Here is a 72089-nt window from a genome sequence, read left to right as displayed (position 1 = left end):
TCTTCTAACTATTACTCCCTCTGTATTTATTTAAGGGATACACTTGTCTTTTCCGACCGTATTTATTTAAGAGATACACTTGTCATTTTTAGTAACTTATCAACCCTACCATCTAATTAAATAATCTATCTACACCCCATCCCCACCCCCATCCCCTAAAATGACGTGGTCCTCACTTGTTTTACTTATTAAAATATCTACCCAACCCTACTTGTTTTATTTAATTTAATTTTTGTTCTTTATACCCGTGGCCGACCAAGTGTATCTCTTAAATAAATACGGAGGGAGTACTTTGACTCTTAATATCTCAAATCGTATGCAAATAAAAATTATAAATAAATAATATTTATAAAATATATATCGATAAGAATCTAACATGACCCCACATGACTAAAATTTCATTACATACGAATCGCAAAAAATAGTTAAAATTGTAGTGTGAATAGTGTACAAATCAAATGGTGCGATATTTCCGAAACGGAAGAAGTATTTCCTTTCCTTTCCTTTCCTTTCTCTTCCCTTCTCTTTCCTTCCTTTCTCATCCCATCCCTTCCCTTACTTTACTAATCTTGAACCAAATGAAGAGGCTGTGACTCTGTGAGTGAGGAGACGTTGAGTCTTATACTAGGGGCAATTTAGTCACTTCAGATTCTATTCAAGTGTACTTTAGGAACAAGTGAAAGCACAATTTTTTGTGCTCAACCTAATTTATTTATTTATTTTGTTAACTAGTGGTCAGCTATCTACTTACAGACGAGTAAGGATTCATTTTATTCAACTTATTTCACCTGAATTTATCTGAACTTATTGGAACTAATCAAACTTGATTGAAACTTATAGGACCTAATTGAAACTTGTTATTATTAATAATAATACTAATAATTTAATTTTATAATAACAATAATAATAAAAATAATAAAAAATAACAAAAATAATTATTAATTATTTAATTAATAATAATATATTAATTTTAATAATAAATAATTAATAATAATTATATTTAAACTTATTGAATTTATTAGACCTGATTGTAACTTATCTGATCTTATCTGAACTTGTTGAACCTGAAATTTATTTTTTGTAAGGTGAACAAAACGGCACCTAAATGATATGACAAAATCAATTTCCATTATCACAAATTCACAGCTGTACTACCAACTTTTACTATATAATTGCCCGTCTAATATATACAATAAATGATTAATTTAATTTGGAGTATGATATGCAAAATATTTTTATGCTCTTTTGTGAAATTGTAGGAGCAACTTATAGTATAATTTGGGAAAAACACATATCTAGTTATCTATATTAGTCATTCCCTCACCAGGCCGCCACCACCACCGCACAAGTATGACACGAAGTCAAACCTTCCCCCTAGCGCAAACACCACACAAAGTCAACCAGGGGCGTCCACTGACCATAGGTCCAAAGAAAATGATGAAACAAGCTTGTTGGCTCCATGAGGCTCAATGGCCATGCCACAAAGACCTATATTTATCACAATTAGGATCTGTTGTGTTCGGCTTATTTTGGCTTAACTCATACGATAAGTTTTAAAAAATAAGTTATTTTTAATCATTTTCACACAAAATAAGTTTATTTCACACAAAATAAATTTCTTTCGGTTCAGATAATACTTCCTCCGTGCCATAAATATCGCACCATCTTATTTTTTACACTATTCATACTCTTTGTTCATTTTTTGATTCCTACCTAAGAAAAATTATAGTCACATGAGATCTTTTTAGATTCGTTTCGATATATATTCTCTAAATATGATTTATTTTTTTATTTTTAAATATACATAATTCGAGATATTAAGAGTCAAAGTATGCGCTGGGAAGCATAAAGTCAACCATGGTGCAATATTTAAGGAACGGAGGAAGTATAGGTTTAGACAAAGCAAGTCGAATAGAATGGAGTTTTATACAAGTATAACAAACAGAGACTCTGGGCGCAGTTGGTAATCTTGGTATTAATGCAATTAATAATGTATAATAGGTCTGCTTTTGCGGAGAGAGGCAATCTTTGGTCCGGTCATTTGACTTATGCTTCGTTCTCTTCGTCTGGTATGGTCTGATTTTTCTAATTGATGGTCTGGTCTGAACTTTTCTGATTATTATTATTATTATTATTATTATTATTATTATTATTATTATAATAATTATTATAATTATAATAACTAATTATAATTATAAAAATAAATATTATGGTAATAATAATAATAATAATAATAATAATTATTATTATTATTATTATTATTATTATTATTATTGATTTTTCATTAAATACCCCCGAGGTTTAAGTTTATTCACCAAATACCCTCGTAGTTTCAGGTATTCACCAAATACTCATGAGGTTTTATTTTCTTGCATGAAATACCCTTAATTAACCCTTGGAGGCTAGCAGTGTTAACTAGGCGTTAGTGTGCTTTTACTATAATATCCCTATTCTGGCGCAATTTTGAGAAGTTTACAAACACACCCAGGTGTCCAAAAATTCAAAGCCCCAACCTTTCTCCTTCCTTCATCCTCTGTTCTTCCCTCGAAAAATCTCGCAAACCTTAAAACAAATTCACTATTTTGGAGGATATTTTGGGGAAGATTGTCTACAATTGATAAAGTGTAGTCTCCATACTTGAATACATACTCTCGCAAGCCAAAAAGGAAAATAATTTCGGATTTTTCAAGTTCTTCAGCAAAAAAGTCGGGTCAAAGTAAACAATCAAACTAAGTATGATCTTGCGGACTTCTCTTCTACAATAGGTACTCTCTTTAACTCGCTTTCATTTTTAATAAGTTACAAAAGTGTCTTTGATTTTACACACCAGGGGTTGTAAAACTAAAGCAAAAAGAAGGACCAACGGGATCACCCTGCTGCACATGTAATACCTCGCATTTTTCCTTATTTATAAATATATTTTTCGGAAATTTCATGAAATGCCCTCGAGTTTTACCATAATTCACCAAACGCCCATCAAGTTTCAATAATTCATAAAATACCCCTCACAATTCGTACAAATACCCAACATACCCTTACTAATAACGGGTCGTTAGTCCGCCGTTAGCCAAGTTTCCAATTCCCAAATGCCCCTATTCTGAAACTTATTTCACCAAATGCTCCTATTATGAAACTTATTTCACCAAATGCCAAGCTGCTAATGCTTTTTGGGGTAGTTTTTTGCACATCTGTTTTGATCTTGCACATATTCATTGAGTAGAAAATAACATTAAATGTAGTTGGTGCAAAGATGTTTTGTAAGTGAAGCTAAAAACAAAAATGCTTCCCAGTTTGGTATTTTGTGCAGATTATGCAACATCAATTATTTATGAAATGTGAATTTGTTTCTCATTACTTGTGTTTACTTCATGATTACAAACAGTAAAATTACAAACATCAATATCCCCATTTGTATTACAACTTTGACTACTTTTTGTTGTTGTTTTAGCTTCTTCTTCATTTGCTTCAATTCTTCTTGCATCTTACTGTTTCGCCTGTTTTCAATACTTTCTCCTTCGTCTAAGCTTCCCTCGCATTGTCCTTCGTGTTGTTGCCCCTTGTTTTCTTGCTCAACTACTCCCTTGCACCATCTCAGATTGTTTCAAGGATCACACTTGTAGTACAACCTCTGTGGATTGAGTGTTGTATCAGAGCTTCGAATGACAAATTTCCTACCACAATAACAAAATTTGGTAGGTACTCTAATATATGTGGACTCGATCATTGGGTGTGGATGATGATTTTGAAAGAAAACTCATGACAAAAATCTTATGAAATTAGCAAAGCAAATCAAAATAACATCTAACTTACAAGAACCATTCAGCAAAGGGGCTTTTATAGTCAATCGTGACCAACAGCTACCTTTCAAACACAAAAACTAGTCGCTGAAACATCAAAATAGCTATATTTAAGTTTGGGGCATTTTGTGAAATAAGTTTCACAATAGGGGCATTTGGTGAAATAAGTTTCAGAATAGGGGCATTTGGGAGAATTGGAAACTTGGCTAACGGCAGACTAACGGTCCGTTATTAGTAAGGGTATGTTGGGTATTTTTACGAATTGTGAGGGGTATTTTATGAATTATTGAAACTTGATGGGCGTTTGGTGAATTATGGCAAAACTCGGGGGCATTTAATGAAATATCCGTATATTTTTATTATATTTATAAAGCATTTTATGATTTTTATAATTTAAATCGCATTTAAATATTATTTAAATGTATTTTTATTAATTAGCATATTTATTATTTAATTAATTACGCAACGAATTTATTATTTGAAGTCGGGAAATGTATTGGGGTTCGATTTTTAAATGGTTTGAATGAATTCTAAGCCCAACTCGTTTTAATAGTTGAGCCCAACTAGAATTTCTAATTTAAATTCCTAATTCAAACTCGGTCATTAAAGGAAAGCCCAATACAAAAACTCATAAGCCTAGCCCACTAGGGATTTGGGGAAGCCTATAAATACACCTCTTAAATCAGTTGATCCCTCATTAAAAACCCTCATTATTTTCTCTCTCTCTCTCTCATACCCTACTCCCTCTCTCTCTCCTTGCCCGTCCCTCTCGACGCCCAGCCCAACTGAGCACCCCTGCTCGTTGCTGCACACTCGTGCCTCGCCCCGCGTGCTGCGCCCCTCGCACACACGCGCACTAGCTCCTCTCCCTTTCGTCGCCCTCGTCCGCACACAGCACAATCGAGCCTTGCTCGCTGCTGCTTTCGTTTGTGCCCTCGACGCCCAGCGCCCACGAGCCCGTGCTTGCTGCTGCTCCCTCGCACAACACGCACACTCGTGCACTCCCTCTCTCACTCGACGCAGCGCACAACCCTTGTTGCCTCATTGTTGCTTGCGTTGCACACCCGCAAGCCCTCGTGTGTGTGTCGCGCACCGTGCTCCGTATTTTTGATCATTTTTACGCCCGATCACATTCAATTCGTGATCGTACCGCGCTATAGGCCGGTTTGGTATAGTTCTCTTCTTCCTAATTTATTCTATTTCAATTATGTATTTTAAATTATGGATTTTTATTATTAATATTGATTTATGATTGATTAAACTGTTGGGATTGGTTATGAACACCAAAATTTGAGGATTTATGTGTTATGATTATTGAAGGATATTTTGGTTTGAAGTGTTATAATTTCCAGATTTAAAATATTAAATAAAGTGTGGATTTTTGATGTTTTAAAGTGATTTTAATGGTGAATTAGGGTTATGGTTTTAACCTAAGCCTAATGACTAATTGATTAGCATAATTAGATGACTATTTTAATTATGATAATCAATTATATTTTCCGAATATTATAAAGACTTAAAGCGTCGATTTTTAATGGTTTTATGCTTGAAAATAAATTAATTTCATGCTAGGGGTTTTAATCGTTCAATTGGGACTATTATTTCATTAATAAACGAAATATTTCTAATTAATTCAAGTGTTTTAAAGTTAATAAAGTTGCTGGAAATTTAATGAACATGAATAATAATTAAATTTCATTATTTTAATGGTAGGAGGTAATTTCTAATCTAAAGCCTTGATTCACAAAGTGGCCCCCGTAATTAGGTATTCAAGGTACGTACATGTCTAAGGTGACCACCGTTTTCATGAGGATTCATGTGATATTACATTATTGTGATTCATGTGACTTGGAGTATTATGGATTCCTGTTTAATATTGTGAAAGAACATGTTATATTATTATGGATTCATGTTTGATATGGTGAACAAACATGTTTGGATTATTGTGGAACTATGGTTATTGAACAAGCATGTTGTGATTAATTATGATCGTTGAATTTAATATCAAGCATGTTCTTCAGGCATTATATGCATGTATGGGTTGTTTCACATGAAAGGGATTATTTTGATGCTATTGTACGTAATGTCTAGCATGTTTTGAGCCAAGTATTCGTGCCTCGTTGCACCATTTATTCTACCCCGTTTGTAGGGTATTGTTGAGTAGTGAGGTTTTGATGATTATAAACAAATGATGATTATCTAATTAACATGTGTGCTGCATAGGAAGAACAAGCTATGATTAAACCAAGAGACAAGGGACATGAGCAATGATAAGCTATTGTTGACGAGAGCGGAGATGGCTACGTTATACATGTTGTTTATATGTAAATTAGCATTTACGCTGGTAAACTTCATGTGGTAAGTAAAGTGACAAAGGAGGAACGAAATGATACTTTATATGGTCCAGCAGAAACAACAAGAAAGAGATCAGAAACAGTTTAACAGAGTTCCTAGTTGTCTGACTGTTCCTGTTCCCAGTCACCTGTACGAGATACGCATGCGTGCATCAATAGAGTTTAGGAGTGCATATAGTTCTTTCATATTTGCATCCTAATATGTTCGTTATATGCATGTGTAATTAAGAGTCCATATTGGGATAAGTTGTTTATTAGACTTAGGACTTTGCATTAGTTTAGGTCTCTTATAATATCCTATCATAAGTACATATAGTTGTGTGTGATTAGGACTCTTCATATAGTTATATATGCATTAGGAGTCTTCTAGGAATGCATATCATAGCTGGTCTCATTTATCATATATTATGGTGCATTGTAGACGATGTAGGAGTCTAAGAGTTTTAGTTTGCATAAGCATGTTAGGAAAGGTTAAATGTTTAGAGTTTAAGCTTTTATAATTAGTATTATGCATAATATAGGACTGTCTAGATTCAAAGTATTTTAGGTGTTTGAGTCACATAATACTTGCCGTAAATATTAAGTTCATATTAGGATAGGAATAGTATTTATCCACTAGTATATTATATTCCATATTATCCTATGTGTATTTTAGTTAAGCAAATATTATAATATATGATTTATGCATATTTATCATACTTGACTCAATATCTAACGTGGTTTATTATGCATGCAAATAAATGATAAATGACGTGTGTAGGTAAGACTTTGAAGAAGACCCAAAGACTTACAGGAAGAACGAGGATTCAAGAGTTAGAGAATCCAAGAGAAGAGGAACTTGGACTCGAGGAGAATTAAGAGTACAAGTACAGAGAAAGAGAAGAGAAGAAAATCTAGTAGCATTAGTGTGCTTAATAGATTTGTTTTAGAAACTGAAAGTTCGGAGCTGGTGGAACAACGTACGTGGAACAGTGTCAATGACGAGGGTACTGGTCCTAGTCTGCACGTAGTATATAGGATTGCATGAGTATAGTATTTAGATCACGTTACCTTAGAGTTTGTGTCCTAATAGAAGTCTAAACATAATAATACTAAGTCATGTACTAAGGAGTTTTAGTATAGTTAGGATTATGTGTTTGATAGTAATTAGGATTGCATTAGTTAATGGTTAAATAATGTTTATCTTATTTAAGAGTCATGATAGGAAAGGAGTGTCGTTTAGATAGAGTTTTCATTAATATATCTACTGCATAAAGAGTTATTATTCGATCATATGTTTGTTAGAGTCTTAGGATAAAAGTCTACCATGATAGAGTTCTATTAGGTCTAGGATTCCTAAATAAAAGATAAACATAAAATATATCTTCTAGGGTTAATAGATAACATGCATCACTATATATACTGCATTCATAAGTCTAGGAAAATTGTCTGACTTAGTGGTGTTACGTGCTTAAGTTAAATCTACATTATAACCCACGTCAGTACCGTCAGTTCCTATTCCACATACGTAGTTCCTGCTCTAACAGAATTCCAGATTCTATTTGTTATTCTATCTTTTATACTTGAGAGTTGGGAAGGGGTTTGAGTGAACCTTGTAATTGAGAGAATCAGCTTAGAGTCAAGCTGAAGAGTTGAGAGAGAAGATCTCTAGAGAGATCATTGAGAAGGAACGGTTGAGGGACTGTTCCTAAGGGAGTTGAGTTTAGGGAACTGTGATTTTCCTAATTAGTAAAAGGGTTTAAGTCCCTACGGGGCCGTGGTTTTTCCTCTCTATTAGGGTAGAGAGGTTTCCACGCTAAAATCTCTCTTGCAATCTCTTAATGTTTTTAATTCCGCGAAAAAGTAGATCCAACATCTACAAACACTAATTCACCCCCCCTCTTGTGTTGTTCATCTAAACTAACAATTGGTATCAGAGCTGGTGCTCTATATTTTACAGGTAATTCTGATGAGTGATCCGGGAAAAGATGAACAATGTTATGAAAGAAACAGTTCCCACAATTCTGCTGTTCCTGATGGACGAAAAGGAGGATAGCATGTATTTGATGATGATGATTAACACAAAGATTGAAGAAAAATAATTAGAGGTAAATTTTCAATCTTTATGACATTATTTATGTTCGCTCTTAATTGTTAAATATTATGAACATCATACGTTATATATTATTGGCCATATGTTTGTTCATTCCGTAACGCAGAAATAGAAATCAACGATTGATTGTGAGCAACCTTGAATTAACCATGTTCATTTAAAAGTTTTCAATAGGGCTTTGCTTTAAATTTAAAATAGTTCTTGCGGTTTTGAAGAGGAACAAAGTGGTCTTGTTTGTTGCACAATTCCAGCAAAATTAAAATTTTCTACTAGTCTTGTCGATATTAAAAATATTTCTATTTTTCCAAAAGGTTTGAAATATAATTTTATTATCTTGAATCTGAAAAGTTTGATTTTTAAATAGATTTTAAAAATTGCAAAGAATTTGTTTCATAAATATTTTACCAGGAACATGTGTGCAACAAGACTTGTTAAAAGCAATATTGATTTGAGATATCAAAAATTGTTTTTGCAAATTGTCGAAAAGGTCATGTAACTTGAATTGAACCACGTGACCATGAACACCAAAATTATTGAGATGGAACTGAGATTCGTTGTTCCTTGTGTTGTTTTCGGTAAAACAATTTTTGGTTCCAAAAGAGTTTTGAAATCTGTGTTTAAAAATTATTGAACTTCTTCATAATGCAAATAAAAAGGAAAAATCAGATTTTCAAAATAAAATTTTCAAAATCTGAATTTACTAGGAACAACCTATATATCGTTTATGGAACAAGTCATATCAATTTCAAAACAGGTTTTACGAATCAAAATAAGTTTCTTATTGGTGAAGTGTTGAACACATGTAGGTAGCTTATATGGAAATTTCCGACTTTAAGTTTTCAATTGACTTTGATGGAACTCAGACATGTTCCTACAACTGTTTCTAGTAAAGATGACCTTATCTATTTTTAGAATTTGAAATCCGACTTTAACTGTTTTAAATACGATTTTTATGTGTCTTCAATGGAAGAGAAGGTTTTCAAATCATTTCAAAAAATTATCAATCTTCATCTCACTAGAAACAGTACAAGGAACAAATCTGGAGGAACTGATTGTTCCTACTTATGGGAACTGAATTATTTAGGCACTGTTATTTTAATATTCTCAAATAGTATGCCTAAAGTCAAGAAGGTTATGCATTATGAACTATTTACTTATTCAGTACCATATGAATGCATAATTAATCTTGTTAGTATTAGTAGTATAGTAGAACATGTTTGAAAAAAAAGGGGCACATATGACTACTCCTACTAACAAGAAGGGACTCAAGCAAATTTGGGTACCCAAGACCAAGAACTGATCTATTTTGCAGGCCATATGTGAGAAAAGACAATATAAAGCTCATGATAAAAATGTTATTCATGCACATATTTGAAGACATATAAGTGCGTTCTCACGAAAAGCCTTTAAAAGAGGTTCTAGAAGAGAAGTTGTATTACAGGTTTATATCATTATGCAAGAGATCTATAACGAAGAAATGAACAGCTAACGAATCACACAAAGAAGAAAGGAAAGATGGTATATCCCTTAATGTCCGTTGAAATATTAGGAACAGGCGCAGTAGGAACTGGATAAGAAAACAGTAAAAAGTCAAATTCAATTCCTCCACAACAAATCAGTTCCTTGTAATCAAGATGGATGAAGACAACGAACAAACTCATATGGATTAAATTGAAGTTTCAAAGACTACGTTAAGGAGACTGAGTTATGAGTAATATGAAGAAGGGAGTTTAATCAAAATCCTTATTTACTTTGTGTGATTTACTTTGTTTCTTTTATTTCTTATATTATTAACTTCACTTTGTATTTGGTCAGTTGTGCAAATTAACGATAAGGTTTTGAAGGTCTATTCTTGAACTAAATGAAATTGAAGCGTAAAAATATGTTCCACGTATCAAGGAAACAGAGACCAAGATTTGAAGGAACGACTGAAGTACCTAAGAATACAGGAACGAAAAACAACTTATCCATGAGAAGGCTTTGACGCCGACGCATAAGTTCCTGGTCCAACTCATGAGGAACTCAATTTCACAAATATAACAGAAGTTCGGGAACAACTCTCTTAGTGAATATACAACAAGGAACATCAACAAGGTGTACTGTTGTAAGAGACTATCAAAAGGGAGTATCCACGTCTTGAATTTTCTGTATATTTATTTCTATGCTTTAATATATATTTATTTCTTGAAGACTAACCTACTAACTTTATAATTGCACAAAAGATTACACTTGGGTCTTAATTTTAGATTACATCATTGTGAGCGAAAACAAAGATGCTTTACTGGTTAATAAAGACCCCAAACTGGCCAATGCAACTTATTCCTCAGATCTACGAGAGACAAACCAAGATGAAGAAGCATGGTCAAGCATAAAGACCAAAGGAAATAGAACGAGTTCCTGTTCAGATGAAAGAGGAACAGGGAACAGGGAGCAGTTGAGACGAACCATTCAGCATCACTTAGAGCGTTCCAGCAAAGAAGAAAAGAACGCGAACAAGATCTCAACAATTAAAAGGTGTCACAAGGAGCAACTGGAGTACATGTGAAACTAACACTTAATGAAACTCGTAAGCACGCCATCAATGATCAAACCATATCCAATGTTTTCAAGCAAGTTTGGACCATGTGAGGTATAACACTCTTACTCATATTAATGATGTGTCAAATTGCATGAATATCGCACCATTTATTTTAAGCAACTTTCTAAATGCTATTTCATGTGAATAAATGCTTTTGATGCTATCACCAAGTAGTAAAGGAACAAGACTTGTTGAAACTAACATGAGCATAAAGTACTCTTTTCCCAAATGAACTTTTCGTTTAGGGCCCTTGTACACTTTTCAATTGAAGTAAATCATGCACGCCTATAAGTCGATGTGTCACACTCAATTCTCATGTTTTAAAAGACATATTCACTTGCCCAAAATTATTAGAGGACTCGTTGAGAAATTTGGATGTTGTCCCAATACAAAATTCCTAAGTTGCCAAAGGAACAATGAAAGAAACGTTGAAGGAACAAGGCAGTAGTGTTCCTGAAATATTGCACTTCTTTTTAAATCTTTTAGAGGGAACAAACTTTCAATACCAATATCATTCCCCAAGTCAGGTTTGTGTTTTCGTGATTGGGTTGAGCCTACCCAGGCCGAGCCATTAGCATAATTCTACAATCTTATGATTGTGGGTGTGTGCTAAGTTCAATCATACTCTACAATCCTGATCTTGTCTTTCTCCATATCATCTTTCAATAATTTTGAATGTTCTTTCCTTATCTCATATCATATGTGTACTCTACCACTTCACATTCTCACTACCCTTGAACTCCAAAAATATATTCTTCTTTCCTATGGTTCGACGATGCATGAAGAGTAATAATTATGAATATGTTTTGAGAGGGAAGTCAAAGATGAAGTAGAAGCAGCGGGTTATTATTTATCAATAAAAGCTTTGAAGGAAAATCACCGTATGATGTACGTATCACATAGAAATTTACTAGGTATCATATGGAACTTCACTTCTACAAGGTTCCGCATGAAAGAAGATGGTAAGGAACTCAGGGGGAATAAGGTAGGGAACATTGAAAATGATTTTGATATTCGATGGTGGAACTTATATTTAATGGTAAGTCCTTTCTATATTATTATATGATCTTATACTCTAGGAAAGCTCAAAATTTTGTAATGACGCCTTTGTTTCAAAAAAAAAATTCAAAAAAAAAAAAAAAATCAAAAAATTGAAGCAAAGGTGATCAATTCTTGTACTTTATTATTTTCTCCTAGAATTCAATTATTATGAAGAATATCAATGAGTTACAGAAATTTAAACTCATACACTCGTTGAGCAGTAAAGGAACAGACGGTTCTAGGACCAGGAACAGGAAGAGGAAGCAACACTAATGTTAGCTCCTGTTCCACTAAACTTGGTAAGTTGAACAGCCACTGCAGGCACTGATTTCAGCAGTCAGTCCACGTTTCACTATGATGTCAGTTCCTTATGGAAGATTGGTGATATATGGGAACTTGGTACGATAAGGTGCTACATACAAAGAGATGGAGGTGTGTTGGGTTTGGTTTCATATTCATTAAAAAGCTCTAATGATTGTTGAGGACCTCATTTAAAAGAAGAAACCACAAACACATCATCTACCCTTGGTTCTCTCTACTCGATTATTCACCAAGCCTTTTCTTCACACCATTTCTACTTAATTCTCGCCCTTGGCAATTAACAATGAAACCATTTTCTTCTAACCTTTTTTGATATTATTTGTCAAGTTACTTCGTTGCTTCTAACATTGGGTCTTTGGATTGTGAATTGGAATTATGTAGCAACAACATCCTTAGTTCAAAATTGGAAACTCGAGGACTTTTGTGACAAACAAGTGTCTAACCTATCAGGTGGTGTGTGTGACATATAAACTCAGGGTGTGTATGGTTAACCTAAAAAGATTGTGTGCAAAGTAACCCTTTTCGATAATGCCAAAAGGGGGAAGAGTATGTATGATGCTTATTGTTTGATATAATACAATCTAAATCCTTATCTATATGGTGTTTATTAGTATTGCTCTTACTATGTCATTATACTTGTTCATAAGTTGTTGGTTTACAAAATTAAGGGGGAATAAGTGTAATCGATTTATTGCTTAAATTGTGATAAGCATCATTAGTTTGTCATCATCAAAAAGGGGGAAATTGTTGAGTAGTGAGGTTTTGATGATTATAAACAAATGATGATTATCTAATTAACATGTGTGCTGCATAGGAAGAACAAGCTATGATTAAACCAAGAGACAAGGGACATGAGCAATGATAAGCTATTGTTGACGAGAGCAGAGATGGCTACGTTATACATGTTGTTTATATGTAAATTAGCATTTACATTGGTAAACTTCATGTGGTAAGTAAAGTGACAAAGGAGGAACGAAATGATACTTTATATGGTCCAGCAGAAACAACAAGAAAGAGATCAGAAACAGTTTAACAGAGTTCCTAGTTGTCTGACTGTTCCTGTTCCCAGTCACCTGTACGAGATACGCATGCGTGCATCAATAGAGTTTAGGAGTGCATATAGTTCTTTCATATTTGCATCCTAATATGTTCGTTATATGCATGTGTAATTAAGAGTCCATATTGGGATAAGTTGTTTATTAGACTTAGGATTTTGCATTAGTTTAGGTCTCTTATAATATCCTATCATAAGTACATATAGTTGTGTGTGATTAGGACTCTTCATATAGTTATATATGCATTAGGAGTCTTCTAGGAATGCATATCATAGCTGGTCTCATTTATCATATATTATGGTGCATTGTAGACGATGTAGGAGTCTAAGAGTTTTAGTTTGCATAAGCATGTTAGGAAAGATTAAATGTTTAGAGTTTAAGCTTTTATAATTAGTATTATGCATAATATAGGACTGTCTAGATTCAATGTATTTTAGGTGTTTGAGTCACATAATACTTGCCGTAAATATTAAGTTCATATTAGGATAGGAATAGTATTTATCCACTAGTATATTATATTCCATATTATCCTATGTGTATTTTAGTTAAGCAAATATTATAATATATGATTTATGCATATTTATCATACTTGACTCAATATCTAACGTGGTTTATTATGCATGCAAATAAATGATAAATGACGTGTGTAGGTAAGACTTTGAAGAAGACCCAAAGACTTACAGGAAGAACGAGGATTCAAGAGTTAGAGAATCCAAGAGAAGAGGAACTTGGACTCGAGGAGAATTAAGAGTACAAGTACAGAGAAAGAGAAGAGAAGAAAATCTAGTAGCATTAGTGTGCTTAATAGATTTGTTTTAGAAACTGAAAGTTCGGAGCTGGTGGAACAACGTACGTGGAACAGTGTCAATGACGAGGGTACTGGTCCTAGTCTGCACGTAGTATATAGGATTGCATGAGTATAGTATTTAGATCACGTTACCTTAGAGTTTGTGTCCTAATAGAAGTCTAAACATAATAATACTAAGTCATGTACTAAGGAGTTTTAGTATAGTTAGGATTATGTGTTTGATAGTAATTAGGATTGCATTAGTTAATGGTTAAATAATGTTTATCTTATTTAAGAGTCATGATAGGAAAGGAGTGTCGTTTAGATAGAGTTTTCATTAATATATCTACTGCATAAAGAGTTATTATTCGATCATATGTTTGTTAGAGTCTTAGGATAAAAGTCTACCATGATAGAGTTCTATTAGGTCTAGGATTCCTAAATAAAAGATAAACATAAAATATATCTTCTAGGGTTAATAGATAACATGCATCACTATATATACTGCATTCATAAGTCTAGGAAAATTGTCTGACTTAGTGGTGTTACGTGCTTAAGTTAAATCTACATTATAACCCACGTCAGTACCGTCAGTTCCTATTCCACATACGTAGTTCCTGCTCCAGCAGAATTCCAGATTCTATTTGTTATTCTATCTTTTATACTTGAGAGTTGGGAAGGGGTTTGAGTGAACCTTGTAATTGAGAGAATCAGCTTAGAGTCAAGCTGAAGAGTTGAGAGAGAAGATCTCTAGAGAGATCATTGAGAAGGAACGGTTGAGGGACTGTTCCTAAGGGAGTTGAGTTTAGGGAACTGTGATTTTCCTAATTAGTAAAAGGGTTTAAGTCCCTACGGGGCCGTGGTTTTTCCTCTCTATTAGGGTAGAGAGGTTTCCACGCTAAAATCTCTCTTGCAATCTCTTAATGTTTTTAATTCCGCGAAAAAGTAGATCCAACATCTACAAACACTAATTCACCCCCCCTCTTGTGTTGTTCATCTAAACTAACAGGTATGTTTGGGAATTCTATGTGAATTGAACTAAGGATTTTTCGTGCCTAGTGCACAACCCGCAAGTTAATGGACATGACGGGGTATCTCAATAGTATATTGAGAATGAACCATGGGAGTAATATCACTTGAGTCTTGTATGTTTGATCACAAGTCCTAATGGATTAAAAAGGAGTGTTGTTTGGTTGCTTATTGTTATATGTCTTGTGTTGTGTCTTGAGTTCACTTGGTTAGAAAATATTAATAAACGTAAAGTGCAACCAGAACAAGCTTCAAAACTCTTGGTACGTATATACCTCGAGTATGAACAATGGGGGGAGTCTTGCCGTAAAACTTGTACTCCTATTAATGATACAAGACGTTGTTTCATTTATTTTATGCGCTGGAATTCCGCCGGTATGGTCTGACAAGTGGTTTACTTTTTATATTTTTGGTGTTTGGTGAGCTCCTAACACCAAACACCCTTCCTTTTATGGATGTTTCTTTTGGACCCGTTTGAAGCTTATTCTTAATTAATCTATGAGTCAAGTGTCGTGTCAAGAGTCGAGTCTTGTCTCCATGATTAATTGTTTATTTATATGGATAATTTAATTGTTTATTTACATGACTTAGGCATGTGGATTAATTATTGTGAGTGAAGCATATTAGATTATGATTTCATTCTAGCTTGTTCGTACTCAGCTTTCGCTGACTTCGTGCTTCATGTCTTTTGGTCATGGCCTTTGCCTTAATGAACCTACGATGATCCACCATTGCATTTGCATTGTTGGGGAGTAGATTTTAAATAACATGTTTGCAGAGATAACTTGTTGGAGAAGTTATCTATCATGGGGATGTTGAATTAGCGTTGTTTTTCTCCTACATTCGTTAAACTCTATTATTTTATTAGTCTAGACTGCTTAAACTATTTGAACTGCTAGTTAATGGATTCCGTTTACTTAAATGTTTTGGTTTTGGGCCGTTATGGTTTCAATTTGTATGGAGGCCATTAACTACTATTTAATATTTTGAAGTTAGTTATTTCCGCTGCGTGCTTCTGGTAATAGCCTTAACCGTTATCATGGTTGCGGTAATACGTTAGTAATTCCTTTATTTTAAGTTGGAAAATGGTTTTATAAAGGCAAGGAATTATTAGGGTGTTACATCACCACTTGAGAAGACCATAAGGTGCGCTTCCCATAATACAATCTGGTTGGAGTAGAGTAGTAGAATTCAACCCATCGCGAAATTACCGGACAACGAAGACGGACTTCACGCAACATGACCGCTCGATCAACTAAATTGAAGGCATTTTGAAAATCCACCAACAACATTGAAAAACTCACATCAGTTCCACGATCCTCAATCAACCGATTCACAACATGTAGAATTGCCTCACCACCTGCAGAAACCGCAATACCAAATTGAAGACCATCAAAATATCTTCCCATAGACTGGCCAACCATAACAACACCGACCTTCGAAACCAGACGCCGCCACACAGTGCCCACAGCTATAGGACGAATACCACCACCGGGCTTGACAAGAGGTGTGAGAGGAGCACTAGCAATATACTCTCCCAAATCCATATGACATTTTCCAGCTAGAAAGAGATTAACCACCCCAAAAATAGAGTCAACTAACTCATCGGAAAACAACCACAACATCACCACTCAAGCAATCCTTAAGGTGTTGAGCTCGCAAACCGTCCCTCCCACATGATGTACCACGTGAAAAACTTACGGTCCAAAACAACGACAGAAGTAACGATGAGATGATGGTGATCAACATGTATATCAGGCAAGGACGGAGCTTGAGAAGAAGGGTGTATTTCATTATTATAATTATTATAATGATAATGATTATTATAATAATTATTATTATTAAAAAATCCGAGTGTGGACTGGTCTGGTATGATTGTTGCTGGTCTGGTCTGATTTGGTTTGGTCTGGTCTAATTTAATAAGATCTGATCCAATAAGTAACAATGACAAGGTGAAGAGAACATGCCCTTAGGCCCATAATCGCTCTAATTGCATTTTACTGCATCTTCCAAGATTTAGAAATAACTCGTTCCATATCATTTTTTGTTTCCATTTTATTCATAGAAAACTACGGAGTACTAACAAAAATATAGAAACCATTAAAAAAAGTTTCTAATTTATTATCAATGTTCAAAGTTAACAGGACTATTTTAATTTATAAATATGCCAACTTCTAATTTATGTTTTTTCTAAATCATACTCCCTCCGTCCCATAATTATCTTCCTGTTTGACCAAAAACATGGATTTTAAGAAAAGTGGAATATAGTACATGAAAAAGTGGAATAAAGTACAAATGATGATTGAGTTGTGTGGAAAAGTGGAATAAAGCACATGTGAAAGAGAATATAGTACATGGGAAAAGTGGAATATAGTACATGGGTGGGGTTTTCAATTCAATTTTAATTAATAAAGTACATGAGAAAGTGGGGACCTTAGTAGCCAAAATTAGAAACAGGAAGATAATTTTAGGACGCTTGTTCAGGAAAGCAGGAAGATAATTTTGGGACGAAGGGAGTACTACTCATAAGTTTCAAAATCATAAAATCAAAAATTGAAAGTTAAGAGTGATGTTAAACGATCTCTTACATGTTGTTGATGGTGATATCCATTTTGTCTTCCAAGACCACTATGATATTTGTTACTTCCATTAACAATACATTGTATTCTTACAACGTTACAAGAATGGTATTATTATTATAGACGATTTTTCAAGGTTTTTTTTTGAAAAAAAATTGGATATCGGTTAAGTTAATTGACCCCGTTAACAATATGGTCGATAGTCACATTGGATTATTCTAGGCTTACTTTTATCGACTTTATCGGCAGTTACAAAACTACTACAACAAACATTGATAAAATTGTACCAAGTATATCCCCGTGTTACTTTGTGTGATTTTTTTTTTTCATTTAGTTGATCGTTTTGAGCTTGTTTCTTTTTCGTATATCCCAGTCTTATTTATTTTGACTTCTTCATGATGTTGAACCATTTCCACGAGTCATTCCTAGAAGAAACTAGTCTGTTTGGTCATAAATATAAAAAAATAATACAAGTACGTACTTGAAATTGCAAGTAACATCCATCACACAAAGGAATTTGTGAATGTGGACGACGTAAATTGCCCTTCGTGCATGGAATATGAACAATTAATAGTTGGATAGAAGACAGACACATTTGAGAGGACATCTATTTATTGCATTTTTTGTTGCCCGGAATGTTCTTGGTAGTAGTCTGAATTCATGTGCAATGACGAATTTTAAATAGTTTATGAAGGGAGTTAATAGACAAATTTACACAATTATTTCAAGTTTTAGGGGGGGTGAAACTAAAATACACTACAGAATTTTCAACGGGGGCTGGCCCAATCATACCATAACTAACAACCGACACTGTATGTACAACTTTGAGGCGTATCAGTAGATTTAATATGTACTAGCAAGAATGCTTAGGTGCATCCAGCTATCCAGGTGCAATGTGCACCCAATAGTATTTTTGTGCTTATTGTTAATCCTTATCACATTTTCTCTTTATATGATATGCATATGTAAAAAGAAAATGTGAGAGGATACACTGTCCACTGCACCTGGTATGTACACATTAGATATGCCGGTCTACGAGCACTATTAGTAGGTGATCATATGTAATCCGCATTTATAAAAGAGTGAAGTGTACACAATATATTTATAGGATCCTTTGCACTTTGACAAGCGATGATTACTCTTAATACATATTGAAATAAAAAGAAAATCAATAGAGGAATGATATCATTAAATGCTTTATTAATCACTAACCAGTGCCTTAGGGCAGTGCCTATTAACAGTACGTAGTTCCCAGTCATTCTCTTCAGATATCATTTAGCATTTCTACTCGAAATTCTTGATTTCTTGAAAATGAGATTCATTGATATTTGTTTAAATTTCTATCATTTGTCGTCATCATATCTAAAAAAGTATCCGTGGAGTGTAATGTATATAGAGACACAAGCCAAACCCTATCGGAAAATAATTAATTTTCTCCCCTTCGTTACTGCGTATCATTACTACTCATCCGTGGACTATGAACCATGGTGCACATAGAGCATGGTGCACCATGTGCACCAAAAGAACACATGTGCATAAACAAAAGAACATGACACTACGACAAAAGAACATGCAATATAATGTTTTACTTTTTTGTTATAAAAAATCACAATTTATTAAAAATATAAAAAAATATAAGTCCATGTTCTTTTTACGTTACCTGATGTTCTTTTAATTATATACTAATGTTGTTAAGGTGCACCATGCTCTATGTGCACCATGGTCCACCTTCTAAATTGCGGGAACCTCAAATGAACGTTTAGTACTCTTTTACATTTATAGAAGTGGGTCATACGAGGCCCTATATATATATATGCATGTCTATATGCAACAAATAGTTATACAAGCGTCACAAATGAAAAGCAGTTAGTTTGTTGTTACTCTCTCCATCCCATAATACCGAGTTTTTATTATTTTTTTGGTTGCTCCAAATATGGTTGATAGTATTGCGGTTGATGGAGCAACAAATACTAGAATTCTGCCTGTTACATCCACTCCCCCTTCGCAAAATGTTTCAAGTCCCTGGTAATTTAAATTACTACTACGTATTTTGGTAATTTCATTTCTTGTATTTTTACTATGTGAATGTGTACTTTGAATTATTGTCACTAAATATTAATACTACAAATATATATCATTTTTCAGGTACAAAAAAGGGGAAACTACAACAGGAAGGCAACTACTATGTGCTAAATTTCTTAATTGGATAGGCTATGAAGAAATTTTCTCATCGCAAGTAATTTTTTCGCCTTTTAATGCTAGTTAGTATATAGCTTTTGGAACAAAATAATAATTTTCCGTTCCTACTTAATATGGTATTTGAGATACAAACTTTTAATTAAGCGCACTTAACCAACAAAGTCTTGACATAATGATTAAGACTGAGGGCCTTGTTCAATTATCATTTCCCAATTTGTAATTTTATTACCCTTATGACTCATTCGCACAAAAAATTAATCAAGTTTACCCAATATTATATTACATTTATACCTCCCGAAGAAGAGGTTGAGTTTAAGGGCTTCGAGTTCCACTCTCACTTGTTGATTATTCGGACCATATTTGTCGAACTAAGGGTGCATTCTCTTCAAATTAAAATTATAATAAAAAGTAAGTTTTACACTTTCACGTCTAATACGTACGTTCAGATAAGTAATAAGTTATAACCAGGTATTATCAGGTCAATAAGTTCCAAGTAGGTCCTATAAGCTAGCTAAGTTAACTCTCTCCAATTGACTCAGCTCTCTACCACTAGGTGTTATAAGTTCAATTCCAACAACATTTGCTCAGGTCAATTAGGTTTTCCATAAGTCAGATAAGTTCAGTTCAGATAGTACAAGTAATATCCGGCAATTAAGAGAACACCTCCTAAATTAGTTCGAGTAGACAATTAATGGCAAAAATATAGTTCGAGTAGAACAAAATTGTTTGTACGAATTCGAACTGCTTTAACATGCATGACGTATCTATGTTTTATGTTTTTGCTAATAACTAATAATAATAAATTGTACCAAATTTTAGGTATGGCGAGCATCAGTGGCAGAACTCCTAAGCACAGCAATACTAGTATTCATGTTAGACACAATTTTCATATCCTCTAAGATCAGTCATGAGACACCCAACGTTGTATTTGCATGTTTTGTTGCTCTCATTGTAGCATTCCTACGCCTCGCCACCCACCCGGTCTCCGGTGGCCATAGCAACCCGACAATCACTATCTCTGCCGCTTTCATGGGCCTCATCTCCTTATCTCGGGCCATCATCTATCTCATAGCCCAATGTATTGGGTCTATTCTCGGCGCGTGGGCACTTCAGGCTATGGTTAAAGGTTCTATTACAAGCAGCTACTTGTTAGGAGGGTGCACACTCGCGGTGGCCACCTCCGGCCTAAGCGGCTCCGGCATTATTGGGATCGAGACGGCCCAAGGCCTTTGGGCCGAGATCATTTACACTTTTATTTTCCTCTTCTCCGTGTGGATGGCCTTTGACCAACAGCGGTCAAAGGCCTTGGGTCAACTTCTAATGTGCTCGATTACTGGTATCGTAGTTGGCCTTACTATGTACCTGTCCACCACAGTGACAACCCAGAAAGGCTATACCGGGGCAATTATTAACCCGGCGAGGTGTTTTGGGCCTGCGGTTGTGAGAGGTGGACATCTTTGGAATGATCATTGGGTGTTTTGGGTTGGGCCTATACTGGCCTGTATTGCATTTTATCTGTATAGTAAGGTCCTTCCACTTGAACATTTCAAAGCAAGGACAACTAACTGAGGAGTAATGTATACCTAGTATTTGAGTATATATACATGTATAATACTTTGTATACAATAAATCTTGTTTTTGGAAAATGCAAGTTTGTATAAATACTTGTATTACAAAGATGATTACATTGCTTAATTAGAAGGTAAATGGTTTTTAAATGGTTCTTTTTCCAATGAGAAACGTATACAATTGCCTAATTGGAAAATTATTAAATGCATTCAGAAAAACGTACTCACAAGTCACAAATAATACAGGACATCCCGTGAAAAATAAGGAACCATTTAACAAACACTACTATAAGAGAATTTAGTAAAAACACTACTATATGAGATTTTAGCCGATAACACTTCCAAAACGAGTCAAGTCCTCTAGTTTATTCCCAAGCCTCTAATTATGAAACAATAATTGCTAATAAAATAGCCTTATTGACATATTCAGAAAACAAACCCAATAATAAAGAAAGACTAGCAAAGTATTTTTCTTTGAAGAAAATCTAGCAAAATAAAGGATCTCATACCATTTTTGGTCCAAGTAAATAGTACTCCCTCCGTTTCTTTTTTATCTTCCTGTTTGGAGTTTTGGGTGGAAATTAAGAAACTGGAATCTTTTAATGATTGGGTGTAAGAGTAATGATTGGGTGTAAGAGAAAATAATAAATAAATGAAGAAAGCAATAAAGAAATGAAGGAGAGAGAATATATTTTTATGAAAGTAATAAAAAATCATAAAAGTGGGGTTGGGTGGGTGAATAGGGAAATGTGAATGAATTAAATAAGGGATGGTGGGAAAATTTATGGTAAAAAGTCATGTCCCAAAATAGAAACAGAAAGATCAAATAGGAACGACATTTATATAAACAGGAAGATCAAAAAGAAATGGAGGGAGTAATACATAACAAAATGCATCAATTAACACTAAATTGCTGTGATCAAGCATAAAACACTATGCAAAGCTCTTTTCGGTACAAGCAATACATGACTGAAGTAGAAAAGCTACATTGAATACAAAACATAAGAACAACACAAGATTTGCTAACATCTTTAGCTGAAATTGCTTATAATACACGAGTGATTTCAGACGCGATTAGGATTTAGGCTTTCGTTTATTACTTATATATGCAATATCAAGTGACACGGGTTAAGATCATGAGGCCGATGTCTGCAAAAACGAAGAAGGATCGGCAAGGGGCTCGTGGACAACCGAGTTAGTAGAAACCGAAACAGGGTTACCTTCTAGTTGTAACATGATACTCCCTATGATTTCCAGCAACAGCTTCTTGAACTCGTCTTCTTTTACGAACTTCCCGTCATCAGCATCCACCATCTTAAACACTTCGTTAATTACCTTGTCCATCTGCTCATAGTATATTTTAACCATATCAGCAATGACAAATAACAGATTATTACGTACATAAAAATACAAGACAGAGAGACAGAGACAGCTTCTATAATAATTCTGATTACACTTAATTGCTTCAAGGATCAGGAGTTTAAAGATCATGAGGACATAACTAAAGATGGTTGCTGGCCCGACCCAACACGAAGCCCGGTCCGGCGAAGTCTTGGGTCGGGCCATATTTTTTTTGAAAAAGTACGACAAGACACGCTCCGGCCTGGCCCGACAACGTGCTAAATTTAGTAAAATTAGGTTTGGGCATGCCGACCCAACATGGCCCGGCATGTGGGCCTCCATTTTTGAAATGTCCGTCACAGTCTGTTACAAATGGGCTGGGTTCAGGCCATAAGCCCAAAAGTCAGCCCGGACCAAAGCCATCTTTAGACATAACTAGCATAAGCTAACACATTTTTCAAAATGACTTATTAGATATTACCTCAGCAACCGCGCCATAAGGGGGTAAACCAGCAGACGGAGCCAATGAATCTAATGCCAATCGAAGACACTCCTTTGACATTCTTCCATTCTTATCTCTAGGTAAGGTTTCCAGCACAGCATTCAGTACCTAGTTATATCATCCACAAAACAATAACCTAAGTTCATATATGAAGCAAATATTGACCTTAATAATTGTACTTGGACTCGGGAACAACCCAACAAATATCGACAAAGGTTCGTGTCTGACACTACTCTGGACTCAACAAGTTTGAGAATTTTCCATGTTTTTTGTCCAAAAATGAAGAGTAGAAGTGTCAATACCCATATCAGAATGTCAAGGGTACTTGAGGTAAAATGAAGAGTCCGAGTAACATAGATGTCAAAGGATCAATATTGTAATTTGGCCAATTATACATGAGGTTTGATGTGTGTGATAAGATGGTAAGATGACGGAGATACCTTGTCTGTTTCAAACTTATTAGCTACAAGGTTCTTGATAGCACTTCCATCGTAGGTGTTCTCAGTGTGTGCAACAATCACAGGTTGCTCTCTAAGACGCTCAACTATATTCTCAAGTACTTTCTTCACTTCCTTCAGGAAAGCCTCCTGAGCTGATACCAGTTGCTCATCATCATTACAATCCCGAGTACACGACTCCAAAGACGGTTCCACAATATTGCTCATAACCTACAAAAAATTATACATATATGATCAATGATACACTTGAAATAAATGATAAGAAGATGTAACAAGGGAAATACCGAAATAGTATAGTAAATTACCCAAGAATCTGATATAGGGGGCAACCCTTGATCAACACCAAGTTTTTGCAAAGCCTTGACAATTTGATCACAGAAAGTTCCATCTGGAGTTGCAGTCTCAGAGAAAATTAACATCATGTCCGTCTCAAAAACAGGATTACTCATATATTCTTGAAGTTCTTCACCATCAATGCGGAGGATAACAATGGGGTCCCGCTTTAGTCCTGCAGCCATGCCTATAAGGATGTCCGATAGAACTTCTTTAAACTCGCTCTTGCTTACTTTCTCCTCCGTACCATGAGTGAATTCATTCAGAACCTATAACAACCAACAAAATGAATGAATTTAACATAATTATGAGTACTTTTTTATTAGTGCTATTTGTATGTTTTAGAGACTCAAACCCTCAATTCAAGCTGTACTAAATACTAATTGCTATCAAACAGGAAAAGTCACATGGTTAATTAATTCCTCATTTTTCACATCCTCAAAGTTTATGTTGATTTGTAGCTTAATACCGCCGTTCACAATCTTATAAAACACGAATTTCACAACTACTACCTTAGACGGTGACCTCTTTTAACCCCAAACATTTCACATACCTGCATCTTTTGGCAGTTTTTTGAAACTCTAGACGATCTACACATTCTACAGTTTCTATTGGCAGACAAAGACATTTCACAAACCGACCAAACCATTCTATTGGTATACTCCACATCTTTAGGTATACTTATCTTAATAATATTTTCATTAAATGTGGTCCTTGCTCATATTTATTGCCTAAACTATGAAGTTAACTAAGATCCTCATAAAAATTGTGATCCATAAGGTTAGCTTGCTTGTTAAACCAGAGATAATTGACTACCAACTCTCTTAGAGGTCCCCACTCCAAAGAGCACTTTCGGCAAATTAAGTAGGATAGTTTCAAAAGCCTCATGGTTCTTTCTGCTGGATGTCAAAATCATTATTACACAAGCACTTGCAAGTTGCCTAGAAGAAATACTCCATATGATAATTTGGACCCCACCCGGCCTTCTCATTACATAGTAGAGGTGGCAAACATGTCGTTTGGATCAGGTCATATTCAGGTGATGAGTTATTCAGTTCGATTAGCCATTTTGCCGAATGTATTCAAGTCTCTTGTCAATTAAATTACTATGCTAGATTAAACAATATTAATCACAGTAATTACTAGGACAGTCCAAGTAATCGAGTTAATTTCTGGTTTTAGCCAGTTATTTAGATCATGTTCGATAATCAGGTAGCGGTTCCTTAAAGCTCTTGATTTGCCTTTACCATATTAACTGTATTCCTGTAAAGGCAGAGAAAAAGCTCCTCCCCCACCCCAAACCCCCCTCCCCCCTCTCTCCCTACCACAATCCCAAATTCTGGGAAACCTAGAGATGAAAAAGTAATGTGGGGTTGATTAAAACTAGCTCTTTGTCTGATCTGCATAAAAAGCTTCTGGCGGCCTACTTTTTGGCTGGTCTGCAGCATATCATATTATAATGAACTCATTAAGAATAATTTAGGTCACTAAAAGGATCATTTGGTAGGATAGTCTGCCACTATACGCGGTTATTTAACAGCTTAGTCTCTAATTTGCTGCATAAACAAAGATAAGATTCTTCAGAGCATCAAAGACTTCCTCTATTAAAAGAAAGGTCTGGCCGGCTGGCGAAATGTTTTTGACATGTTAAGTAAGTGCTTAATAAGTTTCTTGAGGAAGTGACTTGTACAATGTTAGACAGTTAGTCTAAGATCAATCGTAACAAAACTTGGATTTGCAATCTTTTGCATAACAAAATTCTGAATCGAAAATTGGAAACTCATGTAACAAGCAACAACAGATACACAAGCAAGAAATTCAAATTAAAAAAATCAAATTTCAACATCACAGAAACCAGTGGGAATATCTTTAACCAATACAACAGCTATTATCAGATAGAGACCCCAAATGAACAAAAAGAAAAGGGATATATAATAAGGCCGGTCGCTTTTCTGTCTTTTTTGCCATTAATTATGTATTAAGCTACTATCAATCTACAAAGCTATAGTTTTAAAAAAATTACAGCTTTTATCCTTTTCTGTTCATCCCTTTCTAATAACCTAGTCAACCAAACTCATCCATCACAATAATATAAGCTTCCTTCAACAGAGAGTTCTAAAGGTTAATAGTTCCTTGAGCCAAGTAAATCCATCAGTTACCAACCACGACGAACTTAGATAACTAGTTGAATACCGACCCCCGACCATCTTAAAATCACTTCACCTACCTCTGCTCTAAACATTAGACTTCTGGGATCTCGTTCACATAGTGTAAAACACAACCAATCCTATTACGAATTAGGTATCATACACTTTCGAATAGTTTCTATGTGTATGTTTAAGGAGCTACAGAATGGAGACGAAATTCAATCTCATGTCTTTGTAGTTGGTACCACCCAAAACGTTAACCAACTAATTAGCTAGATGGTATCCACATAATATATTGTATTATATGTAGCTTAATAGTCTCACCCTAATGAGTAAACAGAGACTTTTATAATATAAGTGCTATAAAACAACTATAAGTGTCATGTAGGATCAAGTTCGATACTTGAATAATCCAGCAGGAGCAATTCGGGGAGCAATTCTCAACTTGGTTTTCCTTAATAAACTAAGCAATAATTACGATTCCTAAAATTGAGGTTATCTTAAGGAGGTGCTGCTTGGTAACGTGCATTACCTTCCGTCGGAGGATTAAAAAAAAAAAAACTTCCTAGAAGAGACACATAAAAACACATTTACGAGGCTACGAATGTACAGAGTCTACACGGAAAGTTCCTAATCACCAGACACCAACATTCTTGGTTGACATAGGAATTAAATTCCCATAGGAAGTTTGTGTTAATGGGAAGTTACTTCCTGTGTGAACTTCCTAGGAAATGGCATATTTTTATTTGGTTGCACTAAGGAATTCACATTTCCTAGAAAATGACATGAGAATTGTGACTTATCAAGGGGAGCCCATGGAAACTCCAAATTCCCACGAAGTTCTACTTCCCCATCTTATTAATTTCATGCCAACCAAACAACATGATAAATGTGCACTTCCTAGGAAGTCACACTTCCCCCTCTAATTACTTGCAACCAAACATCAGCTTAGATAGCTCAATTGGCTACCAACTCTTTTTAGTTCTTTAGGAGGCACAAAAGCTAAAAGAAGAAATTACTCGCAAAATGTAATTCAACCAAAGTTTATGAATACCATTATCAAGGACTTAACCAACTACATGAACTACTCAAAAATTCGATATTTTCCGTCTAGTAACCTACCAAAAGGCCAAAACGAACCTTACGAGTTACGACCGTTCTTTCTCGATTCTCCCAAACCAGTTGGAATTTCAATGTCGTGGGTCCAGAAAAGATTGTCCACATCGAAGACGATGTGTCGTTCATTTATGTAGTGGACAATCTTTTCTGGATCAAAGGGGTAAAATTATACCCCTCATTCGATCCTTTTCCCTCCTAACACTCCCCAAAATCCAAGCATGGTAACATAACCCTATCATACCAATAATATATGACATATGACATATGTCACACACACCCATTTCCTCATTGCTAGTATTAAATTCACTCATTCCGCATGACCTATGTTGCATAAAACGGATAAGAACACAGGTACGGATACTAGTCCGTACACGTATACCGGATAACAACAAATTCTGAACTTACCGGCCATTATACATTACGCTTACAATACATCCCAGGTTAAAATCTCCCTCCCCTACTTGTAATTTGTTGGATCATTGTGACTTATTCGGACCAAAAAAAAATGAAACTAAAAAGTGGAGCAAAATATGAAAGAAGGAAAGAGAGAGGAAACAAACCTCAGAATAGATGTGATCAGAGTCAGGAGAAGAGCCTTTAGGAGGAAGACCAAGAGCAAGACCAATATCAGCAACAGCAGGTTGAAGTTCTTTCACTGACAATTTACCATCATTATCACTATCTAATTTTTTGAACTTATCATCCACATATTTACTCAACACCTCCTTATTTTCAACCAACTCCATTATATCTGAACCGTCCATTACCTGTCCTCCTTCCAACCCCTTTTTCTTCCCATCCATTTCTTTATCAAACTTTTTTTTTATTATTTTTAATTAATTCTAAAAATTAAATTCACACCCACAAATTTTAAGAGAAAACCCAGAAAAACCCAGATTTTAGTTTTTTTTTTAGGAAAATAATTAAATTTATGAGTAATTACGCAATTTGCAGAACTGTTTTTTTAATAAATGATGAATGAAAAAGCTAACTTTAGAGTGTGTGACTTGTGAATTTTGGCGAAACTCTCAGTGATTTCTCGTGTTGCTCTTACACCGCTTTTATGGTACTACGAATGTGTTTTAATGGTGAACAGAGACAGGCGGAAGAGAGAGAGAAAGAGGCAAAAGTGTGTTTAGACACGAAAGTAATTGAGAGAGAGAGACACGTGGATTTGAAATTCAGAAAAGGGGTAATTTGGACTTTTTAAGGACCACCGTCCACCCAAATCCATGGTGGAGATTGTACTATATTTTAGGTTTGACAAAAGAGTGATCTCATTTTAACCTCTGGTTGATCATTATCGTTCCACTTGTTCATTTAATCAAATGGATCGTTCATAATTTCATATTGGGTCGGGTCATATTGATTAAAATCGTATTAACGGGGATCCGGGCATTAAGGTGATATTACGTTCACCTTATTCCGAATAAATAAGTTTAAATAAAATAAGATAAAAAAAAGAGTTACCTAAATATACAGAGTAATTAATTACTTTCGAGTTTAGATACAAGTTGGACTGTTCTTGTAGAGCTGCCAGATATTGAGCAGAGGTCTAAACAAATATTTCGAATGTGTGAGAAAGGTTTACAAAGGTAGCTAATACGAGTATGTTCTTTGGGACCGAATTAATTTAAAAGTGAACTAAACGGAGCTCCTTTTTGAAGGAAGCTTAACTTAATTGAGCTAAAATGAAATTAAGTTTTTTTAAAAAAACAGGGCCTAAAACACACATATAATAATAGTCCTCTATAGATAAATGGATATCCCTTTAAGTAATCATGTTAGTACTTGGAGTTTATATACATATTGTGGCATTGTGTTTATTTCGTGTTGTTCACAATATTTATAAAAATTAATGTAAATGTAGGGTAGAAATTATGAAAATTTTCACAACACTAGGGGTGTTTGGTTGGTTCCGTATCGTGCTGACTTCAGTGTGTTTTCTCTCATTAATTTTGTGTTAGTTTCGGACGTGTTATTGTAATGTTGTGTTAGAGATTGTGACGTAGGAAGGATGGGTGCACGATTCGACAAAAATTGCCAAAAATTGCTGAAATGATTTCTACTAGTTGAGCCTCCGGTGTCCGATTGCTTAATATAATATGTTTTTGGAAAGGAAACGGGCCCACGAGTTCAACTCACAGCTACGCCGTGACTGATGTTAAGTCATCCGAGTTCGTTTAGGGCTCGAAAACTGCAGTTTAATTATTTTCGACTTTTGTTTTTAATTCCGCTTCGTATTAGGGTTTTGTGTTAACTATTTAAACACTTTATTTTCGTCAATAGAGGAGAACTATTCTTTTGATAATAAAATTATGAGAGTTTATCTCTTTTCTGGTGGATTCCGGAGTTTTTACAGATTTATCGCTCGTAAATCTATAGCTATTCGATCGTTCGTTCTAAAGATTAGCGCTTGCTTTTCTTTGGTAATTCCGACTGCGTCAGATTGCTAGACATGTCATAGTAGTTGAATGACCTAAGTAACACGATTGTTATAATACATTTAACACTTGAGACCTAATGAGATCCTTGAGATTACTTGGATGGCATGACAAGACTTTTTCATAAAAAAATGTAATGCCTTTGGACAAAAGTAATACTCACATTTAGGATGTATATTGGACAATTAAGTTCCTTTATGTACAAAATAACAAACGTAATTTGTAAGTAGTATATAAATTGACCATCACAAAAAGGAAACCCTATTAGAAGAATGAAAATGACAATCACCCAAGAACCCAATTCAATGCCGTATGCACTATGTGCACAAAGTTAAGTTAATTAGACGGATATGCTCAAATGCATTTCGTTGATTGTGTGAATTTCAGTGAATGTAAAGATAATATGGTTAATGTAATAACCAAAGCAGATCAATCCACCAAACATGAGCAAACATATCTGTCACCTGCATATTGTTGTATGAAAGTTTTCCAACCAAAAAATCAAGAACAAAACAGCAATAACAGATGTAACAGCAATACTGGAAAGTGTTATTACAAAATTAACCAGCTAGATTCCTCATAAAGTGAATAATACTTATTCATTAGATACAATAATAGAATTTCTACCACACCAGACTGAAAAAGTGTGCTTTCATTGCTCCAAAACTTAAAAAATAACAAAAAGATAAAAGAGACAGCACTCTTAGATACTCAAAATCGCTCTCAAGGCTCACCTAAGGTTACCTCTATAGAAGTCATGGGAAAGTGTGGAGCCACAACTGTCAGAGACGAGATAAAGAAGCAGAATTAGAACTTGCGCTTGGCTGCACCAGTATCTCGCAGTTCCCATGCAGGTTTACTTTCCTTTGCAATATCATTTTTTATCAAACCACGAATCTTCTGCACCAACAGATACTACACCAGGAAATACCAGAAAATGTTATTAACCTTTTGTATAAATGCTTCTAGACTTGCTTTTAGTTTATTCATGTAAAAAAAAAGGAAAAAAAAAACTTCTAGACAAAAAAGAGTACATGACTTTGTTCTTTTCACCTTGAAAAAAATAAAGTTCAGACGAGGGCTAATCCCTAGCTTTGTATACACTAAGAGAACAACCCCTCTCCAATTCTTTACCCAAAAAAAGGGTTGAAAAACACCTAAAGGGTTTGAAACCGAGTAACCCTAATCAAGGTGAACCAAAACAATAACCAAGAGTCTTCAAGTGAAGGAGGGGGGAAAAAACGCGCAAATATCAGAAAATAGAAATGGAGCTTACAGAGATGTATTTCCTCTCACTACAAGGCACACACTAATCATTACTATTGCATAGCCATTTCAGAAAATGCAATACGATTTGGCGAGATAGCTCAAGTTATAAAAAATCTCTTGGGAGCAACCATTAAACCATTTGCAAAAACTACAATAACAGAACGACATATGTTAAATTAATCTCGTCGATTTAGAAACTTACTTGACCTGCCGCAATCAAGGGTATCCACCACTTGTGTTGTGCATTTGGGTTAGGTCCCTCAATCAACCTCCTGTCAACCAAGATACCCTTACTTCCATTTGAAACAATATCTATGATAGTCTTGACCAAACTTGGTATCCATGAAATTCCGTTTGGGAGAACCTATAATGAGGACAATAATTACCAGTTAAAATATCTAAAGTTGTTTAGATCGAGTTGAAAGCAGATACTAATGATGGAAGCACAACGGAATAGGTACTGACCTTTTCGCCACTTTCGTTTTTATTACATCGCCCACTGTTCTCAACCAAAACAATAGGCATGGAGAATGCCTAGGAGAAAATTAAACAAAACGATAAATGTTCAGCTTAAGGAAGTGTAAACACAACATAATCAAGTCAAACATAAAGAAAACTGAAATCCAGCTAGGGTTCACAAATGCATTAAATGGTCCTTGTATAGAGGAGGAGCCCAAACAAGAGACATGTATAAGAAGGATAATTTCTATAACACGCGAACCACAATAAATGCCAGACATTTGCAAGAAATAGAAGTCTCTGGTTCTCTGTGGGAAAAGCCATTATCCTAAGGCTCCGTTTGGTAGGGCGTAAAACGTTTTCATGGAAAACGATTTTCCCTTTTTTAATCATTTTACGTTGTTTGGTTGGGTAAGAGATGGAAAACAATTTTCCATTACTCTCTCAAAGATGGAAAACCCTTTTCCATTTGAAATGGAGGTAAACCACTTTTCCTTCTTTCCTTCTTACCTCCCTCTCCTTTTTCCCCCTCAATCTTCACCATCTTCTCCCATTTTCCTTTAAGTTACCAAACAAAGGAAAACAGTTTGGAATTGTGTTTTCCCTTGAAAACTGTTTTTCATGGAAAATCGTTTTACAATGAAAACGTTTTACGCCTTACCAAACGGAGCCTAAAAGTGGCGGGGAGGGCAGAACGAACATAAAGGAATTTTTTGTCAAATATGCTGAATCCTTATTTTTAAAGTGTAACCCAATGTCAACTATTTGCTGATTCCATCCAACAGGAGTCAAGTGCCTTTTAGGAGTAGCAAAAAAACACCAGAGGATAAAAGTTACACATCAAAACTACCACTTGGCTGCTGATAACCTGATTTTCTCAAAGGCAAATCAATAGGCGAATTTGAATCAATCAATCAATAGCACCTAAAAATGCAAACAAATAAAAAAAATATAATATGGATTATTAAGGAAACCCTAGAATGCTACACAAGCTCACAAAAAAAATTAACATCTTTCCTATGCCTTTTTTTCATAGAAATAACGAGTAGAAACACATTAGATCAGAATAGTAACACAAAAAATTAAGGATACACCAGAAAGACCCCAGCAACATATTGATCCCAGAAAAAAAGAGAGATTTTTTAGGAGATCAAGGCAAAACAAATTAATCAGCACCTGATTCAGAAGGTAGGATATTTGACAAAGAAAAATAAAAAACTAGAAATCTAAATACTAGCCTTTCAAGGAGTAATTATAGCACAAAAGATACTTTTTATTGCCTATATTTACTACAGCTTCCGAGATATTTACGGCACACTTGGTGGGAGCTAAAACTCTGATTCAGAAGGTGGACCAAGCAGTTAGCTGTGTTATTTCCCTCAAGATTTCTACTCTGCTAAAGAAAACAATAAATGAGGAGCAATACACAACATTATAACAGCATACACTAAAAAAAGTTACAAGAGAGGCACAATGCAAACAGAAGAATGGACCAAAGAAAAGCCAAAAGGATGGAGATGCCATACAAGGGAATCCTGCTTTCTTATTCCGCCCCCAAGGTGGACAACTTTTAGAAGAGCCTCAGATCTTTTAGTGAAGAATTCTTCATAGCTCAATCCATCTGGGGGTGAGAGCTGAGCATGAGTAAGGACAACAGCAGCACGGTTCCATATTTGTTTTCCAAAACTATATGTAATCGCTTGGATAATCTGCCTGTCTAATGTATCCACTCTGTAGGAGTCTAAGCGGTCCACGTACAGCAATACATCGATAGTCTTATCCAAAAGAAAGCTGCTCCAACCAACACAAAAGGAGAAAGTTAGAAATAACACGAGGATGACAAGGTAAGGCAAAATAAAAGGAGGAAAAAGAACAATCGACGATAATAACAATAATTTCACATTGTTAGGTGTTGATATCATGTATTAAAATGTGAAGATCGTCCTAAATTGATAGATAGATAGATTGTATTCTACACCGAGAAATGATTGCCAAACAAATCTGTTAGATAATGCCTTGAATCGGTCAAGCCCCTTACGGTATCTGTTATTTTAGACACGGGTTATCTGTTTTGGGCCTATTTTCTGGGCTTTTCCGCATCTGTCTAGAGAGTACTATATAAACTCTTTAGGTGATAACCTAGCCGTATTCTGTAATCTGTATTCCTCAAGATCAATAAAACTTTCCTCCCCTCTGCCTGTGGACGTAGCTAACACATTGTTAGTGAACCACGTTAAATCTCTGCATTCTTTAATTACGTTAATTTAATCTTTCTTTGCATTCGTTATAACAAAATCTATCCACCTTCATACCAAAACAAGTAGACAAATTCAGGTAATGTACCACAAAAGCTCAAGAGGGGGAATCAGACAAATCCATAATATCCACACAGCATAGCAATGTGAGTACAGCTGAAGTTTTCTAGAATAGATGAAGTGCATAGTTAAAAAGATATTAAAGAGAGCTAATTAATTGTTAATAGCTTCAGAAATAAAGAGGGACAAGCATCTAAATTGTGCACCATCAACTAACAGCTGATGCACAATTGCACACAGATACATTTAGAAAAAAAACTGAGAGAGATGATTGCTTAATATTGTATGTAGCTCAAGATAACGCTTAGTTATAGAGACCACCACCATAAAAACTCAATTGTGTAGCGAGCCAACACATCAACAAAATAACATAAAAAATATGGTTCAGGAATATGATGATACAACTGAACTACTAGATAAAATCTACACACCAATTTCACATAATGGTATTTGAAGCTATCTTAATGTTAAGAGTAATGTTACCGAGATTTCCCAATAGATAGCACATCGTAGTAGGTTTAAGGCATAAAAGTAAAATAAGATAACATAAGTACATAACACATATCAATATTAACCTTAGACGCTTTGATACGAAAATTTCTCCTTCTTGCAGTTCAACTATTTCAATGACCTCTTGATGATATATGTGAAAATTTAGAAACAGACATCCTTCCAGCTTTTAAAGATATGCACTCATTAGGGATCATAGCCTTATGTGCCAAAAATGGAAGAACATGCCCCATTTTGGTATCAAACTAATATTTTTAGAGAACCTATCCCACCCATATATCAGGGAAATGGACAAATAGTTCTGAATTTCTGATCACAAATAGAACATGGAAATAGGCATCATAAACCTTTTCAAAATTCAGTCCGTGAGCCTTAAGTCCTTAACCCTGGTTATGTCTATGTGGAGCTGGAAAATCTACTAGAGTATATTCATGCGAAAAAAGTTATAATACTGAAGACAAAACTGAAAGTTCAAGAGATGTTAAAGCTGATCGTCTTCACCTCTAAGATATCTTGTTGAGGAAGAAGAACACAGTTGGTCACTAAAAGATGGGAAGTAGAGGTAAAGAGATGACAGATAGACAGGACATACAAAAAGGATAGTCCTTTATCTAAATCTCTCCTCTCTGTAAGACCTAGACTCACGTTATTCCTCTTTGGGGGTTCATGTGAGGAAAGAAAGGGATTATCCATATTGAAATGCCGTGGTCTGTGGTGGATGACTTATGACCACAATCTTCACGAGGAAATCTAAAAAAAAAATTACCCGAGATGCAACAACAGTACGAAATAGCAGATAGCAGAGGAGAAAATCAAACCCTCATATCCATTTTTTAAAAAAAATTGGACCATTCACAAAAACATTGTGGCCTTGTGGCTACCATAACTCTTGGACACTCTCCCAATCAGTCCATCATAAACACAAGTATATAGTAGAACTAGTTTACCCAGTGGGTATTTCGGGGTAGGTGGAAACAGACTAATAAGTATACCAACAGGACAATAAGTAAGCAACCAAACTGAGCGTACTACATTCAAGAAAACTTATGAGAACAAAGTTCTCAAGGGGGCTAGAAGCATGCATCATTTCTGAAAATAGAGAATTATTAAAAATACAAAGGAATTTCCATAATAAAAATGTGACACAGTATCAGCCACAACAAACCTTTTAATCATATCAATAGCACGATCATTCACATATCCTCCTTCAACAAGACCTGGTGTGTCAATAATGTTCAACGTAAATCCTGCTCTTGCACGAGAAATCATCACAGGCCTTGATGCTTCAGACTGACAGTCAATACAAAGAAAGATAAAAACACTTGCAGAACAAATGACAACTGCCCCTCATGTTAAAAAAAAGAGAAACTCTAGTCATGTCCTTTCCAAGTCAACACATGATAATGAATACAGTAAATTAATATCTTCATATTGTGTATCTTGGTCAAAGGGGAAAACACAAATATGCAATGAAGGCCAAAAACCCAACCAAATATGTAACCATTTAATCCATCTTAAGTCTGGCGCAACCCTGACAATGCCATAGATTTTGGAGCACCATTCTCACATGTCTCCCAAGAAATGTTCCACGCTTGTTCTTTCAGCCTAAAATAAGGAACTCTCGACACCCCAACCCTTCAGTACCACATAGAACAGAACTCATAGTCCTCTTAGTACGCCAAGGAGGCTCAGACCATCTAACTAAAGCAAAAAGAACATCCAACTATGAAATTAGAGCACTAAAAGATTCATTCGGTGGTTTCCACCTTCAGAGGTGCCCCTTAGAGGATCCTCAAAAGTCAAAAGTAAAAAGAATGAGTGAATAGGATGGGAAACAATTACAGCCTTTCAGATAATTATATTTCCTCCAAGAAGTTTGCAGGTATTTGGAAAACCATGGACTTCGATAACAAATAATCATGAAATACTATATATGAATATATAAAAAATACAGTGTCACAATATGCCATTTGTTTCGAAAATGCTACAAACCAATACCTGAAAAGCACTGACAGCTACTACTCGTTCACCGATGACTGAGTTTACCGTTGAAGATTTCCCAACACCGCCTTTCCCCATTACCAAGATGGTCAATGAATCTACATTCTACAGCCAAAAACATTAAAACAAACAAGTCAAAACACTCTATATGATTCCCAAAAACAATTACACATGAACAAAATTGAGCTGAAATGTAAAAAATGGGCCAAACCTCTTGCTTCAGTTTCCCCAAATATTCGAGCAACTTAGTTTGAGTTGCAAGCGGAAACTGCTGAATTCCACTCCATTCACGAACCACTTGGGAAGCCATCTTAATCTCTCACCTGCAAAAAAAACAACCATGGCTAACATTCACTCTAAAAAAAACTATGGCTAAAAATTGAAACCTCTTTCGATGAACCAAATTCAATCAAAATCAAAATTGCACAATGTGCCAGAAGATAATGTAATACATTGTCCACCCTAAAAGTTTTAAACTTTCAGAAACACTGTCGTATAAACCCTAACTTTAAGAGGGGCCAATCCAATTTCAATTGGGAAATTTGGCATAGAATTTCAGTGCCCACTAAAAATTCACTGCAACCCATCAAAATTTTCTAAAATTGAAACACAAAAGGCTCATTTTAGCATTTAATCATTGAAAATTACGTGGGTATTGAATAAAATGTTCTGAAAAACCCTAAAAAACCCAGAAAGAATGGAGTTGGTGGGAAGAGAAACTTACGGGAGTTGTTGGTGATGAAGGGTAAAAGGAGAGAAGCCGTCAATGGAAGGAAGAGGAAAGATAAGGGCTTTAGCTAAAACCCCAGCCTTATCAACTTCAATGCCCCCCTTGCTTGTTCTTTCTCTCGCTTTTTCTGCCTCCTCCTCGCGCTAATATCTGTCTTTCTCTCTCCTTCCCCCACCTGATTCGTAATAAGATGTGGACCCAAAAATTGTAAACTGTACTCAAGTAGAATGTAGACGGTTGATTATTCTGAAAAAGCTGTAAAATGGGTCGGGTCGTGTTTTTAAATTCACGGGTTGAAAATTGAGTTCACAAGTAAGAACTCACTTGTGAATGAAATTGGCGTACCCCAATCTGAATTCTTTAAATCGGACTATCGGAGTATACAGGAGAGTAAAAAGCTTGCACCTTGTATTTCCCATAATCCACATCCCACAGTCCATTTGATGAACGTGTAATTATACAGTGGTTGTTAAGCCGTATTTTATTTAATATTTAAAATAAAAAACACAAGACAAGGGATTGTGCTAAAGATAAGTCATAATGAATAACGATGTAGACGTGATTCAATCTAAATCTTAAGTATAGTACACGTATCTTCTACGTTCTAATGAAGTTTTCAATGGGTTGTATATATAACCTTTACATTCACACAAATTTATACAACCCAACAAAGACTAGCTACTGACTACAAGAAGCTATTAAGACTCCTGTCTTACAGAGGGAAGAATTGAATTGTTGATGTAAAATCATCAGATTCTTCACAATCCTTTAATGCATCAGTTCTCTTCTAGATACAGTATATGTTATTTCTCATCAAACAAATGATGTTCATCCTGGTGTTGCTCATGTACATCTTCCTTATCATAAATCTGAAACTCGGATGTCCTTTTTACGTCTCTCCTCTCTTTCCTATGCCTATGATAATGCTGAATCACATCATCCCCCTGTTTGCTTTCCGACTGCAACTGCTGAATTACACCGGCGCTACTTTGATATTTGTAATGTTTATGTTTGTCCTTATGGACATGGTGCAAATGCTGGTTATGATAGTCTGACCGATGTGCTGCATGGTGGTGATGATCTTGTTCAATATTCTTCTTCTTCCGGTGCCTATCATGCATGTTGTGATGATGGACAACTCGGTGATGATGTTGAGGTTTATGTTTCTTGTGATGAATTAGATGTTGATCATGCTGAATTTTATGCCTCAAGGTGTTTTTGTGCCTTGGTGTACCTTCCCAACAATGATCTTCCCACCAGTCGTAAAGAGGATCAAACAGTCCTTTTTGATGTAAAAGCCACAGTACCACCATAACTAAACGCCCACAAAAAAAGTATTGTAATTTAACTAGGTTAGTAGTTATTGTTGATTTTTATGCTGAAACCAATGAAGCTGAGAAAAAAGAATTCAGTTACCTGTAGGAAAGATGGACAGAAATAGGCCGAACATGACAACCCAGCTCATGCACACATATTGAATGTGACACTGGAAGTCAAATAACCCTGAACACTTGCTTCTACTCAAAACAACATAACAAAACTGATCAAAACATGGAATGAAAACCAGAACATCAACCACTTCTGCGGTTCTGCTTATTACGTCAGTAGAATCAGCCATCAGGTACACGTTCCAAGAATAAAATCTAGCAGGTAAAGTCTGGAAGCACGACTAGCATAGGCTAAAATAGGCTGAACTTTTCACTTAATTGCTACTTAAAGTGATATAGGATGGTTAAGCTACATCACATGTAACATTATCAGCCTCAACAATTATACGACAAACAGTCAGAGTGTAGTGACTAGTGACTAGAGACACATCTAAATCTTTCTGGTGCTCTTTTTATTCGACAACCATTAGTCATACTGTCATACTATGCTGTCACATCTGAATCTGAAGTCTGACCTAGCAGGGATCCTTCGGTACTAGGAAGTAGATTTTAGGTATAGGTAAAGAACAGCATTTTCTAAACCATGTAAAATCAGAACAATTTATTGAACAATCTCCATACAAATACCTGCAAGTCTTTCCTGTGATGAAATCTGATAAACCAGACCACAACTTGTTCCATATGTCTTTGATAGTTTCAAAAAATGTTGCTGTATCTGACTTCGGCGGCTGAAAGGGAATTCCCTGAAGTTTATCAGGTAGCTTCTGTTACTTTCTACTCACAAAAGTCTCCTAATGTATTTATGTGCAGAAGTAGTGGATATAGTTAAGGGGTATTAGTATTACACATCGCCTCTTGAAAGTGCAGTGAGCGGTCATCTTTACCTGTGTTCCATTGTCGAGTACTGTGGCTGTGGTGGTGAACTGGCACTCGGCTCTGTCAACTTCATTAAATTCCGAATCTTTTAAAATTGCTGCATTCGGAAAGTTCTTTAAGACTTGGACGTATAAATTCTGACTCTAGACAAAAGGGAAACACAAAATATGATAGAAAACACAACCAGGATCAGCAAAAATTCGAAAAAAAAGTCTACCAAAACATGCATATTTTGCAGCTTGATCTGTAGTTGGATAAATTTTGAAAGATCGAGTAACAACTTCTTCAGGCTTCATGATTAAAAATTGTTCCTGCAGTCACAAACTCCGTATTTGTGAAGTTACCAGGAATCGAGGCCTAGTCATGAATATATATGTAAGATAAACCACAAGGGAAATATTGATAGTACCTCCATCATTGTCACACCTTTTGAGCATTGAAACTGTACAAGATTTTAATGAAAATCAATCAATATTTAAGCTGTTATAAACTTATAATCCAGAAATTTAAAAGGATAAATGTGGTTACAACTTACAACATAAACCCTCCCCCCCGGTTCAATATCAATAGGTCACATATAAATTATAATACATTGGAATGTCTAAAAAAGTTGTCACATTTCCTAAAATGGTTTATATTTGAATTGTAGGTGATGGGAAGAGGATAAAACAACACAACTAATGAGATGTTGGAACAATGTGAAGGCTCAATAGCGGGAGTAGTATTGACATACTGTCAAGCTGTATGATGCTTCCACTTCACCAGTGTTCTTTATTTTGATAACTGCAGTCCCAAACTGAGCAAGTGTTTCAAATGTAGGGGAAGTTACCCCTAAAATCTTTCCAGGGCTCCTAAAATGAAAAGTAATCATGTCAGAAAATGAAGCCCTATGACATCAGGACAACAACTTCCTCAACAAAGCAACACATACAAATTGAGCAATGTAACAGACAGTCAGTCACCACCTGATCAAACTAGATTATGCAAGATATGTCTGAAATCGTTTTTCCGGAGAAGCAATTGAAAGGCAAACACTCTTAGCACTGAAATGGAAAAAAGATATACTAACCTCTGATAAACATAATCAATGTCATCAGCCGCTAATTCTATCAGAAGATTAGTGTTAAGAGCTTCAGAAATCCCAAAGGAAAAAGAACGCGGCCCTGCACCCTATATGCATTTTCAGTTAATGACAGTTAATGGCAATAGCTTGCAGATAAATATGAGATACAAAAACAGCAACTCAACTGGATGCTCGTTTATTCTTTCAAACCTTCCTACAACGCCATATAAAGGTGGTTGATTTCGAGCAATTCGATTCTGGTCAGCCTGAGAAACAGTTTCAAGGGTCAAACACTTGCAAACCCAAACAAAACCATAAATCGGATGTAACTTTTATCAGTAAACAAAGGGAACATATGGTAAAAACATGCCAAAGTATTTAGAAGAATACAAATAGATGTGCAGAAATCCACAAACTATAAGGACCATATAGTTTAGTGTATTAATGCAAAAACAATGCCTAAATAACAATGCTACAGAATGTTGGGGAAAACCAAAATCATTGATACTTCTAGATTTCGGCTTGAGGGTACTAACTTCATGAAAATTCCACAGCTGGTTGTGCAGACAACTCCAGTATGGGGAGGTGCAGAAATCTGGCTGACCATTAAAAGCCTCATAACTTACACCGATTTTGTTGCATTCAAGGCCGTCCAATGTGAATCTCACTCTCTCAAGTAGCATATACATAGAATAATTTCTTCCTAAATCTGGAGGCTGGCCTGGTCCATGCTTCAAAATCCGACAAGTCAAGGAAAAATTACTTTGTAAAAAAAAAGCTCTAAAAAATATTTCCAGCATATCTAGATATTAATTTTAGATTAAATTAAAATTGGCCTCAATGCACATCGAAAAGCAGGCGTACCTGCCTCGGTATCACTAGGTAGAAGTCTTCAAATGAAGGAATATTAGTGTAACCACCAAAATCCCCAACAAGGTTCACTTTAAGGAAATTGTTATTGGATACGACTGTTCTGTTTCCAGGATCAACAATCACTTCCTATAAGGTGAGCCAAGAATCCAAACAAGCAAGCAACGGGAAAGAAAATAAGGAAGAGAAAGACTAAAACATAATCAGATAGTACAAGATTGTAATGAAGTGACTCACTGATACTTTAGATCCAGTCTTGACTTCAATTCGAACACTAAATCCGACAGTTCTTTGTCCAATGCCAAATACATGGAACCTAAAAACAATGGGGGAAAAGGGTTACCTAGACAATAAAAAGAGTATTGAGAAGACAACCAAGTAACCGTGTTTAACACAATCTACAAGCATTCAGGAACTTAAAAAAACAACTGAAGCAATTCAAGATACCACTAGCAGACAACAGTACGTCCAGAGAGGAAATAATTTTAGCCAATAGTATTAAATGAAGTTTTTTTTCTCCTCCCTTTCATAAAGGAGGTAGAGAACATTTAGTCTACTTATGCATACTATATTATCATGAGTTATCTTCTGTATGTGTGAAAACACACAGCAAACATCTAGCCACCTAGTAAAGCTTCTCTAAAATCCCTACTGAAAAAGTAGACATGCGGAGTACAAATGATTGAGCTCAATTTAACGATATGTATTAGCATAGGTAAAGCACAGTTTAGAACCTTTGATGCAATGAGGGAAGTCTGTAGGTAAGAGAATCCAAACACACAAACAATAACTAAAAGGGGTCAGTTGACATACCAATCTCCAGGAAATCGTAGACAATGAGCAGTATTGGCTTTCCCCTTTACCAGCTTGTCAACTGATCAACAATAAATAAGCGAGAAAACACAAGACAAAACAATCAGAACCCTAGGAACACAAGTACAGAATTTATATGATAAATTTCACACTTACAAAAGTTTCCACATGTAGAAGGTACTCGTCGCCTATCACCACAAGGACAGCAGACTGGCTGGAGTGTGGAATTTATAAGATAAAACAAAGAAATTCAGTACAGAGATAAAAAGGAAATACTACATACCAAGTACTTTTAATTCTAAAAATAGGTGAGCTACTGTAAACTATAGATTAAGTATCGAGAAGACCAGTTACAGAGTACAAGTATGTTCTAACAGATATTCGATTACTTCTAACAAATTTTAAATAGTATGTATGTTCAGTTGGAGACTTGGGGTATTCATGATCAACCAATGAGCTGGTGGCTTATTGGAGAGAAACATAGCTCTTGAGGCACTATAACCAAATTAATACGATACCTGAGAGGCTTCAATGATGTGACCTTGTTCATCCTTCAACCTTCAAAACCAATGACGAAAGGAATGAATCGTATCCAAATTACAGGTAGACAAAGCAGGTATATATATTTAAATTCTAGAAAGAGATATTTTTGTTCAGACTTGATAAAAATTGGTCACTACTTCAACCTCCCATTTTCAAAATGAAACATTTCATTCTCTTTATAAATCTCAAAGAGAATAAGAGCATGTTTTGGTATAGTGTTTTTAAGTGATGGAAATGGAATCAATTAACTATTTCCATTACCTAATGTTTGGTATTAGAGGAGTGGTAACCCAATCCATTTCCTAAGGGTAACCATTATCCCCATTTTGTTACCTCTCCTAACCCTATGGTAACGAAATGGTTACCCTCCTCAATCCCCAATTTGTTACAAGTGATTCCTTGTCTAAGGTATACCAAACAAGTAATAATGGTAATAGCTAACACTATCCTTTCCCCTTCTTATTTATTTCCTTTCCATTTCATTTCCTAAGTTTACACCAAACATGCTCTAAGAAGTAAAACAAAGCTTAATACAGGTTCTAGAAACACAAAAGGAACATGCTCATATACTACTGCACAGAAAGAACACTACACAGAAAGTGGAAGGGGTGGGGGTGGGGCGGAGAAAGAGAGATTGCCTCTCACATATCTTCACAACACGTGCATCAGCATCCGGCTCACACTTACGCGTCTGGACATAATATTCTTGGGGTCTATAGGGAACATCCTGAAAATTTGATGCAGAAATGTCACATACTATTGAATAAGTACAAGCCAAGTAGAGGAAGAAACAGAAAGCAAGAAACAGTATAAGAAGCTATGTAGTTTGGCAAATTAGCTTCTAAATATAGAAAGCATTTTCTCATCAGCTACAAATAGCCAACTCTCTGATCAATAGTCCTTTTTTCCTGTCCTTTGTACTTAGATTTCATACATCTTGAGCACAAGGGGCCATTGCAGACCAAGAAAGAGTCCGATATCTAAAACAATTAGTGATCAAGGAAGTTAAGCATTAGCAGGTAATATGTGATATGAAGTACTAGTTTGCCATACTCGTATATAAGTGAGATCAAACACCGCGTAAACAGCAGATTTGTTGACAGTAATCACTGGAGGTAGTCGCAAAGTCTGCATCTTGTTTGTAGAATTTTCCTCCACCTCTGCAACTTCTGCCACCATGGAGGCTTCTCCTCCACTCTGAAGTCAATGCAACTCTTTATGTTAAGAATAATTTATGCAGGTTACAGACTTACAGGGTCCAGGAATTGTATTAAAAGAATGTTACCACGTACATTGTTGTATGTTTTTCATTCTACCTTCTAAGATATCGTTTTACAGAACATCATATACAATGATTATACAGACGACATTAACAACAACACTAAACAACAGTCGCACAGGAGGTCGAGATGTATGCAACCTTATACTCGGTTTGTTCAAGTTATTTACACTTACTATTTGCAGACTCTAATATATCTATGCCGTATGTGAAAAAATGATAAGAGATTGATATTCTAAAAATACATAACGATTAATCTAACAAGTAACAAGATTTACATGACAAAGTTCTAACAGGATCTTAGATGGTAACGCTTTAACGTATATAATACTGAAAAAATTACCATCAAAGTTTTTCATACTTTGAGCGCATGCATATTCCAAGCACTTACCTGATAATATTTTGATTGTATATAACAGTGAAAATTTACAGTCAAAGTTTTCATAATTTGAACCTACATTCCTAAGGCGTAAAGAAATTTCACCAGTGGAGAAGTAAAATGAGTACAGACTACCATGTCCTTCAAAGGGATATAATATACTCCGTAGGATAATAGGGTCTAGGAATTATGTTAAAAATGTTACATTGTTGTAATTTTCATTCTACCTTATAAGAGAAAGTATTTTTTATAGCCATCATATACATTGATCATACATTCCCTACAACAGTGGTCGATAAGTATGCAACCTTATTCACGACAAAGGACAATCATGAATAATACATAAGAAACACAAAACTTACAGAGTCGCTAGGAACAGCCATGTTGATGATAATCTTGCGAGTACAGTTAAGGTTGCCATTGTTATCTGCAGAAGTCTTCTCACATTTTTCGAGTTTCGATTTCGAAAGGATTTGAACTGCTTCTCCAAACCCAATTCCAATTCCCCTCACATAACCAAAATCATAATTATGAATTACAAGAAAAGGGTAGAAATTTAGTAAAACCAACGCTAACATCATAATCCCACAAACCCTTTGCATTATTACAAGTTTACGACATCGTTGAATTGAATTGATAGGAGTTTGAAGATCAAATAATAAGAGGGGACAAATTGAAAATTGAAAATTGAAAATTGAAAATGAAAATAACTGCCTAGTGAAGCCGAGAGGGTAAAAGAAGTGCTAAGAAGTAAGAAGAAAGAAAAAGTTGAAGAAAAAAGACGGAAAGGTGGTACGGGTTTTGTAAAACCGTAGCACTTCTATTTTAATTTTTAAGTGATATATGATGATATAATTAGTATTGAAGCCCCATACAATATACGGGTTTATCAATTTTTGTAATTTTTGTCTTATTATATCATCATATACAAATAGTTGTTTTATAAATTATATCTAATACAAAGTTAAAATAAGTTATTTTTTAAGTTGGAGTATAAAGTGTTCTTAATATTTAAAATCTTTATACATAAGGGAGTCATAGAAAAATCAAATTATGAAATGGTTAGTTCAATAATGGGAAAACTCGAGTTAGTTATTCATGTGATCTCATCAAAATTATTTTGCTATTATTATTATCTTCATTTGTGGTAAAATTTATTATTAGCACATTCAATAAGTTTTTATATTTGATTAATATTTGCAAATCGTCTAAATAAAATCAGAACCAATCAAAGGACGATGATATAGGTCGCAAGTTGCGACAACAAAATGTTGTCGCAATCTTACGTGTCGGCGTTTCATTGGTACATGTATGCACCACATAGGCAACGTGTCATCAATTTTTTTTTACTATCAATTGAATATTTTTACTATGAAAATATATAAATAAGGTAGTCGATACAAATCAGGAAACAAATATTTATTATATTTATAGTAAATATATATTTCTTTTTATCTTATAAATTACAAATTAAAAAAATAAAAATTATAATCTAATAATATATATTTTGTGTAATTAAAAAAAGAAATCGAATTAACTTAAAAAATACACTAAATGATAATCTAATAATATATGTAAATAAAAATTCATAATTATACATTACTTTAAAATATTATTTTAATTTTAATGATTAGGTTAGTTTTAGGGGTTTTTTCATAGTAAAAATGCCGTTCGTCTCTCCAACCACACGAGCCAGTAGTTCTCAAGTTCATATAGATAGGAAGAACGGCACTTTAGCAATACGTCCATTGAAGAACAATTTTAAAAATTGAAATTCACTCTTTCTATAGCTTTTTTTGTGAATTTATGACTCTTAATTTCATCTGGGTGCTTTGTATTTCTGTATTTCTTGTTGTTTTTCGCTTGATTTTGAAATTGGATTTAAAAATTAGTGTTTATTTTTGTGTGAAATTATGTCTATAAATTCCATGTGGGTCTATTAAAGTTGATGAATTTCTGCGAATTTTTTCAGTTCTTAATGTATTTTAGCTTGAATTTGAAATTGATTTGCCTGATTATAATTTGGGTGTATGGAAAAGACGAAGGTGGATGAACAAAATTTACAAAACCAATAATGGCGAAATACTTTTCCTAATATTTTATTTCCAATGCATTTGTAAATTATATTATTCAATAGGTAAATTGGAATATAATTAAGATTTTCCTACCTTTTTTGTAATATGTATAATAGGTTATAAAATCTAAATATTTTAGTTTCCAAATACATTTATGACACATAGGCGTGCCATGTCACCATTGTGACACGGCTTAAAGGTCGCATATTGCGACCTTTATCATTTCCGCCAATCAAATAGGGATATACCATTGAAGGGTCTAACATTTCATTTCGTTCTCCCAATAAAATTATCATACCATTTTTTGGCTCATAGAAAACCCTCTCCATTACCAATTGAGCTACTCTCACTTCCCCTTCACTCTCTCCCTCTCTTTCCATCACGCCATTTTCAATAATGTTTTGAGGTTTATACAAAAAAAATTCTCTTATAAAATAAAAACTTTAAGATAACTCCCTATTGTTATCTTGTTCAACACACACTAGCGTTTTTTAAAAATAAAATACTTTAAGAAAAATCTACCCCTCACGTAACTCTTTTTGTTTCCAATTCTATCTTTTTTTTTAAAAAGGGGATAATTACATATTTTTATCGAGATAAGGGAATAAAAGGGGTCCAAGTTATCAAAATTTTCACTGTGTGGGGTCTGGGTTTTTTTTTTTCACCCTTTGGGGTCTATATTCAATTTTCAAGTAAATTAACCCATAAACTTAACTCACCCTTAACCATACATAAATTTAAAAATATACTTCGTATATATTTACTTTAATGAACTCTCTATCTAAATTAATGGAAAAACTTGCGAAGTTAATGGAAAATGAATTCATCTCTTTGCAATATCAGGAAGGCAACAACCTGGTCCATGAAGGGTCCAGCATTCGGAAATGCCGGGTTGAGCAAGTGGAAGACATGGGTTGTTAATTTACAATTCTTGTTCATTTAGAGCATCTCTAATGGTAAGCAAATTGGTAAGTTGCTTTCATATGCCACATCAGATTTTCAAGTTACTATTTTTTCATGTATATTTTGCTAATGGTAAGCAAGTTGCTTGAAATTTTTTAACATTTTTTTAAAATTTATTTTTATTATTCAATTCACATGTTTATCAAATAAACAAAATTTTCCGTTCTTTTTTTTCCCAAGCTAATTAGCTTTGTAGAGCTAATTTGCTTAACTTGGCTAATTGTTCATATGTACTCCAATGGTTGGCTAGTAGCTACAAATTTTATGAAAATTGCAAGCTAGTCCTTATATGTAACCATTGGAGATGCTCTTATATAAACTCTACAATCAGCCTAAATTAATCGTGGAATCAAGCTAGCATACAACATTAATTATCATAATTCATTGTTAATTACAAAGTACCTCTGTTTTACCCATAGCTTGAATTCGTAGAAAATTTCACACGCAAATTCTGTCATTTGTAGTCAATCTATACCTAGTATTTAAAAAGGGAAACCATATTTGATTAGATGACATGTGTCAATACATTTAGTTAGATGACACGTGTCATCCATTCTTTCCTCCATCAATTTGTTTTTTTATTTTATTTTTTCTTTGTTGACTATACAACTCCAATCACCTCTTTCACTCCATCTTTCTCATACAACATCAATTCACAAATCTATTCATTCAACATTTTTCACTCAATCTTCACGACTAACACTCAATATTAATACATTATTCAATTTATGTATTCTTTCAATTTTCAAAATTTACCTCTATTTAAATCATATATTCTCTCTAAAATCACAAGCTCAATAAAATTAGAACTTAAAAAGATAGACTAAATAATCACTATACGTGCCCGTTCTTTAAACGGGCTCAAAAGCTAGTTTTAACTTAACAGGGCAAGCCGATAATTTTATTAACGATTGTAGCCAAAATCTATTCTTAAATTACCGTCAATTGTACGTTTTTTTTTTAAAAAAAAAAAGTAAGAACCCTAAACCTCAACCAATAGCAGAAAAGCAACTCAATTATAAGAGCTAAACTCCTTTTGAATTTGGAGTAAAAATTAACTTTCCATTACCTTAGCAAGTTTTTCCATGGATTTTTATTAATTTAGATAGAGAGTTAATTAAAGTAAATATATATTTTTTTTAAAATTCATGTATGGTTAAGGCCTTAAGGGTGAGTTAAATATATGGGTTAATTTGCTTGAAAGTTGAAGATAGACCCCAAAGGGTGAAAAAAAAAACTCAGACTCCAAATGGTGAAATTTTTGATAACTTGGACCCTTTTTGTTTCCTTATCTCTATTTTTATCTGATTATCTTTTACTTAGTACTTATGCCTTGTTAGCCTATGTTTGATCGATCAAGCGAGTGTTTTAAATATATAAAGCACTCTATGCCCACCTGGCGCCTTCTATTGTATTTTCATTCACCTATTCAAAGATAACTCAATGTTTAGGGGTTCACTTGAAGAGTTGTAGGGTTTACATCACGAGTTATACTTTACCTTACGAATATCAAGGTTTAATATAAATAAAACTCCATTACATGCTTGATAATTATCTAAAATTTAAATTAATCGTATATTATGCGTATGTTATTGTATAGAAGGAAGCCTATATACTATCAATTAGACTATTCTATCTATTTTTCTAGAAATCCATATAAATCAAAGTACTTTGTAACAAAAGATACGGAGCACTGATTTTTTTTTGGAGGGGCTTTTTTTAAAGGGGATAATTGTATCTCTTTCTCTTATTATCTTTACTTAGTACGTACTTATTTATCTTTTAGTATTGCTAGCAAAATTTATCTCTTGTTATCTTTTATAATCTATTTTTATTTTAAAAATCTGAAATATATTAGTTACATATTTGATGACATGGAAATATATTAGTTAATCGTACTATTAAAAATTAATAAAATTAAGTATTAGTAGTAAATAAATAACACGAAATATATTATTGGACTCATGATTTGATGGTGTTTATGTAGTTTATTGTGTACTTCCGAGCCATGGCCATCAATATTGGATTTGTTGTACCCGTCAACATTGCGTCTTCTGATCACATCCCTTCCCCAAATAAGAACTTAAAAATTTGCTCTCAATTCTCAATACTCATGTTGGCTTGTTCCCTTTATCCAATGCTGTCCTATGATCATTTCCAGATCTAAATAAAATAAAATAAGCGATTGTAGAAATTATAAGTTTCAGTTTTATACTTTTTGTTTGGGCTTCCAATTGACTATCAATTGGGCCACTAAGTCTAAAAGCCCAATGGCTCAATACAACAACATCAAACCCACAAGCACTACATTCCAAAAAAGGCTATTCAGCCACCAATCAAGGCCCAAGGCCCAAACAGTAACAAATGACCTATGGGCACATTTACTACTCAAACACTATAAATAAGCCGCCAAGGCACACACCCCAAGGTACGTCCATTTCACGCCTTAAGACTACTCTTCTAGAGAACTTCTCTCTCTAGAATCCGAGCATTGTTCTAACTTAGGCATCGGAGGGACTTTCCTCGGAAACACCCCCGAGGCTAGTAACTTGTTTATTGTGCAGGTTGATTTGGACACGACACATTCGAGCTAGCAAGATCTTCAATACACACAAAAGGGCCTTCATTCGAAGCCCATTGTTTCATCCACTTCAACACCAAAACAATTTGGCGCCGTCTGTGGGGAAGAACACTTGAAAGCTCCGAAAAACACTTCACTTTTCACGTAAAAAATGGAAATGCCCAACAATGACAACCAGGTGGGAGATGTCCTTGTCTTAACGGATTCGGAATCCGATGGAGGAGAACAGCTGCACTCAGTGGCGAGATCGCAGCCAACAAGGGCCACCGCCACAACCAGCAGACCACTCCCTTCTCGAGAAGAGCTCGTTGCGGCCATGACCATCATGCAGAACTTCCTCTTCAACGAGAAAGAACAAGCCCAGGCAGCAACACGGCGAGAAGCGAGGAGAGCTAGGCGACATGTATTGCTGAACATGCCCTCGACTGACGAGGACAATGTGAGGCCCGAGCAATATCTCTCCACAATGTCAGGAAAGCACCTAATGACAAGGTGGAGAGAGAGCACGTGGGATACGCAACAGAGAGCTGCAGAGCAGCCAGAATGGTTCGCAACACCGTCTCCAACACCGCAAGCTCTCCAAAGCGGAGCCAGTGATCGCACTCGGATCCGAAGCTCGATCCATAGCAGACTGCGACCTTCAGTTCATGATAGGCTGGGTAGCCCCTGTAGGTCCAGTAGACAACCCGAGGGCAGTGGCCAGTCGAGAAGGAGAAGGAGAAGTGACCGAACTCCTAGCCCCTTACACGCCCCCGAGCAATCCCTTGGAGGAAACTCGAGGAGCGAAGGTATCAGGGCGAGGCTAGGGAAGAGGATCATGACTCCAGCATCGTCCCCATTCTCAGATGACATTGTGTAACACCCTAATAATTCCTTGCTTTTATAAAACCATTTTCCAACTTAAAATAAAGGAATTACTAAAGCATTACCGCCACCGTGATAACGGTGAAGGCTATTACCAGAATTACGCAGCGGAATTAAATGTCAACTAACTTTTAAAAACCATAATTAATAAAATATCGAGGCCTCCTACAATTTGGAACCATAATGGCCCAAAACCCAAAGTATAAATAATTCAAATATTTCAAACATAATTAAAATAAAGTTAAATAAAATAGTTTCAAAGAACGAAAGCATGCAACTCTCTCAATCATCCCAAGCCACATGATTTCGATCGTACTTGATCTACCAACCTGATATATTAATCTACTCCCCAACAATGCAAGTGCAAATGATGGATCATCATAGGGTCATTAAGGCAAAGGCCATGACCAGAAACACACAAAGCACGTAGTCAGCAAAAGCTGAGTACTTACAAGAATAGAGTGAAACAAAACTAATACATGCATCACTCACTAAGTACTAATCAACATGCAAAAGCCATATAATAATTAACAACCAATCCTGAATACAAGACTCGACTCGTGACTCGACTCTTGACTCACAATTTAATTAGAATAAGCTTCGAACGGGCCAAAAGAATAATCCACAAAGGGAAAAGGTGATGGGAGCCAACCAAACACCAAATATAATAATAATAATAAAATCGGGCCATACCGACGGAATTCCTGCGCATAATATAAATGAAACAACGTCTTGTATCATTAGTAGGAGTACGAGCTTTCCGGCAAGACTCCCCCCATTGTTCATACTCAAGGTATATACGTTCCAAGAGTTTTGAAGCTTGTTCTGGTTGCACTTTACGTTTATTAATATTTTATTAAAGGCGAACTCAAGACTCGACGACATGCATACATACAATTAATAAACAACAACCAAAATAAATCTTATTTTAATGCTTTAGGACTTGTGATCAACGAAGCAAGACACTTGTGATATTCTACCATGTTCCTCCTCACCAAAGTGAGACTCCACATCATGCATATTAACATGAGGGTTGTGCCCTTGCACGACAAATCCTAATTCATTTCATACATAACATTCCCAAATGAACCCTACATGTGCGGTGGCTTACGTGAGCTAACCCTTCACATGTGGTAAAATAAATAGTACAACGAGGTACGAATAAATGGCTAAAAGTATGCTAGACATCCCGTACAATAGCATACAAATAATTAATCCATCCCTTGCATGTGAATTGAACCATACATGCATAAATATTGAACAACATGATTGACAATGAAATCCATACTCATAATAATTTCAACATGCTTGTTCAACAATTAATCCAACAAACCCAACATCACAAATCACATGCTCGTTCATCAAAATAAACATGATTCCACATAATGTAATTCACATCGTCAACAATCATGTAATGTCATTGACAAAAAGGTGTGGTCGCCCTAGACTTGTACGTACCTTGAATACCTAAGCGTAGGGGCCACTTTGCAATAACGAGCACTCAACTAGAAATCACCTCCTATCATCAAAATAATGAAACTTAAATTATTTCCATGTTCATTAAATTTCCAGCAACTTTATAAAAATTAAAACTTCCTTTAGACTTTAGAATTCAATCGTTTTTCAATAATAAAGTCGTCTCAATTTGCAAAAATCAATCCCTAGTACAAAACATACTTTTTCCGCCTTTAAAATCAACAAAAATCAACACTTTAAACCTTTATTCAAATCTGAAAATATAATTGATTATCATAATTAAAATCATCACCTAATTATGCTAATCAATTGACTCATTAGGTCTAGGTTAAAACCCTAACTTGAAAATCCCAATAACACTAGTTTAATATTATAAAAATCCATGCTTTATTAAATAAACAAATCTGAAAATTCATCCTTTAATAATTAAAACAAACCTAATGAATCACAACACACAAATCCTCAAACCACGGTATTCATAACCGGTTCCCAGCATTTTAATTACTCAAAACAATATTAATATAATAATTTAAAATACGGAATTTAAATAGAATAGGTAAGGAAGAAGAGAATTATACCAATCCGGCCTATAGCACGGAACAATCACGAATTAGGGTGATTGGGCGTAAAACAAAGGAATTGAATTCGAACACGAACAACACACACACACACACACACACACACACACACACGTCCGTGCGTGGGTGCGCGCACGGCAAGGCGACGAACAAAGGGGCAGGGCAGCGCGCGCGGGCTGGCGCAGCGTGCGAGCGAGAGGGGCGAGCAAGGTGTGCGATGAGCACACGAGCAAGGGGACGAGCAAGGTGTGCGCTGGGCACACGAGCAACAACAACGAGGGACAGCAGCAGCGCAGGGCACGAGTGCTCGCTGCGGGCTGCGGGCGAGAGAAGAGAGGGACGAGAGGAGTGTGGGCGAGAAACAAGCACGAGGGCACGAGGCCGAGGACGTGCAGAACGTGGGCACAAGGCCGTGCGGTGCAGCACGAGTGGGCGTGAGGCCGAGCAAAGAGAAGAGAGAGAGAGGAGTGTTGGGCAAGAAATCAAAAAGGGGCTTTATGAAATTTTAGGGGTTTATTTAATGATGGGGAGTCCTATTTATAGGCTCCCTAATCCCTTGACGGGCTAGGCTTAGGATATTTGATTTGGGCTTAGGAATTAAATGAATTGGGCTAGTTTAGGATTTAAATTGAACTGTTTGGATTGGGCTCGTTTAATAAAACGAATTGGACTTTTCATTTAAAACCCGAAGCTTTAAAAATCATTTGCAACTCATTTAATTTCCCGACTCAAGAATTAAATTCGTTTCGTAATTAATTAAAATAATAAATATTCTAATTAATTAAAATACATTAAATACATTTAAATATTATTTAAATGCTAATAAATCGTAAAATGCTTTATAAATATAATAAAATATATTTATAAATATTATAAAAATACGAGGTATTACAGTCTACCCTCCTTAAAAGAAGTTTCGTCCCGAAACTTGGGTTCGGAAATCAAAATTCACTCAAAACTTGAGACTTTCTGAGACTTTTCAATACGTTCATTTACAAAAGTTTTAAGTTGTTGTACTCTTTACATGATTAAACAGGACAATAATAAGTGCAAATTCAATAGAAAGAACTAAATTAAGCATAAAATAGGGGAAAAACAAGGTAAAAAGAGCGAAATTCTACCGCACTCTACCCCCCTTAAAAGACACGAGTTACGACCCCGTAACTCAACTAACCTCGGGAAAAAGCTCGGGATATTTCTTTCTCATTTTGTCCTCCGCTTCCCAAGTGGCTTCCTCAGATTCTTGATTAGACCACAACACTTTGACAATTTTCACATCTTTAGTACGCGTACTACGCACTTTGCTATCAAGGATTTTGACAGGTCTTTCCTCAAAGGTTAGACTTTGGTCTAATTCTATGGTCTCCGGTTGCAACACATGCGATTTATCCGGGATATATTTCCTTAACTGAGATATGTGGAACACATTATGCACTCTATGCAAGTCCATAGGCAAGGCTAGTCAATAAGCTACCTTTCCGATTCTTTCTAAGATCTCATATGGGCCTATGTACTTAGGGCTTAACTTCCCTTTCTTCCCAAATCTCATGACACCTTTCATTGGTGACACTTTGAGCAACACTTTATCACCTATGTTGAACTCTTCATCCCTACGTTTCAAGTCTGCATAACTCTTTTGGCGATCCTGCGCCGCTTGAATCTTTGAATGGATGGTTCGGATTTGGTTCATGGTGTCCTCTATCATTTGAGGTCCCAACACTACGGTTTCACTAATATCGTTCCAACAAAGTGGACTTCTACACTTTCGTCCATACAAAGCCTCAAATGGTGCCATTCCAATGCTAGCATGATAGCTATTGTTATAGGAAAACTCAATCAAATCTAGGCTATCTTCCCAACTTCCTTGGAAATCAATAACGCATGCCCGAAGCATGTCCTCCAGGGTTTGGATAGTCCTTTCAGTTTGTCCATCCGTGGCTGGGTGGAAGGATGTACTCATTTTCAATGTCGTACCAAAGCTCTTCTACACACTTTTCCAGAAATTCGAAAGAAACCTTGAATCCCTATCTGACACGATATCCTTAGGAACTCCATGTAACCTCACAACATTCTTAATGTAGGCTTTAGCAAGTTGTTCCATTTTCCAGGTTTCCTTCATCGGTATAAACACTGCTGACTTGGTCAACCTATCTACCACAACCCAAATTGTATCATTCCCAGTCTTTGACTTAGGTAAACAAGTGACAAAGTCCATAGAAATACAGTCCCATTTCCAGCTTGGAATCTCTAAAGGTTGGACCTTCCCTTGAGGTCTCCTATGCTCAATCTTAACTTCTGACAAGTCAAACATCTAGCCACAAATTTAGCCACTTCGTTCTTCATCCTTGGCCACCAATAGACCTTTTTCAAGTCCTTATACAACTTGTCACCCCCTGGGTGCACAGAATATGGCGTATTATGCCCTTCTTTCATCAATCTCTCTTTCAGTTCTCCACACTTTTGAGGCACGCACCACCTGCCTTTGTACCTCAAGCTTCCATCATCATGGATTCGGAAATCTACCTCCTTACCTTGCGAAATCTTTTCCTTGATTCGCTCCAACTTCACATCACCAGCTTGATTCTCTCTAATCTCATCAAATATTGACGGTTGGATGGTTAAGGCATTCATTATTCCCGCAAGGCTTTCACCACTTACTATTTCAAGGTTCAAACGCTGCATGTCCTTACACAGCTCGTTAGCAACTACTAACGCATTAACACTATGACTTGATTTCCTACTCAAGGCATCCGCAACTACATTGGCTTTTCCCTCATGGTACTGAATATCCAAATCATAGTCCTTAATTAACTCCAACCACCTTCGTTGGCGCATATTCAAATCCTTCTGTGCGAAGATGTACTTCAAACTCTTGTGGTCCGTAAATATCCTACACTTCACACCATGCAGATAATGTCTCCATATATTCAATGCAAATACTATAGCTACTAGCTCTAAATCATGGGTAGGGTAATTGGATTCATATGGCTTCAATTGCCTTGACGCATACGCAATAACTTTCCCGTTTTGCATCAATACACACCCTAAACCATTCTTAGAGGCATCACTATACACATCGTATGCACCACTCTCATCTGGTAAGGTTAACACTGGCGCGGTTGTCAATCGCGTCTTTAAGGCTTGGAATGCTTCCTCACACTGGTCACTCCATTTAAACTTGGTTTCCTTCTTCATCAAGGTAGTCACGGGCTTGGCTATCCTAGAGAAGTCTTGAACAAATCGTCTATAGTAGCCAGCTAATCCCAGAAAACTACGAATGTCAGTCACACTCTTGGGTGTAGGCCATTCACTGACAGCTTTGATCTTAGCAGGGTCGACTGCCACTCCTTCTTTTGACACAAAATGTCCCAAAAATGCAACTCTTTCTAACCAAAACTCACACTTTGAGAATTTGGCATATAACTGGTTATCTCTCAAGGTACTCAACACCGATCTCAAGTGTTCCGCGTGATCTTCTTCACTCTTCGAATACACTAGGATGTCATCTATGAAAACCACTACAAACTTGTCCAAATAGGCATGGAATACACGGTTCATTAAGTCCATGAATATTGCAGGGGCATTGGTTAACCCAAAAGGCATAACAGTAAACTCATAATGTCCGTATCTAGTTCTGAATGCGATCTTTGGTATGTCATGGTCAGCGCTTCTCAATTGATGATAACCCGAAGGCAAATCGATCTTTGAAAAGATTCCTGCTCCTTTTAGTTGGTCAAATAGGTCTTCTATCCTAGGTAATGGATATTTGTTCTTGATTGTGACCTTATTGAGCTCTTTGTAGTCTATACAGAGCCTCATACTTCCATCCTTTTTCTTCACAAACAACACTGGTGCTCCCCAAGGCGATGCACTTGGCCTAATATAACCTTTCTCCAATAGATCCTCTAGTTGGCCTTTTAACTCATTCATTTCTGCTGGAGCCATTCTATAAGGTGCTTTTGAAATAGGGGTGGTTCCAGGCACTAAATCTATGGTAAAGTCAATGAAGGAAATAATGCCCTTGGTCCAAGTATGCATTCTATGTTAAGTCTAATAAATGCGGTTCAGTATTAATTAACAAGTTAATAATTCAGTGAGATCAAGTGAGCTGAATGCCTAGCTAGAGGCCGCTTCAGTTCAAGTGGAATTAATGATATTAATCCACAGCTTACTCTTGACTGAACCCGTAGGGTCACACAAATAGTACGTAAACGGATCAAGTATTTAATGGCATTAAATACTCCATCTATGAATATTCGGAACCGACGGATCTTGGTTTCAGTGGGAGCTAAGATCGTCACAGGCAAGAAATGAATACTCCGGAAACGATGATATTGCCGGAAACGGAAATATGGATCGTATCGGAAATATGAATATTATCCAAGTCGTAGATGTTGCCGGAAACGGAAACATGGTACGTATCGGAAAATATTATTGGAAATGGAAATATTACCAGAATCGGAAATATTGCCGGAAACGGAAATATTGTCAGAATCGGAAATATTACCGGAATCGGAAAATAATTCCGGAAACGGAAATATTAAATATTTGTTCGAAACGGAAATTAATTCCGGAATCGGAAATATTAAATATTGTTCGTATCGGAAATAAATTCCGGAACTGGAAATTTAATCGGAAGCGTATCGTACGAATTAGCATCGGACGAGGCCTGCCGGACGAAGGCCCAGCACGAATCCGGGCCATCGCCCAGCAAGCACGCGCGCCAGAAGCCCAGCCAAGGCAGCGCCCAGGCCTACCGCAAGGCAGGCCCAGCGCGCGCCAAGGCCACGGATGCGTGGGCCGCGCTGCGTGGGCTGCTGCTCGCACGCGCATGGGCAGCCCTTGTGGCTGCCGTGTGTGTGTGAGTTTGTGCTCATGCGTGATTCCTAAATCTACAAGAGTTAGTGTATGATTAAATTCCTATTCCTAATTGGATAAATTAATTAAATAGAATTCATGTAGGATTCTAATTTCAATTAATTCGTATCCTACTAGGATTACGATTCCTTTTCCATAACTCTATAAATAAAGGCCTAGGGGTCATTATTTATATACAACAAGTTTTAAGTATTCAAAACTAAGATTTTTAAGCAGAAAAATCAGCCAATATTCTTGCCTACCTAACCGAAAATATTAGAACCTTAAGGGCGATTCTAGTTGGTCAATCTTAAGGCGGATCCGGACGTGCTGTGGACTATCTACGGAGGGACGACACTTGAAGTCCTAAAGACTTGTTCTTGTTCGGTTCGGGCGCAGCTAGGGAAGGCACGCAACAAAGAGTATGCATCTAAACTATGCTAAATGATTATGTGTAAATAATATGTTTCCTGGCTTTATGGTTTTTCCGCATGGTTTATGAACTGTCATATGAATCATAACCTAACAGTGGTATCACGAGCCCCTTATTATTTTCATAATCTAAATTGCATGAACATGGTTAAATATTACAAATTTGCAAGAATTAAAAGGGGTGATTAATTTTCGTAATTGTTAATTAATTGCAAATTGCGTTTATTTAATTATACGTACGCAGTTTTTCGGCAGTTTCTTCGTTACTCATCCAAATCGAGTGATTTTTGTGTCAATTCCGCATGTAAAAGGCATTCTAAAATTTTGACAAAAATAGTATTTTTCTGCCGAACCCAGAATTCTCAAATTCGAAGCCTAACTATGACTTTTCGAAGGTTTTAGTTTTTCGAATGCAAAATTTCGTAAATTTAAGATGTTAAATTAAATATTTGCGATTCTTGTTGATAAATCTTGAATTTTTGATTGACCTACTGCATATGTTTAACAAGTTTGAATGCCTAGTCTTGTTAATTATGCAATCTAATTTGTAATTATGATTAATTTGTTGAAAATTAGAATAATTTAGAATTAATTTGATTTTCATAATTAATTGTAATTTAATTAGAAACCTATGATTAAAAACCACCATAAAAATTGTAAATTTACGATAAATTTTAAATTTTTATGACCTAGACTTGAATCCATATCAATCGGAAATCAATTGGATAATAAATTTTCGATTTTTCGCCCTAAAAATTATGAAATTAATATTATTTATTAATTTGTCATTAATTTTAAATATAAATTTTAAATTTTTATGCGATTCGTTCATAAAACTTGCACGCACGAAGCAATGGACGCTTCGTGTTACCCTTAAGGGGTGTTGTATAATGCGGGCATGCGACGACGAGCAAGGGAGCTCGTCGCCCGTGCGGCACGAATGCAATGAGCAAGGGCGTAGTGCACGAGCACAAGGCAGCAGCCCTGCCTTGTGTCGTGTGCCACGAGCAATGAACGAATGGGCATGGGCGAAGGGCGAGCCAAGGCAGTCGCGTGTGGGCAGCAAGCGAGCTGCGCCACAACGCGCGCTGCCTCGCACAACAGCGCGCAGCCTCGCGCGCAGCGAGCGCAAGCTCGCGTGCCACGAGCGCTGCGCCCAGCATTACTCGCGCGCACAGCGCGCGATGTCGCCCGCCCAGCGAGCGATGTCGCGCCCCAGCGAGCGATGGCTCGCGCGCACAGCGAGCGATGTCGCTCGCCCAGCGAGCGATGGCTCGCGCGCCCAGCGAGCGATGTCGCGCGCCCAGCGAGCGATGTCGCGCGCGCGCACTGCGAGCGATAGCTCGCGTGCGATGGGCGCTGGCGCGCGCAGCGAGCACCAATGCGTGCGGAGGCTTGCGATAGGAAAGCAGCAGCTATGCGACGAGCGCATGGGCTGCGCGCACATGGCCAGCAATGGCTGTGTGCGTACGGCCCATGGGCGTGCAACGCGTAGGGTGTTTGCGTTACGATTAGATCGTTTTGAATGTTTAATTTGAAAATTTCAGTTCACGTAATTTTAATTAATTTTAAAATTAATAATTTGAATTATTTTCTTGGATTTTAATTTTGAATATTAAAATTATAATAAATGTTATTTATTCTAATTATTTTACTAAAATTAAAATCATGAATTAATTTAAATACGACTGAAATTGAATTAAACTTTTTGGATTCAATTATAAATTGATATGAGCTTTAAATTTTAATTAAATTTGTATGTTTCCGGTTGGACTAGAAATACATTTTTATGTTTAAAATTGGTAAAGCATATGAATTTATTGGTTTAAGTGGGAGCGTTTTTTTTTTGTCATAAACTCTTGATTAGGTCTACAAATCCTTAAGGTTAAAACAACTTGATTAGAATTAATAAGGACTGAATAATTGGTAGATTATTGGTGCCCTTGATTAATTGCTGCAAATGTTTACGTGATGCATAATGTGTTTTATTAACCAGCTATGTGGGCCATTCATGATAATGAATAGGTGAATGGTATATATTGTATATGTACTGTTTTGCAGGTTATGAAGTGACTAGTATGGCCCAAATAGGATAGAAAATATGGTCTGCGTACCATTAATTTGAATGTAAATGGTCTAAAGTACCAAAGTTATTTTTCAATTCAAATATGGTCTGCGTACCATCAAATAGTTGTAATTAGTTATAGCTTATCCTATTTGAAGAAAATGGTGCCTCCCACGGAGATTTTCAAGACGGACTTTGAAGTTAAAGCTTCAAGATGAAGTCGGGCCATACTAGATCACATTTATCTTATGCATGTTTTAAGTTATTTATTGCTTTTAAATATGTCTTAAAATGCATAAGATCAAAAGCTTGATTATGTTGCATGATTAAGGATTTTAGTTCACTTAAAATCTAACCAACATAGTAAGAGCCTTAAGTTCCAAACTTAAAAATTGAGTTAAAAGGTGCCATGCCAAAATATACACTTGCTTGGATATCCTTTACATCAATCTAGTAATAGTTTTCGCTCAGCGAGGTGTTACTTATTGGTCCTAAAGGGGCAAGGTACACAAATAATTGTGAGTACATGTTAGTTTTGGTGAAACTCAACGATATAAGTAAGGAGTCCTTTTATGTCGTGGCAAAATCGATAGGTTTACCTAATAAGTTCTTAGACGTACCTATCAACCAAGAATAGTTTCTAGACTATTAGCAAAAGGCTTTTGCTTACCTAAGATGTTTTAGGATTAAGTCGACAAACTGTGCTTAGTTCTTCAATGATTTTAGGATCTTGGAATCATTTTATTCACACCTGCCGGAACAATAAAATCGAATAAAATGCTAATAACTTGTTTGAATTGCATGATTGCTTTAATTTCAAGTTATTATTCATGATAAATGTTTAGACTTTGCATGCTTCAATGTATGTTTTAATTATTGTTTATAATTAAATATCTTGCACTGCAATAAATCCTTTTAGAAAGGTAACAGTAAATTTCCTCGATTGGTAGTGAATCCAAGAACGATTCACGGAAATGAGAGAAAGTGAGCAATTTAAAATGTACGTTTCTTATATCGACTTTTATGGTTGTTTTCGAGTATCAAAGTCGAATGGCAAACCGATTGGTGCTTGTGAATTCAAAATACAATGTGGTTTTGAGATCATAAAGCATTGAGTTTAAACGCTCAGCTTTACCAATGGTTAACAACCTAAAATCCTTTTTCCATTTAATTCTCGAATGAGTCTAGTTCCTAGACATTCGAATAGATCGATGCTTAGAGAACTTTAGAAGCTTCTGGTAAGATCATCTAGTTGAAACAGAATATTCAACATAAATTAAAATGGTAAAGAACCTTGTTGGTGACATTGGACATGTCTAACAAAGTATAAAAGTCAACACTAAAGAATTCAATTCTTAAGACTATAAGAAAGGGTACAAGAAATAGGAAAACGAGGAACAAATGAAAGGAATTTACGATTCCGTTTCTACCTATAAATTTATGTTTAAAGAGAAGTGACCTAGCAATCAAACTTCCTTGGTATCATATACCGCTTGAGGTTCTTACTTCGGTAATAACTCAAATAATGGAAGCTAGGATACACTAATGACCTACAAGTGGGAAATGAAGCATGGCAATGCTACATTAGTTGTAGGGTCATCTAGTTTGTTTTAAGTCCTTTCAAAGGCTGGAACTTAATGGCTATTTTGTTCCATAATCAGCATACCTAAATTTCTGCTTCAAACACAGAAAGACTCACATTCAGAAGAACAAAAACAATGCTTGTTTGTTTGTTTATTTGAATGAAATGGTCAATTACTGGTTGAGTCAATATGCTTGATTAAAACAAACAACTCTTTAAAGAACTTTACTAGGTTCAAATCAAACCCTTGATTTGAGTTCCATTAAATCTTTGGCATTGTTGCTTAGACCATATCAACAAGTTAACATTCATAAGCTCTATTTTGATGGACTTTTGAAAGTTGGTTGATTTCTAGATCAACTTAAGACAAGCTAGTCTTACTTGTTGAAAGTAACAAAGAATATGAACTATTGTTAGAACGCCTAGACGATAGAGTTCAAAGCTAAAAAAAAAAAAAAGGTTTTATGACTTTATTATTTCACATGGATTTGAGTGAATATAGGTTGAATCTGTTTGGCTAGTTCAAAGATTCAGAAGTATAAAATCCACTTGGCAAGAAATCATAAAGATCTAGGTTAGATCATGTTGATGATTACTTGAGACCAAATATGATCATCAATGATTGTGTGTTGTAATTTCACAATCTAGGTCCATAAGGTATGGCATATCTTAGTTGGAATAATCGAAGTCAATTAGTACTTGATTCGATCAATGATGAATCATAAAGACTTTTCCTTTAATTTCTAAAACAAAATGCTCAACTACCACCAAACTAAACTAAATTCGTCAAAGCTATAGAAAAGAAATTTCAGAATATCTTTTCGATAATATATATATCTAGAGAGTTGCTAAACTCAGTGGGAGCTTAGTGTTTGTTATTCAACAAACTAAGGCCCAAGTATAGATATATGTTTCATTGTGATTTATTCAAATGAGACACAAGGGTATTATTTCTACCACAAATTTTTGAGAACATAATGTTTGTTTGCTCGAAATGATGTCCTTTTGGAGATTTGTTTCCAAAATGACAAGTGGGAGAAAATAGACCTCGAAAGTCTTCGAGGCGAACAACAAACATAAACGGACATTCCGGAGGCTTTTCGAAGTGCTTCAGAAAATCCGAACTTATTCTTTAAGGACTTTAGAAGTGGCTTTAAAGAATAGACATCTCTTAGAAGACTTTACAAGTGCTTCAAGGAGAACAGAATATTCAAAGGACTTTCAAGTGGCTATTGATATTCTATTGTTTGATGTTCTATACCCTAGTAGGCATAGAGTTCAAGTCACTGGAACTATGAGATTCTTCTATTAGATAGTGAAGAAACATGGAGTTCAGGTCACTGAAACTATGCAATTCTTCTATTAGATAGTAAAGAAACCTACAACTTGCAGTCAAACTAAAAGAAGTGACTTGTAAGAAAGCTATGACGAAACCCAGATTCCCTAAAATGGTTAGAGGCCATATATAGACTATATGTTTAATTGGTTAAAGGCCATAAAACATACTCAATGTTTTGATGACAAAATTGAAATTTTGTTGATTTGCAAGAATAGTTTCACACCTATTGGTTGCAAGTTTGTTTTAAGGATAAAAAACATCAAACATGGAATTGTGTTCACACACAAAGCTAGATTAGTTGCTAAAGGTTACAAGCAAATTCATGGCATGGATTGTGTTGAAACCTCATGCAAAATCGTAATGCTTAAGTCTATAATTCAAGCAATGATTGCATATTGGTACATATGGCAATTGGATGACAAAACGTATTCCTCAATCAAATGTTGGAATAAACTATGTACATGGTATGTCATAGGATTTGTGGATCCAAATAAATGCTTGAAAAGGAAAGCTAGCTTATGAAATCTAAGTCCAGATTTAAGCAAGCAATTGGGAATTAGAACTGTATTTTAGTGAAGCTAATAAATATTTTAGTTTCATAAAATATACATGATTCTTATAGATATATAAGAAGTTTAGTGGGAGTACTTAAAACTTAATTGGTCCTATGTGTATTACACACATATCTCTCTATTGTGAAATAACATTCAAATGCTAATGACTTAGATTTGAAATTATTCATCAATGATGGACCATGGCGAAACTTAGTACATACTGGGTATTAAGATCTATTTACAAAAATCTTATGATATTGTTTTGGATTAAGTAATGGCATTTACTAAATCAAACACGAAAGTCTCCATTGGAGATATTCGACCCATGTGAATAAATCTAAGTAAAGGATGTTTGAACTATGTATAAGCATTTACTAAGTTAAACATCAAAGAGTCTAAATGAGATTCTTAACCTATATTATATGTCAAAGAATTTAGCTGGATTCAGTATCTGCTGAAATTGAATAAGCTAAAGTTACATGAATAGAATTCAATTGGGAATTATTCTGCAAAAGAATTTATCATGTATGATATAATATGAGGATCGCCAAAAACGTATCGTATGACTTTAGCCATGACGAACATATACCAATCTCTATTGATCTAAGTGAAGATTAACTAGATTGAGATCAAGAATACTTATGGTACTTGAAAAGGTACATAGGAATAGTTCTTGATTCAAGGAAATAAAGATATGCTAAATATTGATGCTACACGCAGAAACACTGGCAAAGGATCAAGCAAGACCCCTTTGGAGTTAACCATTGACAAGGACGAGCTATAGAGCATCGTGTTTTGAAATGGCAACATGGGTTGGAGACCATGAGTTGTTGCGTGGGAAATTAAAATAATGATTTCTATGTTCTAAGATATAGTTGAGAGTATTCCACATATCTGTGAACTGCTTGGATAAGTAATTCCAAACAAAGCATCACTAGCAACCTATAAAGTTGAAGTAAAAGTAATTATTGCCTAAGAAGCAATAAAACAGGGTTGTTTAAAGTTCTTCACTGAACTTGGGTAGATCACCTATCTGCTGGCTTGATGATTCTTCATTGAAAAATGCGTAGAACCACTCTTGAAGCAAGAAAAACGTCTGCTAACTTGATGGTTCTTCATTGCAAAATGAGTAAAACCACCATCGAAGTAAGAAAGACTAGATCACATAATAAACAAACTCGAAAAGATCTTATCATCATATCTCGAAGAACATTCGATGAAAAGGATATTAAGATTGGCAAAGCATGATAACTAAACCTATGCAACAAGTGAGAAGCAACACTCACATTGTAGCACTGGAAATCAAGCATAGCTTTGAATTCCATGAACTGTTTTAGAAGATGGGTTTGAGGCCCATGCTTGTAAAACATTGGGGTTGAACATTTATCATATATGAAATGTATTTTCATATTCCATTTAATCTTGGTTTAGTATTAAATGATGAGTCCCTTCAATTTGACGATATATTCAAGATAGACTGTCAGGACCAGTCCTGTGACTAAGAAATGTCTATCAAGTGAACTTGAATGTCAAAGATTGAAAATGGTCCCTAATTGGAGTTTTCTATAAAATTGGACGCATAGAAAACGTTAGACGATTAGAATGCAAGATGACTAGTAGTTCTGTTTCTTGAACTATGTGGACATGGCAATGTCATAATCATTTGCATAGATACTTACTTTGGGAAGACTAGTATCGGACAAGACCTATGAAACTTTACTGTAAGAGATGAAAATCTGTCATGAGTAAATTTCATTAAATTATTAGACACTAAATCCTCAATACCTGAGTGATTTGAGATTACTTGTTTGAGAACTGGTTGCTTTGACGTTGACCAACCGTCGCACCGTAAAAGGAGGCTATAAAGGCAACGCTCAGGTAATCACCTATCAAACGAAGTCTAATCTCAAGATCGCAAGATTGGGATTGTCCTCCCATAAATCGGGATGAGATGCTTAAAAGTTGTACAAGGCCACTCGGAGAGCTAGAAACTGTGAAATGCATGGCCGTGCTCGGATGAATCATAGGCTATGATTATCTGTTTATTTGATCAGTTGAACTCTGAAACCGAGGAACACCTCTGGACATAATAAGGATGACAACTCTTACCTTATGTTCAAGAGCAAGCATCGAGCGACAAAGGAATTAGGAAATGCACACTTGTCCCTAAGGACAAGTGGGAGACTGAAGGAAATAATGCCCTTGGTCCAAGTATGCATTCTATGTTAAGTCTAATAAATGCGGTTCAGTATTAATTAACAAGTTAATAATTCAGTGAGATCAAGTGAGCTGAATGCCTAGCTAGAGGCCGCTTCAGTTCAAGTGGAATTAATGATATTAATCCACAGCTTACTCTTGACTGAACCCGTAGGGTCACACAAATAGTACGTAAACGGATCAAGTATTTAATGGCATTAAATACTCCATCTATGAATATTCGGAACCGACGGATCTTGGTTTCAGTGGGAGCTAAGATCGTCACAGGCAAGAAATGAATACTCCGGAAACGATGATATTGCCGGAAACGGAAATATGGATCGTATCGGAAATATGAATATTATCCAAGTCGTAGATGTTGCCGGAAACGGAAACATGGTACGTATCGGAAAATATTATTGGAAATGGAAATATTACCAGAATCGGAAATATTGCCGGAAACGGAAATATTGTCAGAATCGGAAATATTACCGGAATCGGAAAATAATTCCGGAAACGGAAATATTAAATATTTGTTCGAAACGGAAATTAATTCCGGAATCGGAAATATTAAATATTGTTCGTATCGGAAATAAATTCCGGAACTGGAAATTTAATCGGAAGCGTATCGTACGAATTAGCATCGGACGAGGCCTGCCGGACGAAGGCCCAGCACGAAGCCGGGCCATCGCCCAGCAAGCACGCGCGCCAGAAGCCCAGCCAAGGCAGCGCCCAGGCCTACCGCAAGGCAGGCCCAGCGCGCGCCAAGGCCACGGATGCGTGGGCCGCGCTGCGTGGGCTGCTGCTCGCACGCGCATGGGCAGCCCTTGTGGCTGCCGTGTGTGTGTGAGTTTGTGCTCATGCGTGATTCCTAAATCTACAAGAGTTAGTGTATGATTAAATTCCTATTCCTAATTGGATAAATTAATTAAATAGAATTCATGTAGGATTCTAATTTCAATTAATTCGTATCCTACTAGGATTACGATTCCTTTTCCATAACTCTATAAATAAAGGCCTAGGGGTCATTATTTATATACAACAAGTTTTAAGTATTCAAAACTAAGATTTTTAAGCAGAAAAATCAGCCAATATTCTTGCCTACCTAACCGAAAATATTAGAACCTTAAGGGCGATTCTAGTTGATCAATCTTAAGGCGGATCCGGACGTGCTGTGGACTATCTACGGAGGGACGACACTTGGAGTCCTAAAGACTTGTTCTTGTTCGGTTCGGGCGCAGCTAGGGAAGGCACGCAACAAAGAGTATGCATCTAAACTATGCTAAATGATTATGTGTAAATAATATGTTTCCTGGCTTTATGGTTTTTCCGCATGGTTTATGAACTGTCATATGAATCATAACCTAACAGTCAATAGGTCGATTGGGAGGCATCCCCGGGATATCTTCTGGAAATACATCAAGGAATTCATTGACTACTGCAATATCCTCAGGCTGATCCTTGATCACATGCTCTAGGTTCCTCACATTACATAAGAAGGCTGGGTTCCCTTTACTGACTAGCTTCACGAGTTCCATTGCCGTGATGATTCCTATGTTCTTAGGCTTACCAAAACGACGATATGACACTACTTTGCCTAGGCTAGACCTCAAGTGAACCTTCTGCTTCTCACAATCTATTTTGGCTTTGAACTTGGCCAACCAATCCATTCCTAGAATTACATCTAGCTCTCCTAACTCGAATTCGATTAGGTTAGATAAGAATACGGTCTTGGCTATGGTCATAGGCACATCTCTATATATTTTGGTACACTTCACTATACTACCAGTAGGTATGACTATAGGTACTTCAATCGATTCAGGCTCTTTCAACCCTAATTTCCCCAAAGCATCTACTGATATAAAAGAATAAGTCGCACCAGAATCAAATAGAACTTTAACTGAAACGGAATTAATAGAAAAAGTACCCGCTATGACGTCAGAGGAAGTCTCCGCTTCTTGCCTAGATATCACATTCAACTTTCCTTGGGCAACTCCTTTGTTATAGCCACCTCCATTGGTGTTCCCATTGTTGTTTCGGTTCCCATTCTGCTTTTGGTTCCCTCCAGGCTTTCCATGGTCCTGGTGATTGCCATTGCTATTGCCATTGTTACCACCTTGGTAGTTCCTTTGGTTTCCACCTCCATTTCCCCCATTCCGGTTTTGATTGTTGCGGTTATTGCCTTGGTGGTTACCTTGGTTAGGCTTTCCATTCTTAGAATAGCATTCATACTCCCTATGGCCTAACTTCTGACAGAATCTACAAGTCACCAAGTTCCCATCACAATCCTTTCCAGGGTGATTCATGTTACAACGCCTACATTCGTAGGTCCGTACTCCATTCCTTTCAGACTGATTTCCACCACCTGGGTTGTTGCGATTACCACCATTGTTAGCCCTAAACTGGAAATTCCCATTTCCTTTGTGCTTCTTAAAATTCCCCTGATTCTGATGGTTATTTCCTTGATTTGAGTTTCCACCATCCTTTCTCTTTTCAGCACTACCATTCTTCCTTTGCTGTAATCCATACAGGTGAGCAGCTTTTCCGTACAGGGTGTCTAATGAGGTAAAGGTCTCTCCAGACAACAACAGCTGTAAGTCCATGGTCAAACCATTCTCGAATCTTTGAGCCCTGAGCTCTTCCGTTGCCACCACTTCAGGTGCAAACCTAGACAGCTCTATAAACTTAGAATAGTATTCCGTCACAGACAGACTTCCCATTTTGAGTTCAATGAACTCCTGCGCCTTTTGCTTCTTCGGGTAGGGTGGGTAAAACTTGTTCCTTAGTGCAGTTTTGAATGCTTCCCATCCAAAGTTAGGTGTGGCTCTAAGGGTATTTTCACATCGTTGCCACCACAGATCAGCTTCACCTCTCAGGTAGTACACAGCACTATTCACCCTAAGGTTTTCGGGGCAATTCACAGCTACAATGAGTTTATTAAACTCTCTCAACCAGTTCTCCAACACACTTTGTAATACCCCGAATTTTTAAAACTGGATTAATTATGCTTAATTATTTTTATTTAGCTTAAAATCGTTTTAAATCCTAAATTTAAACTTTATTTTAATTAACGAAGTTTTATTTCGCTTGAATTTTTAATATTGCTACACGATTTATTTATTTTCAGTTTATAATTTAATTTTCATATTTACAAGCTTAACGAACTTTTTAAATTTTAATTATTTTCGGATTTCTAAATTTATTTTATTCGGAAACTAAATTAATTATGTAACGTTCTTATTTTATACGAAAACTAAATTTATTTTTCGTTAACGATATTTTTATAAAGAATTATTTTAGCTAAACATTTCTATTTTTAGTAGTTTCCTAAAATAGCAATTAAAATTCAGAAATTTGCCTAACTAGTGAAAATTACTAAAATGCCCTTGAAAGAGCAAAAAGTTCCATTTTTCTTCTTCTTGCATCTCTCCACGTATTTCTTCACTCCCTTTCCTAAAAAATGAGTCTAAATTCATGCCTTGGGGAGCAAGGACTTCTCCTTCTCCTTCTCCTACACTCTACCTATTTACAAATTAGGAAACTCATTTTGAGTTTCATGAACAAAACCAAATCAATTTGACAAATTCACTTCCATCTTGTTTTTCTCTGATTTGATCATCCACCACCTATTGCCCAACCACACAGACTCACCACCTTGCTGCCTCGACCACCCTCCTCCACCGCACGCACCACCACACCCCTCGCCCTATCCTCCTCTCCTTCGCACTCCCCTGCTTCCCTTTTCTCTCCTCCTTGCGCCGTCGGTGTCAACCACCACCACCTCCAGCCACCTTCAATCACCATACCATAACCACCATTATCGCCACCTCAATCACCATCCAACACCACCTCAATCCCTCGACTACCACCGTACCCCACCGTACTCCCCCTATTTTCTCTCTCTCTTCTCCTTCGCGGCCCACCTCCCCTGCCTCCCCTGTTTTTTTTTCCCCTGCTCGATGCACCACCCACGCAACAACACCACTTCCCGGCCACCTCACTAACCCTCCTAGACCCACCTCCGCCTCTCAACCCCGACGAGCTTCTGTTCCGCCGCCCAGAACTGCCCAACCATCCTCAAACTCCTCTGCTTTCTCTCCATTGCTCGACCTCCCTCGCCCCTTCCGTGTTGTTCCACCGTCGCGAACCAACCACCTTCACCATCACCGTCATGCTCCGGCGCGGTCTCGCGCTGCTGCGACACCAGGGTCGCCGCCAAGCCGCCCCTCTTTCCTCCCCTGTTCGTGCTCTGTTTCGCACTCCCCTTTCCCTATTTTGTCGACTTTCCAGAAACCAAAAACCCAATTCATGACTCTTGCTTCCTTGCTCTAATAAACCCAACACAAAGGCTGGCCCAATACTATTATTTGGGCTTTGGTAAAGTCTTTTAACTCCCTAATTTCTATTTCAGATTTTCTAATCTATTATTTTCATGTTTTAATAGTTCTTATTATATAATTATTTACTAATAAAATGGTTTATTATTTTTCAGGTTTAATGATCGATTTTACTGAAATAAAATTACTAGCTTGAATTTACAAAAAACGGAACTTAAGAATATTTTCATTAAAATCGGTTTATGAATATAAAATATATTTTGATTGAAATTTCGATTAATAATATTTTCATTAAATTTCAAAAATATACTTTTTATTAAAATTCGTTAATTATAAATTCATTAATTATAAAATTTATCATTTATAAAATATCGACTTTAGATTATTTATCGTTGTAGTACTAATTCAATAATTTAATATTCTGAAAGAAATCGGACTTGGAGCTCAGGAAGAACGATCCATCAGACAGGAAGTATAAAACTACGGTTGAGGTAACGGCTATTGCTAGTACCCGCAATTCCCTTATAAATGCGTTTATGAAATTACAATGTTATGATTTATTTATGGATTGAATGCTTTGACATGTTTTATGAATTGCGGGAAATGAAATGTGATTTGATTGGATTATTTATGATAATATGATTGATTGAAATTCTTATAAAACGATCTTTATAAGAAACCATGAATGAAATGATGTTTCTACGATGCCAGGAAAGAAATGATATTTTATTGATCCCAGGATCTAAATGATGTTTTATCATGATCTCGTGATCTAAAGGAATTATGTTACTTCTACTGAAGTAAAAAGGCTAAAATGTAAAATTAAACGAAACATGATAAATGAAAGTGAAATTCCTAGTCCGTTTGGCAGTATATGTTCACAGGTTACGATTCTCGGTCATGCATGTACCCATGGGGCATCCGCCCATTGAGCCAAGGCTCTCATGTTTTCGGGCCAAGGCCCCATGTTTATGGACAGCGGTCCATCGTGGAAGACGTTCCACCATGTCATACTTGCCACGACTAGCATGTGCACCCTAAAGTTGAAAATGAATTAAATAAAGGACTTTATAAAATATTTTACATTATTCTATTCTCCCTGTGTTATTAAATAAAATGAATTGAAATGAATTTACGTTGCTAGAATAGTTCGTTACTGAGTCTTCGGCTCACCGTTATTTTGTTTTCTGTTTTAGGTACCGCTGGGATCGATGGGAACGAGTAGTGGCGAGGATTTCACTTTAATAATTCCCACCTAGTTTATGCCTTAAGTTTTAATAGTTTAATTAAAGACTTTTAGTAATTTATGTACCTTTATTTTGGTAATATAAAAGATTATTATATTGATTTTTGGGATTTAATATCTTATGATTGAAGGTTGCCTTGTAATTCCCAAGAGGGAGTTACGGCAGGTAATGTCCCGACCAATTAGGTTAATTCCGCTGCTAATTATGCTTTAATAATATAATTAGAGGTCGGGGAGTTACACACTTGGTTCAATCTCTCCGCTATAGAGTGGAGGTTTGCTTTGAGCTATTTTCTTAAACATTTCCCCAGCCGGGTCATGCATTGGGTTTGCTCTGGTTTGAGCTAGGTCACGAACTACCTCAACTAGTTGTCTAACCACTTCAGAAATCTCTTGGCTAGCCATATCCCTTCTCCTGAATAAATAAAAAAAAGGCTAACTTCAATATTGGTTGGACACGGCCTTACTAAGGTACTCGTTCTACAACGAAACTACTCACAACAATAACACACTTAGGCGCCACCTAGGGGAAGAGTCGACGCCACTTTCGGGCCTTCTCACCCCACTATTCGATGCAAGTAAATTTAGATGGTTGCTACTAAACCACATTGCACATAAAATTTCATTGAAGAAATAACAAATAATCCCTTTGCGATACCCACAAGACTTAGAATTGAGAATTGAACTTAAAGGATAACGAAAAAG

At 35.9% G+C, this 72089-nt stretch overlaps 4 protein-coding genes across 6 annotated transcripts; 1 reads left to right on the top strand and 3 right to left on the bottom strand.

Annotated features, from left to right (window-relative positions):
* The first annotated feature begins 19463 nt into the window (after positions 1 to 19463).
* LOC110786501 (uncharacterized) lies at positions 19464 to 21550 on the top strand. Of its 2 annotated transcripts, none has more exons than XM_056842940.1 (3): positions 19464 to 19686; positions 19779 to 19869; positions 20652 to 21550. In XM_056842940.1, the coding sequence occupies exons 1-3, from the start codon at positions 19589 to 19591 to the stop codon at positions 21399 to 21401; spliced, it is 939 nt and encodes a 312-aa protein (XP_056698918.1). In that variant the 5' UTR covers positions 19464 to 19588; the 3' UTR covers positions 21402 to 21550. The 2 variants fall into 2 exon arrangements, with proteins under 2 accessions (XP_056698918.1, XP_021846744.1); XM_021991052.2 differs by having other exon boundaries at positions 19465 to 19658.
* Positions 21551 to 22276: 726 nt separating this feature from the next.
* LOC110786499 (uncharacterized) lies at positions 22277 to 28438 on the bottom strand. 2 transcript variants are annotated; one of them, XM_021991050.2, is made up of 5 exons: positions 27861 to 28438; positions 24007 to 24303; positions 23684 to 23911; positions 23223 to 23351; positions 22277 to 22744 (listed from the first exon to the last, which is right to left on the bottom strand). In XM_021991050.2, exons 1-5 carry the CDS (start codon positions 28101 to 28103, stop codon positions 22535 to 22537), a joined length of 1107 nt encoding a protein of 368 aa, XP_021846742.1. In that variant the 5' UTR covers positions 28104 to 28438; the 3' UTR covers positions 22277 to 22534. The 2 variants fall into 2 exon arrangements, with proteins under 2 accessions (XP_021846742.1, XP_021846743.2); XM_021991051.2 differs by lacking the exon at positions 27861 to 28438 and adding an exon at positions 24588 to 24608.
* A 1807-nt stretch (positions 28439 to 30245) lies between these two features.
* On the bottom strand, positions 30246 to 37492 carry LOC110786498 (translocase of chloroplast 34). Its single transcript, XM_021991049.2, has 8 exons — positions 37023 to 37492; positions 36510 to 36621; positions 36296 to 36403; positions 35463 to 35587; positions 32999 to 33263; positions 31479 to 31547; positions 31216 to 31377; positions 30246 to 30659 (listed from the first exon to the last, which is right to left on the bottom strand). Exons 2-8 carry the CDS (start codon positions 36606 to 36608, stop codon positions 30552 to 30554), a joined length of 936 nt encoding a protein of 311 aa, XP_021846741.1. The 5' UTR covers positions 36609 to 36621; positions 37023 to 37492; the 3' UTR covers positions 30246 to 30551.
* A 98-nt stretch (positions 37493 to 37590) lies between these two features.
* LOC110786482 (protein HAPLESS 2) lies at positions 37591 to 45045 on the bottom strand. Its single transcript, XM_021991038.2, has 18 exons — positions 44602 to 45045; positions 43635 to 43778; positions 43220 to 43308; positions 42557 to 42596; positions 42195 to 42252; positions 42039 to 42099; positions 41463 to 41541; positions 41220 to 41354; positions 40892 to 41086; positions 40541 to 40621; positions 40362 to 40462; positions 40026 to 40143; positions 39702 to 39734; positions 39510 to 39603; positions 39301 to 39389; positions 39044 to 39159; positions 38445 to 38545; positions 37591 to 38343 (listed from the first exon to the last, which is right to left on the bottom strand). The coding sequence occupies exons 1-18, from the start codon at positions 44839 to 44841 to the stop codon at positions 37832 to 37834; spliced, it is 2286 nt and encodes a 761-aa protein (XP_021846730.1). The 5' UTR covers positions 44842 to 45045; the 3' UTR covers positions 37591 to 37831.
* Between the last annotated feature and the right edge of the window lie 27044 nt (positions 45046 to 72089).

The sequence above is a fragment of the Spinacia oleracea genome, chromosome 4, assembly GCF_020520425.1.
Source record: "Spinacia oleracea cultivar Varoflay chromosome 4, BTI_SOV_V1, whole genome shotgun sequence".
Lineage (NCBI taxonomy): Eukaryota > Viridiplantae > Streptophyta > Magnoliopsida > Caryophyllales > Amaranthaceae > Spinacia > Spinacia oleracea.
This window is presented reverse-complemented; position numbering and strand designations above follow the sequence as displayed.

Bases quoted from the DNA above. Each gene is read 5' to 3' on its own strand.
- LOC110786501 (XM_056842940.1), top strand. From the start codon at position 19,589: ATGGAGCAACAAATACTAGAATTCTGCCTGTTACATCCACTCCCCCTT. The intron at 19,687-19,778 runs GTAATTTCATTT...ATCATTTTTCAG, and splicing joins AATTACTACTACGTATTTTG to GTACAAAAAAGGGGAAACTA. The intron at 19,870-20,651 runs GTAATTTTTTCG...ACCAAATTTTAG, and splicing joins AAGAAATTTTCTCATCGCAA to GTATGGCGAGCATCAGTGGC.
- LOC110786499 (XM_021991050.2), bottom strand. From the start codon at position 28,103: ATGGATGGGAAGAAAAAGGGGTTGGAAGGAGGACAGGTAATGGACGGT. The intron at 23,912-24,006 runs GTAATTTACTAT...AATTTTTTGTAG, and splicing joins CCCCTATATCAGATTCTTGG to GTTATGAGCAATATTGTGGA. The intron at 23,352-23,683 runs GTATCTCCGTCA...TGATATAACTAG, and splicing joins ATAAGTTTGAAACAGACAAG to GTACTGAATGCTGTGCTGGA.
- LOC110786498 (XM_021991049.2), bottom strand. From the start codon at position 36,608: ATGGCTTCCCAAGTGGTTCGTGAATGGAGTGGAATTCAGCAGTTTCCG. The intron at 36,404-36,509 runs GTTTGGCCCATT...TTTTGGCTGTAG, and splicing joins TGGGGAAACTGAAGCAAGAG to AATGTAGATTCATTGACCAT. The intron at 31,378-31,478 runs GTCAGTACCTAT...TCCTCATTATAG, and splicing joins AAAACGAAAGTGGCGAAAAG to GTTCTCCCAAACGGAATTTC.
- LOC110786482 (XM_021991038.2), bottom strand. From the start codon at position 44,841: ATGCAAAGGGTTTGTGGGATTATGATGTTAGCGTTGGTTTTACTAAAT. The intron at 42,597-43,219 runs GCAATCTCTCTT...TTGGTTTTGAAG, and splicing joins GTTGTGAAGATATGTGAGAG to GTTGAAGGATGAACAAGGTC. The intron at 41,355-41,462 runs GTGAGTCACTTC...CTCACCTTATAG, and splicing joins AGACTGGATCTAAAGTATCA to GAAGTGATTGTTGATCCTGG.